This window comes from Manacus candei, unplaced genomic scaffold, assembly GCF_025592945.1.
Source record: "Manacus candei isolate 608988 ecotype Guabito, Panama unplaced genomic scaffold, ASM2559294v1 h1tg000067l, whole genome shotgun sequence".
Taxonomy (NCBI): domain Eukaryota; kingdom Metazoa; phylum Chordata; class Aves; order Passeriformes; family Pipridae; genus Manacus; species Manacus candei.
The window spans coordinates 13269565-13341038 of NW_026138115.1; the positions used below are offsets into that span (position 1 = coordinate 13269565).

A 71474-nucleotide genomic window follows, 5' to 3' on the forward strand; every position below is an offset into this window, starting at 1 on the left:
GCCGGCGCGGCCAAGCCTATCTCCCACACGAACGCCGTGAGCGGCGCGGGGCAGGCCGACGCCTCTCGGCTGTGCAGGGAGCTCAGGCACAGCAGCAGCAGCAGCAGCGCTCTGCCCGCCGTGCGCTCCCGGTGCTCCCGGGCAGCCCAGGGAACAAAGCCGCTCCGGGAACGCCCTGCACCCTCAACACCCGCGGGCCGGTGCTCACCAGCCCCAACCCCGACACCAGAGCAGGAGGAAACCGAGGCGCTGCCACACACGCGGCCGCTATCGCCGCGTCCGGGGGCGGTCCCGCTCCTCTCCACCGCCCCGCAGCCGCGGTCACACTCCGTCCCTCCCGCCGCACCCGCTGCCCTGCCTGCCCTCCCCGCTCGCTGCCCTCCCCGCTCGCTGCCCTCCCCGCCCGCTGCCCTGCCTGCCCTCCCCGCCCGCTGCCCTGCCTGCCCGCTGCCCTCCCCTCCGCTCAGCGGCCTCTCCCTCGCGAGAGGCGCCGCTCGGCGCCGCCGCCCCGCCCCGCCCCGCCCCGCGCGCCGCAGCCCCGCCCGGCCGCGGCTCCGGCGGGCGCAGAGCGCCGCGAGCAGCCATGATGGTGGGTCTGGGGCGGCCGCGGGTTGGGCCGGGGCGGGCGGGCGGCGCGGCCGGTCACTAACCTGTGCGCTTTGTCTCCCCACACCCTCCCTGTCGCCGGCCTTGCCGCTCCGCGCCCCCCGGCCTGCGCCACCGCCTTCGCCTCGCCCCCAAGCAGGAAGGCTCGGACGACGGCCCAGATTTCCTCTCGGAGGAGGACCGAGGTGTAAGTGCCGCGGGGAGGCGTCGAGACCCCGGCGCCTGGGGCTGGGCGGGGGAGGGCAGGGTCGGTCCCTCCGCGGGGGCCTCCGGGCGCTGGCGGCCCGAGCCCGCCGCGTGGGTGCCGGGAGGGAGGCGGGATGCCGGGCGGCGGGGTCGGGGCTGCCTGTCCGCCCGCCGGGACCTGCGCCTGGCACAGCCGAAGTCGGCGTCTGTGTGCAGCCTTGGCTGCTCATTGTTCTGTCACACAAGTTTTGGAAGGACAGTTCTTTCGTGCTCTCGTTGGAACGGCTCGGGAGGGGGTTGTGTGTGTGCCGGGGGATCGATGTTCTCTCCCTGCGGGCCCCTCCCGCCGCACGCTCCCGGCAAGGCCGGTACTGCCCAGGCGGACCAGCCCTGGGGAGCACCAGATTCCATCTCCAGCCGTGAGCCAGGGCCTGGGCGATGCAGTCCTGCCCCTCTTCTCCCTTCAGGCCTTAGGGACTCTCCCGTAGATAACAATGGGACATTTACATAGCAGGCACATGCTGCATAATAAACGCTTTATTGAAAAGAAGTTCTGTTGTTGGGACAGAATGCCACAGTTATGCTTCTTACTGAGAAAACCTTTTCCTCTGCCCTTCTGTTTCTTGCCTTCGTTTCTCTTCTGACTGTCTCATCCATCTTTCCTTAACTTGCTGCCTCACTGAAGCAACAAATCAGCTAATACAGTATAATTCACTCACACCGATTACCCCTCTTGCTTATTATCTTAAAAAAACCCAACTGAGCAAGATAGAAGAGCAGCTTCAGGGTTGCTTAGGTTGCCTTGGCTGTTGTGGTTATTGAAGTGACTACATACAGTATATCACTAAAAAATACAAAAATCTGAGAAATACTGCGTTGGTATAAACTTTTATCATGTATGTATGTTGTACTCAGGTGTCAAATACAATTTTAAGTACTAAATTAGTTTTAACTGTATGCATACGGTAGGAACTCAGTGTTTTATGTTCCAGTTTATGACCAAAAATTAAAAACGGCATTCTAATATTGTAGCGGGCCAGTTCTGGCTACTGAAAAGCTTTTGCCTTTAATTTTGCAGCTACTTTAGTAAGATTACTGGATAAAAAAGAGAGAAGATGGAAATTGTTTTTGTCCTTTGAGTGTCTTCAGAAGAAGGACCAAAGAACTTGTTAGTTGTGGAACTGTATTTTACGTAGGTTTTCCCTGGTACTTAGGAACACACTTTGATATGCACAGCTAAGTTGTTTTTATCTGAAGGTGCAGGTAGAACACAACAATGCAGATCTGACCTCCTTTGAAACTTGTTTGTTGGGTTGGTTATTAGTTTTCCCTCTACGGCTAGGTCCTCAGAGTTCACAAGGTAATTTGAAAACCTTAAGAAATCCCTTAGCAGTCTTGTTTGTACTGTTGTAAAACTTACATCATTTCAGTTGGCCAAGTCCAGTCTTTTTTTTTCCCCTCCCCCGTCTTCATCCAGCACTAAAGAATTAAACCAAAATAGTGTCCTTCTCGTTTCCCTAATTTTTTTCAGGTTTCTTTTTTTCAATCATCAGTCGCTCTGGGGTTATTTTTCACTGCTGTGTAGATCCCTAGGGTTAAAACACAAGTTGTTAGCTGCATGATTTTGATTGTGATACAGGAAATTAATCAAAAGCAATATGGCAATCTGTTCATGAATGGGTTTGCTATGCTTTAATCTTCAAAACAGTATAATTTTTTTCTTAGTAGAATAGTAAAAATAGACGTCTTTTCATAAAGTGATTCCCTGGTTCTGATTTGCAATTAAATTTCCTCTGTTTGCAATTAAAAAACGAGTAGGTCAAGCCTTTATTTGAAAGCATGGATGGCAACTTCTGGTTGGAGTAGTTGAGCTTTTAGTTTTGAAAATCGGTACTCTTGCCTCTGTGGAATTCAGATATTGCTATGACAACTGTACTTTTAATGCTGCAGGATCATGTTCATCAGCTGCAGTTAAGTTTAACCTTGGGGTGATGGGATGAAAAGAGGGCTGGAGTTTATGCTGATGCCACATAGAACAGTAATTCTCAAACAATTGTGTTATACCATATGGAGCCTTTTCCAGAGAACTGTAAAACAGCACTGCGAATCATCTTTGAGGAAGTAGCTGTGGGTGGTCTGTAGAAGGAGCTTATTGTAAATGCTCTGCATAAAATGAACTTGTGGGAATTGCTTTTCTAAATTTCACTTAGGAAGTTACTATTGAGTTCGCTTGGAATAGCACAGTTCCTGTTGGGATTTTTGTGCTCTCTCTAATGTAAACAGTATGTGCTTTGAAAAGTGGTACAGTATTGCTCTACTAGTACCATCTTGTGTATTTTATATAGATATAAACTTTAGCTGACTTGGCTAACACTCTTGTCTACTCATTCAGAGGAAATGAACTATCCCTTAGAACAGGTCTGCTGGAAACATAATGCTGTGAAGACACTTAGGAAGCTTTTGTTGTAAAGGTATTGTTTGTCCCCTTGCTCTGTGTTTTTATCTGCCTGTAAAGAACTCGCTGAAGAAGTTTTTCTCTAACATTTTTGAAAGACGTTAGAGCATAAAAGTTGGTGTTAATGGTTGCATTACCTAGGAATGTAGGGCTCAGTTGTTTTTCCCTTGCCTCTATCGGCTTCCTTCCATTATCATTTGAAGTATAATTGATTCCTAAGCAAGAGCTTAGATGCTAAAATCCTCTCTTTGCATTGTACTCTCTTTAGTACATCATTTAGCCAGAGTTTTGGCTTCTGGTATTTTCTAGACCCTTTGAATAAAACAGGGACTTTCTTAGTAAAGCATAGAAAACTGTAAAGTAGCTAAAACAAATTAGTTTTTGTTTTGCAAGTTGTTCAGCATGGATGTAGAGTATGTATGTAAGCATGAAATTATTGTGTGATTTGTATGTATTAGACTTGGAGAGGGGCAAGATAAAAAGGGACTGTATCTTACCTCTGTCTTTTCCATACTTTAAGGTACTTTCAGTTTTCATCCATATCAGACTTCTTTTAGTTTTCCATTTCCTACTTCCTTTACAACTAGAAAACCATCCATTGGTGGTAGTTTTCTTTTGTAGTGATGAAGAGTTTGCTTAAGTTTGTTGTGCAATGATGTTGTTGGTGAATTCAATTTCCAGTAATGCAAAGTGAACCTTCTGTCACATGAATACATTTAAAGTCCTTCAATTTTCTGATTGTCTTTGACACCTTTCATAAATGCTTCATTACCATTGCATACAAAAACTTCCCTGTTGGCAGTCAGGCTACATAGCATAATTTAACATATGATTAAACTCTTCAAAACTGTTACAGACTTAACTCAGTATAAATCAAACGGATACTCCTTTACAGTTGTATGTTGTGAGTGAAGTTGTCGTGTTTTGTTCTTAGTTTTCTTAGCACAGATGAGAGTTTTGTATCTAAAGTTGTGAATAGTGCATATGACCAGGGTGCCCTACATACGTTCCAGTGACAGACTCGATCGGCTGTTGTACTGAATCTTGGAATTTTGTGTAGTACTACTTTGTAAAAAAAAAAAGAGGAGGTGGAAAAGTATTTTGGTAGAAATATTTGTGACCTGTGAAAGATTACAAAAATGCCATTTAGATAATCCAGACTATTTGCTGAGATTACCATGTCTGTTAATGTATCCTGGGGGGACTGGAGAAAAACAAGCAGTACCTCAGACAGTGTAACCACAAAAACCTTTTTTACACACTGAAAAATGTGGTGTCATGGCATACAGGAGACATTGGTATGTCATTATATTTTTCTTTCCTAAATTAGATACTAAGAACATTGTAAACTCAGTAGGAGCTAGGAGATTCTGCCTCTGTGAATTGATCTGCAAGGGACTGTTTCGTGATAATATGCCTTTGTACGAGGCAGTGACCCCCTAAACCTTGGGAAAACAAAACAAAACAAAAGGCAATGCCTTAATCAGGTGTGTGCATATGTTACTGGGTGGTCATTTTAATGATTTCCAACTTTACTTTAAGGAAAAGCTATTACTACTTGTGTAATAGCTATTGAACTCTTACATTTTGCTAGCCTAGCAGAATATGCTAGACTGCATGATTTTGGTTTACTTTAATACACTAATTGTAAGATACATTAGTCTGGTTGCTGCTACATAGACAACAGTTGTCCACACATTGAGGTTAGTTAGAGTGGGATCTGGCCATTGTGATTTAAGATAAAGATAACTGATGGAAAGCAAAATATGGCAGTTGATGCTTCTCCCCTACTGCTGCTCCCGTGGCTTACAGAACTACCTTCAAAATCTACTCGTGTGTAACCTTTGTACTGTGTGTTGTTGATACTTAAAGCATTTCTGTACTTAAGTATGGACTTCAAAATGCAATCCTGAAAAGATTTGCATGGAAAAAGGTCTATATCTTTGTAAGGCAAAACATTTTTATACTGTAGAACAGGATATTTGTAGAAAAAATGCAGCATGAAAAGAAGACACAGTGTCTCAGTAAAAAGTATGCTTCATGAGCATGACGTTGAAATATTTTTTGACAATTATTTCAGAGAAGATTTCAGAGTTAGCCTTAGTACTTGTAAAAACATTCTGGTTGGTCATGATGAAATTGTCATGGAACAAATTCCTCTAAAACAACAAGGGTGCAAGAGCGAGGGGACTTGAATTTCCAGTTGGAGTCTAGAAGCAGTTAGTTGCAGCAAGTACTGTTGAAGCGAGTTACTGCCAAATATTGTGGTGCTCAGATAATATTCCAGTTTTTCTATATTTGATCACTGTCTCATTTTTTTCGATATGACTTTGGAATTACTTTGTAAGAGAGTTTGCGTTTCATGTCTTGTAGAAAAAATATGTGTATTCCTTGCACTTTTGCCGTTTTGGAGATATTGAAATCTTGGGTTTGAGTTTTTTGGTTGTGGGGGTTTCAGAAAAATATCCCTGAGAAGATTTAGTTCTGTAAAACTCAGGATATTATTTTTAAGCTTTTTAAATATATTATGAGAAACATTAAACAGAAAAATAGTGTAAGAAAATATGAGTAAATCAGGTCTTTAACAGCTCTTTCTTTGAAAGATAGGACCACATTTCTCCTTAAAAGTACCTTCCCAACTGTTAGTATCTTTATAATTACCTTCACAAGTACATTTACTTAGAGCAGGTTGTCAATTCAGAGGAGTGAGGGGAATGAAGAGAATAATGAAGGAAAAAACCTTCCAAACTTGTTGCTGTCTGTAAATGTGCTTTGACTATCTCAATTACTAGCAAGGTAACAATATACAGAAATGAAAATAGTGCACTAACAAGGAGTACTGTAAAGGAGATTATTATTTGTATAGTTATTTGTGCTATAAGGAGCGCTACTGGGATTTCTTTTTTTACTGAGAATAATCTTTTAATGTTGGAGTTTTTTGTAATCTGTCTTCAGCATTGCAGGATCAGTGTTCTTCTCAGAGGAGAATAAAGTAAATATAATTAACTTTTTTTTTTTTTAAATTAAGCTAAATAGATTTTTCTTTTTTAGCTTCGAGCAATAAATGTAGATCTCCAGACTGATGCTGCTCTGCAAGTGGATATCTCAGATGCACTCAGTGAGAGGGATAAAGTGAAATTCACTGTCCATACAAAGGTAAAAACTTGAATTTGTAAACTCAACACTTTCTTAATTATATACAAAAGAAAGTTTACTTAAACTGTTTATTGAAACAATCACTGCCCTAGTCCTGTAGACCACATGATTTCTGCTACAAGCCAGAATGTCACTGGCCTTTTTGGCCACCTGGGCACGCTGTGGCTCATGTTCAGCTGCTGTCAGCCAGCACTGCCAGGTCCTTTTCCATCAGGAAGCTTTCCAGCTGCTCTGCTCCCAGTCTGTAGCACTGCCTGGGGTTCTTAGGACCCAACGGCAGGACCTGTCACTTTGCCTTGTTGAACCTCACAGAACTGGCCTCAGTCCAGGGATCCAGCCAGTTCAGATCCCTCTGTAGAGTCTTCCTGCCCTCCAGCAGATTGTCTCCACCCGACCTGGTGTCATATGCAAACTAACTGAGGATACACTCCATCCTCTCATCCAGATCACTGATGAAGATGCTAAACAGAATTCCAGGATTAAATGGATAAAATATTAAACATATCTCCAAGGGCAGAGACTCCACAACCTTTCTGGGCAACCTATTCCAATTGATTGCTGCACTAATTAAGATGAGGGTAATTACTGCTGAATGAACTTTTTTTTTGTGTCAAATCCTTACTTGGATGATTCATTTATTTTTACAGGAACATTTCTGTTGTTCCTTCAAGGTGCTTCTCCTACAGTAGTGAAAAACACTGATTTTTTTGTTGTGTTTTTTTTTTTCCCCACCCATAATTCTACCTCCTTTCCCCCCTCTAGAGTTCCTTACCAAATTTCAAACAAAATGAATTTTCTGTTGTCCGGCAACATGAAGAGTTTATTTGGCTTCACGATTCTTTTGTTGAGAATGAGGACTATGCTGGCTATATCGTAAGTACTGGTGTTCTTTTGGTTTATATGCAACATTTTCTGTGGGCTGTATCAAAAGTACTTGAGACTGCTTTTAAATGCCGTAGAAACAGCAGGTGTTCGTTCCTTCTAAAATCAGATCAGCTTCTCTAATACTTAACTTCATGCAATTACACAAATTTCATGGTTGAAGCAAGCTTGGAGAAAAGTTACAGTAGTTGTAATACTTTCTTCCCTTTTTCTCATGAGGAATGAGTAGTTTCATCTCTCTCCAAGTGCACGTTAGGCTGCTGTGTTAAAAATGTGAGAGATAATTGAGCTGTGGTATTGTTTTTGCAAGCTAATGTTAGAAGTTTCATGTTGCTTTTGTTTTAGCTAGAATTGCAGAGTGAAATAATTAGACTTTTCCAGTTTTCATTATAAAGATCAGAATCTTTTTACCATAAATCAGAGTGGGGGAAACCAATAAAAATATCCTGTAGAACTACAGAGAACTTCAGTACACAATAACTTAAGGTTTGAAGTTTATTTCAAGCCTCCAGAGACAAGAGGTCTCAAAATAGTCACCTTATGATAGCGCATATTAAAAATGGATGCTGCTGCTCATACATTAATTGCAAATAGGTATATTTGTCATCTTGGTATGAAAGGTATTCATTTTGTGTTTGGGGGGTGTCTGCTGATGCAGAAGGTAAACAGATATTTCTAATTCATTAGGGGGTACATTATAATGAGTATAGTCTGTGATGTGTCATACCCTTCTTGAGCTAGTCTTTTCTTAGTCAGCAACGCTGCTTGAAGTAACTAGACCTTCAGTGTGTTGATAACTAGCTTCAGATAGTTGACTGTCTAGATGCTGGATTTTTTGTTTTTTGTAATGTGTTAATATAATGGGCCCATATCAGTAAACTAAAGTTTAAGCATAGTTTAGGTTTGTTCTGTGTCCCTTTCCTGACAGCAGTTCAGGATTAGTTTGACTGTGGTGTTTACTGTGTGCTTTGTTGTTTCAACAGATGCATCTTTAATGTCAACAGTGCTGCAAGAAAGCGCTAGTGTCTGCAAACAACAGGGAATGGTTTTCTTGGTTTAAAGTCTCTGGGAGTTATAAATGGATGGTGTGAAAACAGTTGTGTAATACCAAATAAGCTAAACCAAAACTCATTAGAAAATAATGATCTCAGGCTTTAATTCATCGTCATGGGAAAGCTAGGTGTTATTTGGTTTCTGTTGTAATTAAACTGAAGCCATTAGTTCATACTTTAGTAATCTTCAAGGACACTTGACCAAAATTGGTATAGTAATGTGGCACTTATAACTCATGAATGAGAGACTTCATCTAGAAATGCTATAATGAATGATGGAAGAGAGAGCCATATATTAAAAGGCTGCAGGCAACCTACAGTTCCTGTACTGAATGGCTGTTGTTTGATTGAGAAAATGAGAGATTAAAAAAAAATTGGATTCAATTCCAGATTCCACCAGCACCACCCAGGCCTGACTTTGATGCCTCCAGGGAGAAATTGCAGAAACTTGGAGAAGGGGAAGGATCGATGACTAAAGAAGAATTCACCAAGATGAAACAAGAACTGGAAGCGTATGTAGACTTGATTACTACTTTATATCTTTATTTATTTATATCCCAGAACTTTTAAAGCCATTGGCTGTCCCATGTTTCCGATTTCAGTGTAACGGTTCTCTGTGAGATACAGGCTTGAGAATCCAGTTGCTACATAACCAGGGTTAATCTTAGTGATCATGATCAGTGCCATTAGGAAAATTGTAGAAATAATTTCATGGAAGATCTTCTGAAACAGGAAAAATAAATTGGCTTGTTCTTGTACATTCTTCTGTAAGAAAGAACCTAGTTAGATCCTTTTCTTCACAGAACATCTGCAAAGGGCAGAGATAACCTCTATCTATCTTAGTTTTGGTGTTCCACATTTTAAAAGCATAATGAGACTTTAAGTTTATACATGTAGGGATTGATGTAGGGAGTTTTGCATGTGATTGGTACTGGAAACATACATGCCAACCTTCTGTTCCCCAAGAAATACGAAGATTACTAGAAAATATTTTTTGACACTTTTTTTTTGTTGCTTTTGCACAAGGAGAATATACTTCCTGAAAATAGTGTTTTCCCTTACTATGAATTTAATTTATATTGAAATATCTGCTCTGAGGCTTCTTGTTCCATATTGAGTTACACAGTGAAGTTTCTCCTTGCTTCGTCCATTTTCCTTATCATGCATTCACTTCTTTGATCTTTTTCCTGTCATTGGTTTCAGTTTTCAAGTGTATATTTACGCTGCTTCTAGACTGCTTCTATCAAGAGCTCTGAATTGGCAAGAAAAGTACATAGAACTCTTAGAACTGCTGCTTTCTCTCCGAACTTCAGCTGCTGTGAGCAAATGTCTTAAAAAGCTCTGTATTAGTGATATGTACAACATAATTTACAGCAGAGTAGATATACACTTCATATGCAGAAAACTGGAAATTAGCAAAACACTATAGATTTTAAAGAATCTGGTTTTCCAGCGGCCCTGATCATGATTCTCTTGTGGTCTGGTTAGGGGTTGGATAACACAGAAAACTTTGGGTTTCTTCTACTGCCACCTCCATCCTCTGCATCCTCCTTTTTTGTCTTCACTGAATGACTACTACTCTCACTGAGATCAAACATCTCCCAACACTGGCCCTGCTGGTTTGCTGGTATGTAAATCTTAACCTCCTTGCACATAGTGGAAGGAAAAGTGTTGATTATAATTTCACTGTTTGACCTCAGAACGGGAAAAAGAGCCCTTCCTCATTTTTAGATGAGTTACATCTTATTCACTGAATTTGCAAAGCAAAATGAATTATAGCAAACTTGTATTGATAATAATGCCTTCCTCTTAATTAAATTGCAAGTGAGTAATTGCTTTGAAGTTGAGTTGGCTGAACTGGGCAACTACGTGATTGTTATGGTTAAATGCGATTTTTTTCGGTGTACCTACCACTTAATTTCACTTTTAGAATCACTATGAAGCAAGACATTAACATAAGCTTCGGCTCAAAAAGGCTAGGGACTCTAATGTGAAATAAAAGACTATCTAAACAGCTAACAAAGCCACATAAACATTTAAATAAGTAAGGAGGGTGCGAATGGGCATGGGGATGGAGATGGGGAGGAAGGAATACATCAGTACATAGTGCCTAGTGACTGTAGTCTGTACTTCAGTTTCTTGATTTTTTGGGGTGCTGGGGAAAGGACAATGACATTAGGCTACACGTTCAGCAAACCAGTGTCTGTTAGCTAACTTTAAAAATCAGAGTGTATTTGTTGACTCTTCATCCAAAGTCTCTCTGTAATGTGTTCAGGCTTCACATTTCTCACTAGTGTTATCATTGTACTATTTATTTATGTCTATATCAAATATTGGAGTGATAAACTCTATTACGTTGGTTTATAATTTTGTACCCTTACTGAGGATCTCTTTAAGCTGCTCACTAGGCTTATCTCAAACTTAATTGCTTCATATGAAGTTCTTATGTCTGTCTTATTTCTTGTTTTTAGTGAATATTTGGCAATATTCAAGAAGACAGTTGCAATGCATGAAGTGTTTTTGTGTCGTGTGGCAGCACATCCTATTTTGAGAAAGGATTTAAATTTCCATGTATTCTTGGAATATAATCAGGATGTGAGTATTGAAAACTGAATTGCTGGCAACAGAAATCAAGATATACTTTTATGGTAGGATGGAAAATTGATTAAGAGGGCATTACCTCCTGGAGCAAATTACATCAGTTCCTTCATACCAGACATACTTGTATTATAAAAGTTAGAAATTCATTTAGTCGGTAGGATTTCATTTTCTGCCATCTGTGGAACCAAATGCACTGTGCTCTAACCTCAGCATCAAAAATATTAATGGAAAGCTAGTATATTTTGAATTAAAAAGATGAGCTTTTGGTGGTGATTTCACGTGACATTATACTTTTCCACTCTGACTGAAGTTTTTTCTGTTGTTGTGAGGAAGAATGATACAAGAAAGATGGAACACTAATTTTTAGGATCTGGAACTGTGGTATAAATTCTGCTGCCAACAAAACTAGAGAGAATTTCTAATTAAATGTTTGTGATGAGTAAAGCCTTTTTGTTAACAATGTAAGTGAAAATTTGGTTATTTTTTTTCTAAGTATTGGACTAGTGTGGCTTCCCACATGTTACCTACTGAGTTGAGATAATGGAGAGGACTTTTTGGATTCATAACTTTGGTGGTGGAGTTAGTGGTTGCTAATATTCTGCAAACAGTTTTTAGTTACTTTTTAAAATTGCAGGAATCAACATTGAATGTTAAAGAAATCATTACAGAGAGTGGCTCAGCTGCATACACACTGTAATCAAAATATGTTATGAGGTTCCTCTGTTGCTTGATGTAGAAATGCTTATTGCTTCAGGAAGTCAGTTACCTAAACTGGGCGAACTTAGATGGACAGGAGAAGGCTGAGGAGGCTGAAACCGGCATTAGCCTCTGGAAGTGAAAGATCTGTTATGGTTATATTAAGTCAGCAGCTCTGTGCATGATAAATACTGTATTATTGATTACTGAAGTGTACATCTTGTACATTTGGTATTACCTGTAAGTGCTAGAATGTTGCCGGTCTTTTTCTTTTTTTAATTTCTAGAACAGTATTTTAGGTGATAAAGAACACTCTAGTACATGAGGTAGTCTGTCATTCTGGATGCATGGTGCCCTGTCCCCATTAGTGCAGAGTATAACACTAGGCAGAGAGCAGGAGAACCAGTTTAGGTGTAGCGAGTTATGGTATGCAGTTCTATTTAATTTTTTTTTAAAGCTTTTATTGTGACCAGAAAAGGAATGAACTTGATAAATGAATTTGTTTTTCAGTTGAGTGTTCGTGGGAAAAATAAGAAAGAGAAACTTGAAGACTTCTTCAAAAATATGGTTAAATCGGCAGATGGTGTCATTGTTTCAGGAGTAAAGGTGATTATTGCTTCACATATCAAGATTTAAAATGTATTAACATTGTTGTCGCCTTTTTTTTACGAAGCAGAATTTTACATAGGTACAAAAATGGGACTTTTATAGTGATATCTAACTTAAGCATTTGTGGCAGACCATGGGAAAGAAGTTGTGGCATGGATGCAAGATAACTAAAAGTTGGCTTGTGTGAAACAGGGCTTTCGGTGCTCTTTCCCCCTGTTTTATGAAACTAAGATTTTTTTTAATCCACAGATAATTGATAATCTGGGGTTTTTTTTGTTCCAACCTGCCATTTTATATAGTGGGAAGGGGAACTTGGTTTGACAACTGCTTCAGTTAAGAAGTTAATAACACAGTGTGAATTTTACCAGCCTAGTAGAATCCTTCTGCTGTTTCAAAGCTAAGAGCAGCAGTGGAGGTGATATGATGTTTCCCACTAGATGCAAGAATGTAACTGAGACAAAAAAAAAAAAAAAGAAAAAAGAAAATTCAATTAATTTTGACTTTTTCAAAAGCTATAAGATTGGTTTTATAATAAGCATAAATTCTGCAGAGGATGGGTTTTGATCTATTTTCTTTCTAGTGGTAACTTTCCATTTGCTAGCAATTTCCAGGAGTTAAAGTTTCTAGTTTTAAAATCTTGAGTTTTGAAGCTGCTGGAAGGTGGATATAACTATGGATTAGTTATGACTTGGAGAAAAATGTAAAGTCCAAGTAACAAGCATTTTTTGTAAGAACATTGTTCAAAGCCCATGTTGTAGGCTATTACATGGTATTGAGCATCTGTGTTATTTTAGAGGGTTTAAAAAAATTAATATAAACCAAGTATCTCAAACTGTAATACAGAAAATAGTAAAATTTACCTGCATTTACCAAACTGAAAAAAGTCTATCATTAAGATCAGTGTTCTGGGCTAGGAGTTCATATCATCTCTGCTGTAACCACAGCATCTGTGCAACTGGCTGACTTTCATCCCCTCTCCCTCTTTTCTACGTAGATGTCCTTTTATTAAGTACTTGACATGTGTTCTGTTTTTCTGTCACCCTTTGGTGACCCTTTAGTAGTTAGTAGTGAAATTATATCCTTCATGTGTAGTCATATAGACCTTTAAGATGCTTGTTACAAACTCTTAATTCTTATTAAATTCTTAGTAAAACTTCAGCTCATGATGTAAGTGGAAGTCAGTTTACATAAATAGTGTTTTAGACAATAAAAATAGATTGCATTTGCATACAGCGATGTGTAAATTTACTCTGCAATTGCTCTGTAGAGAGTGAGTGAATACTGGTTTTTTAATTGTTCTCCTTTATTTTTTTGTAGGATGTGGATGACTTCTTTGAACATGAAAGAACATTCCTTGTAGAATATCACAACCGAGTCAAAGATGCCTCTGCCAAATCTGATAAAATGACAAAATCACATAAAAGTAAGGGTTTTTTTCCAGGGTGAAAACAGTACTAGTTAAAGTGGACAGAAGTTGTTCATGAGGAGAAGTAATTTTTTTTCTTTTTGCATGCAAAAAGTGAATTTATTTCTCCAAGTGTTGCCTTGAGATAGTCTAAATCTGAGTTTCAAAGTTAAGGCTTTTCTGTAGTAGACTAGATGGAGTAAGAACAGCCTAGTGTGACACTGAAGATACCTTGGCTCTTCATGCTGTCTGCTTGAAGAGAAACATGTTATGTATTATTTTTTGAAGTCTGATTCTTAGTCATTAAGGTGTAGAGGTGGGTAATATAGCAGTCCATATGATTTTACACTTAGTGAAGTTGTTTTTGATTAGAAGAGGTTGATTTCATCAGAGTGCAATTTCTTGGCACACTAGGCATTGCATTACTGTGCTAGCAAAGTTACCTTTGTTAGTAGCAAACTCCTACTTAGGAAATGAGTTCTAGATTGGGTTTCCATTTTTCATCCATTTAGAGTGGAGACTGGAATGTGTACATTCAGTAGCCTGGTTTGCAGGACCCCTTTTTTTTTTTTTACTGAGACAAGATTTTTCCACTTGGCTATTGATTTCTGTTCCTGAGCTGAGTGCTGGCTAATGTGACTTAGGAAAGCTCTGGATAGTCTTCTCAAGCACAGTGCATTTATTTGAGAAAATGAAAAAGCTTTGAGTTAGGACTATTGTGTTTGGCTTAGGATTACTGTGTTTTGAGAAACTCAGAAAAAAATTACCTATGTTGCCCTTGATTGCAAGTTTTTGTGCCTAGATAAATCAAAATTGATCTACTAGATTCTGTCTACTTTCTTGAAGTTTGTGTTTGATTTACAGATTCTGTCTTTGCTATCTACAGTAATATAGTTCACACAAAAGCAGGTCACAAAATCATTTATGAATCTCCATTGATAAGACCTCTGAAGTGGATATTGAATGAGACATTAAAACAAGAATTTACTGAGTTCTTTTGATGCTTCTTTTATTGTTGTATGAAGGCTTAGTCTTGTAGCTTTAGTATCTCTGCTAGGAGACAGTGAGTGAGTTATGGCTTAATGAACTATTAAGGGGCCCTGTGTCTGCATTCAGTTACCACCTGAAGAGGTTTCTGGTGTTTTTGTTTGCTTTCTTAAAGTGAAAACTGAACTTCATTCATAGTAGTTAAGAGCCAAGATTTATCTACGTAGTGAGGAGGCCTTTTACATTGGTTGTAGAACAAGGAAGATCATTTGAAATGAGGTTGTAGAGGAAAGGAAAGGATTGATTAAACTCATGACAGAGCTTCAGTGGTTTTCAAACTGAAGTCACATAGGATGTTTGTTGACAACTTTTATCAAACTGCAAATTGGGACAAATGGCACCTTTTGAAATTCTGGCTAGCAGAGTAAAGCAAAGACCTGGGAAGCCTGTTTTAGAAATGAGCAGTCTGTAGTTTATGGATAACTTATGATTGGCACAGAGTTGCAGGGCTTGTAAAGACACTGACTTGCTATTTCCAGCAGAAAATCTTATGTTTATGTTGAAATGGGAGGAATAGAAGGGGAGGTTAATAGCTTCCTGATACTGTTCTTCACTGTAACCAACTGCACTGATGATGTATGGAGTAATGAATTGGGTGGAAGTTGACCCACTCATAATGTTAAAACAAGGTTATGTTATTTAAAAAACCAAAATTCTGCTTAAAGGCACAAATAACAAGCAAATATATTTTTCCTGTTCATTGCTTGGATCTGCGAGAGTTTTCATCATCCACTGAGTTTATACTAAAAGCTCTTTATGAAAGTCATGTGTGCAGAAATTTGATTTTTATGATTACTATATGGCAATACCTCACTAGTCAAATTATACAACCTTCATACAAATACCACTTCTAATTTCATTGTTTGAAATGCTTTAACACTAATGCTACTTTACTGGTGACTGTTGATGAGGTAAGGGTTTCCTGAAAACTAGACAGTACTAGAAAGTATATTGTGCACATAGCACTCTATTTCTGGTAGTTTGGAATTTGTAGTCAGTTTACTGCTCTCAAGCACACAGACTTTTTTTGTTGTTGTTAAACTGTGATTATTATTTTTTTTCAGATAGCTTTAAACTCAGATTTAAATTCAGACTTTAACCATTGAGTTTGTATATCTTCCACCAAAACGAAACCTAACAAAGTTTCACAATAAATTTAGCCAGCAGGTTCTAATCATGTAAAATATTCCTAGGTAAATTACAGGCTGTGCAATTTGGTGAGGGCACCATTTTTATTGTGCGAAGTCATCCTTCCTAAAAAGTGACGTGACTGCAATTTTATTTCTGCTTTTGTGTTAAAGTATGTCCTTTTAGAAAAACTCTTACTCTCGAAGGAAGAGAGGAACTTCAAAATTTTCAGAAAGAAGAAGAATGAAGTATTAAAACAAGTGCTTGTTTGTTTTTCTAGATGTGGCGGATGACTACAATAGAATTGGGTCTTCATTATATGCATTAGGAACACAGGACTCCACAGATATATGCAAGTAAGATATTGTTAATAATTTATAGGGTAGTTTGATAAGTAGCAGTCTTAATGGTGACCTGCTGAGATTATTAGCTCTTGTTATAAGAAAACCATAGTTTATTACAGCTATATCACATTAACATATTTTTTCTCTAGTATTTCATTTCTGTAACAGGCTGCTTTTAATATTTTTGCTTAAATATTTGTTTGTAAAAATGCTGTTTTCTGCAGTTTGTAGAAAATTACATAGTTGAGATGGAAAAGCCCTCATAGAATAAGGAAGAAACCCAATGCTTTCACAATTTTTTTAAAATAAGTGCTTTGACGTGTGCAGCAAGCACAGGTATCAGTCTGAGTATATAGATTTTTTTTGAGTGTTCTCTGTACCAACGTCTTGAAAAACAGTTGTGCTGTTCTGGCACATTTAGGCAAATAAAGGAATCTACAGAGATCCCCAGAACTTTGAAAATAGAAGAGGATCTTTATGTACAGATGTTTGTCCTTTAATCTTTTAGTGATTTGCTTGAAGATGGAGTTTGGTGTATCTGCAAGTAAAACTTAGTTAACTAACTTTAAGATGTCAGCGTTGTGAATATGCATGCGTAGTTCATTAGTGTGATGTTAGTGTCGCTGTGATGACAGGTAGAAGGTGAATATGAAAGTTAACTTATTTTTATTAATTTACCTGAATTACAGTTATATACTTTCAAATGTGTTGATAGCTTACATATCAGTTACCTTGTTAAGAGTATTTATATTTGTTGTAGTCTGTTAGGGTCTGTCAGAAATCACATCTGTCTTCTGTCAAAATAGTATAATTTGACTGTAATTTAGTCTGCTGTTAGACTGAAGCCTTGTATTGTCTCCTGTGATGAAGATGTGCCCCATTTTTACTGTGTGAAGAAAAGTACATTCAACTTAAGTAAAGGACACCTGATAAAAGTGTAAGACAGTTAACCAGGGTGCTGGTGTTTGGGCTTTAATTCACAGAAGCATAAAGAATCCTTGAGAAGCTCTGCAATTATTCTTTAGTAAAACCCATCCATCTGTTATGCTTTGTTTGTCCTTTGCCTTTTCGTAGTTGCACAGTTCCTAGATGTTTGAAGTGCTACAGTTTGAAACTAGTGTGTTCTCTGAGTTCTGTGAATTACAATTCTAAGCTGTGCTTTTGCAGTCTTTTTTGCCAGACACAGACTGTATTGTGAGTTCTAGAAAGTAATTACACTGTTCAAATTAATGTTGTAATATAAGCTGTTTCCTTTGTGCAGGTTTTTTCTGAAGGTGTCAGAGTTATTTGACAAAACAAGGGTATGTACTGTGAAACTAATGTCGTGTGTCAATTAGACATTAATATGTGCATGTTTTATAGGTGCTTCTATATGAAGCATTTAAGCAATGTGTGGTAGGGAATGAGAAAGCATAAGATTTCATTCATCTGTTTTGTAAAATGATTTTGTAAAATGAACCTTAGGAATCTTCAGTCTGTTAAACATTTCTTGGCAGTCTTCCTGTAATACACTAGTAAAGCTTCTGTTCCTCTAAAATGCAGAAAGATCTTCCATAACTGTTACTGCGTATCACATGACTTGTTATGGATAAAAGAAATGAAGATATGTAATCCTTAATCCAAAAAATGGTGGTCATGCAGCTTTCTTCTGGAGCCAAGATCTGTTTCTGCAGTTACTTGAGTTGGAAATACTACTGCTGATGCTTCTAAGCAGATTTTTCAAATATCTTCTCTCTTTTGCCTTATTTGTTTGGCTTACTAGAAAGCAGATGTATGCCATGTATCAGGAAAACTTTCAAATGAAAAATGTGTGCATTTCCTAATACACAATTGTATCTGCATAAATATGTACTTCAAAGAAAATTAACAGAAGTACTTGCTTTGACTCAAAATGTTGCATTTTAGGAATTATTTTTTTTAAATTAGAGTTTAAAAAATGCACCTATAAACTCTGTTTCTAAATTCATAGAAATATCTGTTTCAAATACAAGCAAATTAATTTATTGGTCTTTTTAGAGCATTTAGTACAAGCAGTTACAAAACTAGTCTGCAAAGGTGCCTTAAAAATTGGTTTTCCTTTGATCTCAGCAACAACATAAAACTTCTTGTGCAACTCTTAATACAAGCTTTTGTTTCTCTGAGGTTTTTCTAGCATATGATCTATAGTTGATACTGGGGGTAAAATAAAGCTGTGTGTAACACAGAAATCTAGTTGTCAATTACTGCTCACACAGTAGGTTATTGCTTACATTTTAATACAAAATCCTAATTCTGCTTCTGCTTTTGCATGTTTTCTGTCAATAATGTCTGATCTTAGTTTTTGAAAAAGACAATCTGTCATGTACTGTATATTTTACACTGAATTTGTATCATGCAAGTGAATACCCATGTTTTTAACTTGATGCTTTTACTTACTGTTTTTCTGTTTGGTGGTGGTGTTTTGTTTTGTTCTGTTTTTCCAGAAAATAGAGGCTCGGGTATCTGCTGATGAAGATCTTAAACTTTCTGATCTTCTGAAATATTACCTTAGGGAATCTCAAGCTGCTAAGGTGAATTTATGGGTCTTTGTTCAGTGGCATTGTGTTTCTTTGACATAAAAAAAAGAGAGAGAGAAAGTGATAAGGGATGATCTTGAGAAACACACAATATAGACAGGTTAAAATGCCGCCACCTCTAGCCTGTAATTTCTCCCTTAACTGTAAAACCTGTATTTCTCTTGTATGTAAGGAGTAACAATGCAGTTGCTGACTGTGGGACTGACTGTGGAACTGTGTGAGGCACTTGTCGAGGCCAAATCATGCAGTATAACAAAAAAAACAGTCAAAGAGCTGTTTGTGAATTCTTTGTCTGTTTGCAATGTGTTTGGTGCTTGTAAGTGCAAGCAATGCTACCTTTCTTTAAATATTAAATTGGATACTCCATATGATCTACTAGTGCTGATACAAAAACACACGGGCCACATTTGATACTCTGTGGCTACAGAAAATTTAATTCTTATTGTAGTTGGATGTAAGATGATGAAATAACATCACAGAATGAGGAAGCATTGGATGAAAAATATCTCTAGTTAGATGATCACAGCAATAACTATTGTGCAGCAAAACGTTACTGATGTTTCTTGGGCCTTCTGTGTATTTAAAATACGTAATCTAAATGTAGTTTGTTTCTAATCTAAGAAGCTGTGAAATTTCCTATAATTTTTAGGCTTTTTGGAGTTTTGTCTAAGCCATCTGGTGCTAGCCTCTGTCAAACAAGATGGAGGCCAAACAGTATTATGTTGTGGGTCTTGCAGGATGAACTAAGTGAATGCAAATTATTTAGTAAGAACTGAAATACAGCAAGAAGAACTAAAATTAATTTGATTTTTTTTAATTACTTGGTATATAATAAAATCCTTTGGTAGAGTCTTGTAAACTCTAAACAAACTTTATGGGATTTTTTTATAGGATCTCCTATACAGAAGATCTAGGTCACTAGTGGATTATGAAAATGCTAATAAGGCATTGGATAAAGCAAGAGCAAAAAATAAAGATGTGCTGCAAGCTGAAACTACTCAACAAATATGTTGTCAGAAATTTGAGAAAATTTCTGAATCGGCAAAACAAGGTATTTGGGTGGTCCTTGATCCTATATTACTACTTGAAAATTAACAGATTTTAGGATGCTATTAATGAGAATACATTTTCGTAATGTTTCCTAAGGAAGGCTATTATTTTTTAATCAGTATTTACTTATTTTAGAAAGTTCAAATTATACTTTTCTTTGGTTCCTCAAAGCTCCATTAGGCAGAGCTAAGTCTAGGTGCAAACTACTTGTTAACTTCTTTTTTTCATATGCATAAGCAGTGAAACAAAATAGTAACTGCCAGCAGTAATGGCAGTCAAATCTTTTAAAGTGTTGTTGAAATTCCCCTTTTGGTTTTATGCATTATTCTGTGAGGCACCAGTCTGTCTCATATATGATACTACATTAGAGAAGGGAGAAATAATGAAATGAGATTTCACTGAAACTTACTGTCTTTTTTTTAGGTTAATACTTTTGTGAGTTAGTAGTCATCTGACTCATCGTTTGGGGCAGATTTGTTCAAGGTTTAAACACGTGTTCTTCTGTTTTTATCATTTAAGGGTTGTTTGAGCCAGTAAATCTGGTTGGTGATTCCTGTAAATGAGACAGTGGAGAATGAGTGATCCTGTTAGCCACAAAGCTATATGAAAAAAGCATCGTGTAGTTCATTCTAGTTTTAGCTTAGTATATTCCCTTAAGACTTTCACATATCAACCTTGAAAGAGCAGTGCAGCTGGAATAAAAGAATTAAATGTTAAAAGCAGTCTGTTTTCAAAAGAGCTTTTTGTCCACAAAAGGCTACCTAGAGGTGAGGAACTGCAACGGTGGTTTGCTTTCATCCAACTGTGTAGCAGTATTTTTGAGCCTGAAATGTGCTGAGATTAAACTTGAGTTTTTTCCTTTTGCTTTCTCTCACCCTTTACCTCTTCCATCCTGAAGGAAAGTCTGTTAACAGCTGAGGCCACTAGCAAGGATACTGTTAATGAGTCCACTTTTATTTTCTTTAGAACTGATAGACTTTAAGACAAGAAGAGTTGCAGCATTCAGAAAAAATCTGGTGGAACTAGCAGAACTGGAATTAAAGCATGCTAAGGTAAGTGTGATCTTTTTTGGCCTATGTTTCAACTCATTTTTAATATTGTATGCTTGATTAACCAAAATGGCTATATTTCTTGTGTGAACACTTCATGTTCAGGAAGGGGCATTTGAATTTAAGCATCATCCAGAAAGGTGAACTTTCTTCAATAATAGAGAAAAAAAATATAGGTGAAGTACCTCTGAGAGATTGGTATGCTTGAGGTGCCTTTGGAAAGCTCATCTCTTCAAAGACACTTTTGGCTTCAGTTTTATGCTTCTTTAGCTGTTTGATATTTATAGCTACAGAGTTTGAAAACCTGCCTATTTTTAAAACCTCATCTTACCATTTTACCATGGGACAGGAAGTGGTTTCTCCTGTTATCCAGATGTTGGGACTTGATGTACAGGATAGGTTAACTATTAAGCATGAGATCACACAGACCTGAACTCAGATCAATATGATTAGTATGCTTTTTGAACCTCTTTGCCTTTAAATTCTAAAGTGTTAACAAGAGAGGAATGTTGCAGATAGCCTTTTCAGGGAAATTAATTTTTGTAGGAAAAAAGCTTTAAGAGGCCTGTAATGTCCTTAAATTTCACAATGTATTTGATTCTTTTAATCCATATAAAAATATGGTTATCTGCTCTGATTTCATAGGCAAGTACAACAGTCCTAGGAAGCAGCTTTCTTTTAAAAATCAGCTCTTTAGCATTTCTCATTCTTATCACAAATCTGAAACTGCACTGGTTATGAAGCTGTGAATTAACTTAAAAGGTATCTGTTGAAAGGACTAGTTACAAGGTGTATTGCTGCTTTACAGTCTTTCCCGTAGTGCTGAGAGTGTCATTCTTCATTCTGCTAAACCCTCTGTTTGTAAAACTAATGAAACTAATGTACTGTAAAAAGGGTTGTTTGGGGGACTTCTTTTTTTTTTTTAACCTTTTTAGGTATAAGTTCAGCTTAATGGGATATTTAGCTGGTAAAGCAATCAACAAGATATGGAAAACTTGACTCCTTTTTCAGATGAATAGTGCTTACTTTAAATAGTCCTAACAGTCATTAGTTGCAATAGTTTTTATTGATTTGCCATATCATGCTTTTAATAAGGGAATGAATCCACAGGCTTCTGTCCTGCTTCAGTCATTGACTCTTCATCATCTCTTGTAACTGACCCTTGCTGAAGACCCCACATGCCTTGGAGTGGAACGTTTAAACAATGTCTCTATCCTCTAAAGTATCCTTAAAGAATCATTTCTATTATCTATAAAAGTCACTGTCTTATAGTAATATTCTCTTGAATTTTGACATCTAATAACTGTGGAAGGGAGGGGGAAGATGCTTAATTTATGTAGCTTTCAACTTACTTGATTTGTGCTTGGTGTCCTCAGTTTACCTGGAAGAGCTTGAAGTTTTTTAGCTGTTGTCCCCACAGCTTGTGTTTAGGACTTAGTTCTTCAGATAGTCTCTGATTTGTCTTAGTGAATTTACTAAAAAGGAGCGTATAAAGCTGTAATAGAAGCTTTGAATCGTAGTTCTGTTTCTGAAGGTGAATTGCTGCTGACCCTTTTCACTTACTTCATCATAGAGCACAACATGCACTAGATAGTTTTGAGTATTTAAAGCTTTACAATATAAAAGGCCATTTTGACTAAGGGTGACAATTCTCAAAATGTTAACAAATATTGTGACCTGTTGAAGGAAAGGATATTTCGTTTCTCATGAGGTTTGGAAGTTCTCTTTTTTTTAAAGCCAGTGTTTCATATTTAAAACAAGGTAAGCTACTACAGATGGACCAGTTTTGTTGCTGTGTTTTTCTTTATATGGATTCTGAGGCTCTCATTTCGGGGGTGCTAGGTAGCCCTGTTTTTGGCTGGGTTAAGCCGAGCTGTTTCTAGACACCTAATTCAATTCCTCTTGCGGTACAGCCAAAAGAGGACTAGTAGAAGCAAAAAAAACCCCTGCTTTTTTCATGTAGGCAATATATTATTTAAATCAGATCAAAAGCTCCTGCTTCTAGGTTCTGGACAAAATACTTTGCCTGATGCTGTAGCAGTCTCTTTGTGCCTCTGCACCTACTGGAGGCAGGCATGTGAAGTTTTAGCAATAACAAAATGGCTATTGCTTGGTCAATAGCGTGTGGAGCACACCACTTGCAAACTTTGAAACACTACCTGTTATTCAGGTCTAAGTGTTTTTTTCCAGCAAAAATGTTAAGTGGGGAGGAGGTCTGTGAACAACAGACACCACTGCTGCAGGCTGTTGCTAGAAGTCTGCTGTTGTGGGTTTTCTTTTGCTGTAATGCGTGTGTCCAGACTAGATGTCATGCAGATGCGTCTGTCTCTGAATCAGTCTCCCCATGTATCTTCTGGACTTGGAGCTGCCTGGCACAGAAGACAAGGAGGTGAAATACGATGTAGCTGTGGTTGCTGGAACTCTCAGCCTGAGAGGCTGTCTTTTGGAGGAATTCAGCCATAAGGAAGGCTGCTGCATGACTTACTGTTAAAAGTTATTTGCTCTGTGTGGAAATAAAAACACAAATCCCAACACAGAGGTCGCTGCTCTGAAAAAGTCAGAATGACCAAAGTATTGAGAGAAGGTTCTGAGACATAGCTTGTGTTTTGTGAGCTGTATCTGGCTGTGTAGCTCTAGAAGACTGGATGGTGATAGGGAAATAAACTTTGAATAAATCAAGGACACTATATATACAATACTAAGTGAACCCTCACTGCCCAGTTACAGTTATACTACTTCCCTATAAAATACTTCTTTAAATCTGCTGATATCCTCTGATCCTTTCCTGATTGCAAATCTAGACTTCTGAAAAAAGCTAAAAATCAGACTGTGGGTTGAGATTGCTTTAAGTTGATGAAAGTGCAGGCTCTTGCCAGGAAGTATGATGATGCATGACTGTTTCTTTCTTGTATGTTGGCACAATTATATGTGCAGCTGCATAGTAAGACGGAGCTTAACGTTGCTCTGGGTTTTTCGAAGATTTACTTTAAGTCTTGTTTTCACAGCATCACTTGTATACACAGATTCGACTGGGAAGGTTTGGCAATAAAAGAGAGCTGCCTTCTTATCAGCAGCATGTACCCTAGATTTACTTAGAATAGCTGCTGAGCTGCAGCTTTAGATTCTCCTTGGTCTCTGACCTGTACTAAACAGATTGATGTTTCTTTTTGTACGGCCATTCTGGCTGATTATCCCCCTCGGTAGTGCTTCTGTTTTGCTAGTGCTGTGTTTCTTCATGACTTCATGCAGCTGAAGCTAATTTGAGATCTGATTAAGCGTTTGGCCATTTTAATGCAAAAGCTGCATTTGGTGTACTATTCAGTATTTTAAACAGTTGGATTTTGCAGTGTTCCTGTGTTGGACTTCATGTCCAAGAAGGGAGGTTTGATAGCTGGTGAAACTGTTAAGGTTACAATCATATACTTAGAGCCTTGGCTGTAGTTTTAGAGTCTTTTGACATATGAATTGTAACTAAGATAGCCACTCCCTTTAAATAAAAACAAATAAAAAACTAGAAACGTATTTTCCCCACAAATATTAATATATCTGCTCTTGCCTCTCTGTTTTGTTTTTTTTAAATAATTTCTTTTGTTACTAGCAACAAAAGTCTGTTTGGAACTGACAGAAGGAAGTAAGCAAAATGCAGTGCTAAGGGATTTGATGAAATGTTTTGTCAGTAATTCTTTCTTTCCTGAAAAGGATGTTTCTGTCACTGTGGTTTTGCCAGTAATTTTAATATCTACAACGTAGGAGTCTGAGCTCACAAGAAACACTTTTCTGAATTTATCTGAATGTATAGGACTTTCTTGAGCTGTGCTTATATAGGTCAAGTATGTCAGATATTGCAGTCAGAAAGAGTAATGCCCTTGATCTATTATAATTTAAATAAGGTGGTTCTTTTCAACTTTGTAAATTTGATCAAATGAAAATTAATTATATGTCTATTTGGAAAATTTCAGTAGTCTGGCTGGCTGACTTTGGAAATGACTGATGTGTAAAGGACATTTTCATGGTTTCACCTTGGCTGGCAACTAGAAATCAGAGGAGTAAAAGTGAGAAAACTTGTGGGTTGAGATAAAGGCAGTTTGATAGGGAAAGCAAAAGCCGCACAAACAAGCAAAGGAAAACAAGAAATTAATTGAGTGCTTCGCATGGGCGGGCAGATGTTCAGCCATCTCCAGGAGAGCAGGGCTCCATCATGCATAATGATTACTTGGGAAGACAACACTCTGAATGCCCCCAATCTTCTTCTTTCCCCCACTTTATCTACTGAGCACAGTGTCATATGTTATGGAATATCCCTTTGGTCACTTGGGGTCATTTGTCCCGACTTGTCTCCTCCCAGCTCCCATGCACCCCTAGTCACCTTTCCAGCATGGCTGTATGAGAAGCAAAAAAGGTTGAGTAAGAGCTGCTTGGCAATCACATCATCATCTCAATATTATCAGCATTGTTTTCAGCACAAATCCAAAACACATCCCCATATTAGCCACTGTGAACGCAATTAACGCCCCCCCAGTGAAAACCACAACAGATCTTTGGTACTGTCTGTTTAGATTGCTACACAATGGCCTGTAAATTGCCAATATACTTCATGCTGCTGTAAGAATGTGGCCAAAAGACTCCTGTCACACTTTTGTTACCAGTAACATGTGCAGTTCACAAGTATCCTTTGGACTGAAGTATTCCTTTTCATTCATTAGTTCATTACAGTCAATAATCAGCTTTTCAGTAACAGAGACCTTAGTTTATGAATTCTGTACACCGCAAAGATAGGCCACGAAGTCCCCATGCTTATATAGAACTTGTTCATATCACAGAATTACTAGCCTTCTAAGAAATAGCTTGTGATGCTCCTTTGCCAATATAGCCATAAAAAGACAAGAAAACTGTTGAAGTTGTAACTGAAATTGCTGCCTTCTGGGATAAGACTGAGAAGGATTCAGTAGGCATAACTGGGAATCTTCTGCTTTGAAGCCTTTAAATCAGTTAATTGCTTAATCTGGATTATAAGACCCTTAATGGGCGATAGAATTATGATTTCTTACCTTTTTGGGATGAAAGATGTGTCCTTCTGCTTATCTACCACAGGTCATTTGGAATGCTTTTAACTGAAAAAGTAATTACAAATTCTTTTGTACTTCTGTGGACTGTTTATGAGGGGCATGCAAATCACAGCTACTCACATATTTTTGTCTGTCTGAAGTTTTCTTTACATGTTTCTTTTTGGATCCAACATTTTTGATAGAAGTAAGCAGCTTTTCTCATGTTCATAACTGGGCATTCAGAAAACTGTGTGTTCTGCATTTTATCTGAATCTGACAGGAATTACTCTTAACACTGTCAGCAGCCTGACATTTTTTTCTTACACAGAGATTTCAGATTTGGGAACAAATCTAGTCCAGCTATTTCATAGTGAATAGCTAGTAGTTTAAAATGATCTGAGTGTAAATGAATGCGCAAAACAGTGTGAATATTATGAATACTGTGTTGTTTTGGTGGTTTATTTCTGCAGAGTAAATCCTGGCTTGTCAGTCATATTTGGTTCAATTCACAAAGGTGTCGGTTCTGTAAATTCATTCAGATACCTGAAAATCAGTCTGTTTATGGTATGATCAGAACGCTTTAAATAAGATTAAAAACTGTGTTTGGAAAGAAGGGCAGAGCTTGGTTTAGAGTTAAGCTGAGGTAATGTTCTGATAATCACTTCTGTAGCTCCAGATGTTATTGCTAAACTCAACTTTGATGGCTAAATCACCTGGCTAAGCTGGTAAATCAGTCTGCTGTCTTTCAAACAAGGCCTGTCCTTGAACAGAGCTGTGAGCTGGGATGGCTGCTATAAGCAAGGAAATCCTGAAGGCTATGAATTGTTTAATACTTGTTGATAAATCCAGTTCTGAGTGTAATATATGTATACTTACACTTTGGGAATCATATTCCAGTCACAGACTAATGGTACTTGCTATATAAAAAATTTAAAACTTTGCAACTATGAACTTCATTCCTGAGAGAGTGCTGTGCAGTTAATAGTTTTTGTGACTAGACCAGATCTTGAGGAGAAAACCTGAAAATGGTACTAAGTGCTTATTTTTGAATCTCAAGTTGGCTCCATTTAGTTCCATGACACAATATTCCTACATTCAAAAAACTCTTTTAGGATAAAAGTTTCTTACACAAGTATTTTTCCATATGCTTAAAACTTGTCTGTTCTGCTTTAGTGCTGGTATTGCTATTTAAAAAACATCTGTCACAAGCGTAAAAGAAAGAAGAGAAATGTGGTGATATTTTCCTTTATTTTTACAGGGTAACTTACAGCTTCTGCAGAGCTGTCTGGCAGTGTTAAACGGTGACACATAAGCTACGCTCCGTCCTTCCACTAACAAGGGCTGCCCTCCTCTGGATTTTGTTTTCATAACTTTAAATAGGCATTTACAGTTCCCCGGAGAAAACATTTGACAAAGTGCACATAAGCAAGCTTCTTCTTTCAAAAGAATTAGAACAAACACCTGAAAGTAGCTCCAGACTATATGAACAGTATACTTGTTATACATACATATTCATGTTTATTTAATCATTATATGCTTTCATTGTTCAGAAAACAAATGCTCGGGTTTTGTGAAAATAGCCAATGTAATCATATTCATGTTATGAATACTATGATACAGCTGCAATCTTATTTACCTTTGTAAGTAATTTCTGAAGTTCACCATTCGAAACACATTGTTCAAATGGCCTAAATATTACCATTAGATATTTCAATATTGTTACTATAATGACATTGTATACACTGTCTTAGTTTTTTTCCATGTACTGATATCAAAATACTTATCTTTTTTTCAATTGTGAACATTTCTTAGAAATTTTGGAGAATTTTGTGTAACCTTTATAACTATGATTTAAAAAGAAAAGCAGATGCATTAGTATGTTTGCCTTAACTTGTAGACTAATCCAATTATTGTAAAATAAACCATGAAATCAATGATTTTTCTAAAATTATGCAGACATTGTATCATCTGTAAGCTTTATATTTTCTAGTAAATTAGATTTTTTTTTTTCTCTACTCATCACGTAAAAACCATTGACTAAGTACTGGATTGGTCTGACACTACTCGCCTGCTGGTACTTTTTCACTTGCATTCTCAGGTTTTATCTCTTTGTCTGTGTCTTTCCTATCCAGTGTACTTAAATTGTTTTGAGCTTGGTGGCTGACTCTGCAATTTCTTTGGCAGAAATACTTTATAGAGAACTTCTTGGGGGTTTCTTTCCAGAAAAGTGAAGTAGTGGTGGAAGGGAGTTCAGAAAGTGCATAAAATATCTATGAAAGGTAATACTGCCCCACTGTGATAGAGATAAAAAGATTTGCTTCAGAAAAAAAAGTGAAGGTATCCCCTATGAAGGAATGTGTGAAAAAGATCTCATTCTGCTAACTGAACTTAGAACTATGAAGCCAGTTTTAATAGTTGTATTGATTTGTGTCTCTTACTTGAACCACAGATTTTTTCCAAGAGGTGCTGTTCTGTTGTGTAGTTTCAGGATGTTGTAAAATTAGGCTTTACTTGATGAATTGCTCTTCACAGTGGGATTGCTGCTTTATATGGGTTTGTAGGCCTTCAGTGGAGCAGCAGAATTTCGGGTGAATGGTATATTTGGAAGTGCAGATCAGTGTAAGTCAATGTCTCTCTGTGGTTACAGATGCCCTGTACCAGAGGTGAAAGATTTGTTTTGTTTTGTTTTTTTCTCAAATAAGGTGAATTGCACAGTGTAGTATACTTACCCTGCTGCCTTGCACATCAGAACATTGCAGAGGAGTTTGCATTGTGTGTTGATTCGTGTACGCATCACCTCAGGCTTCGATGGCCATTGCCCGATGGCTCTTGGCAACTCGCCTAGTCCAGAGTATTCCCACCAATGCCTATTGCACTAATACTGTGCTGTTCATCTTCCAAATATAACAGGTATAATTCCTAAGGAACTCATCTATAAATAGACTATAAGGGACAAAGATGACAATGTATATACAGTTACCAAAATTGTAAATATTTTAAGTAGGATGTGGGAACAGTTTTTAGGTTAGTTTTTGCTGTTCAGTGTTACTAGCTCATTAAACTTTTTTCAATCCTCTTGGTATTGGGTGTGTCTCTTAAAACTCTAATCCCGGTTCGGTAACGCCGGAGCAAAGTGCTTAAAACGTGACCCGAAGACTTGCAACTCCAAGGAGCAAAGGGAAAAGAGCGGCGGGGCCGCCCAGGATCGGCGGGGCCGGGCCGAGGCGGCGGGGGCGGGGCGGGGGCGGGGCCGGGCGGGCTCGGCCGCCGGAAGCTGCGGGCCGCGCGGAAGGGGCGGGGCCGGGCCTGGCAGCGGGATTGCGGCGGGTGCCGCCATGAGCCGCCTGCGGGAGGAGGACGATCCGTACGTGGTGGAGGAGCCCAGCGACGATGAGCGGGCTCTCAGCAGGTGCGGGCGAGCCCGGGGCGCCTGGAGCTGCGGGCCGTGGGGTGGCTCGGGCCGGCGGCAGGGGCCCCGCTCTCGCCTGGCGTCTCCGGGCCCGGGCGCTGGGCCAGGCCGCGCCTTGTGCGCCGGGGCTACCCCCGGCCCTGGGGCGCTCGCGGGGTGCAGGAGGATCGGCCTCGCAACAGCCGCGGGATTTCCTTCCCTGGAACCGGCGTATTCACGTTTCTGACCGCACCGATGGCGGTGTGTTAAAACGGCCCCTGCGCGGAGCGGGAGCTGCAGGGACACAGTCGGCTGAAGCTCCTTTGCGTTTAAACCAGAGTTTTAATATCACCAAACTAATAAAGTCTTTTAATAAGTACGGTTTCCATAAAGATATGAGTAAATGTTTCCTAGTGAACCCACACAATTCAGCTGTTTGTTCTCCAAGTCACTATGTCCGTGTTTTAAACTGGTTGCAACAATTAGGTGTGTAACGTTTAAATGTTTGTAGCTCAGAGGATGAGGTGGATGTGCTCCTACACGGCACTCCTGACCAGAAGCGGAAGCTGATACGAGAGTGCCTGACTGGGGAGAGCGAGTCTTCCAGTGATGATGAGTTCCAAAAGGAGATGGAAGCAGAACTGAACACCACCATGAAGACTATGGAAGGCAAATGGAAATCACCAGAAATGGGTAAATCATGCTTAACAGCTGCTTGCATATAAAAATCATGAGTTAAGTGAAGTTAATGTAGTATTTTCATGGCTAGCGAGGCTGTGTATGCAGTGATAGTTGAGTTTTTTGAAGCCAAGGGAGAAGTCTTAAAATGGCTGATGGTGCCTGTGGAAATGATCACAAGGTGCTGTTTCAGTGAATGCTTTTTTTTTTTTTTCATTTTTTTAAGACTTCGGTTTTGGTGTTTTTGAACTTCTGATTACTTGCTTTAGTATGATTTCTTTCTGTTAGGTCAGACCCCTTTTTTCCAATATCTCTTTAAGTTCTTTCGTGCATGTTTAGAAGTCTCTTGAGCAGGTTGCAGTCTCCTGTACTTTATCTAGTGGCTCTGGATGGCTGTCAAGCTTTGGAGGCCTTTCTTGAAGAAAGGAATAGCACCTGGTATTTTGAATCGGTTGGGGGAAACAGGAAAAATATTAATCTCTTCCTCCCTTACCCGCTCATAATTGTTGCAGCAAATAGTAAAACTGTATTGAAGATACCCATGTTCTGGAATTTGTATATTATGGGTGCAAGAGATGGATGCTTTGGCATTTGACTAGCGTATGTTTTTACTTTTTACAAAACAACTTGTGAAGTGTTCTTAATGTCCTGGTGAATCAGTGTAGTAGTCACATCAGTCTGGGGACTTCACTCTGCATTCAACGCGTTTATTAGTTTTATTTATGTTAGTGGCCAAATATGATTTTGTTCAGTTAAGAATATATAGCAATATTTGCACCACCACATCCATACAGCACAGGATAGGAGTTTTGGTGCAGACAGGCCATGATGCATGTGTTTGGCGGTTCATCTGGGTCTTTTTTGAACTTCTGTGGCCCTGAAATTTTGGGGGACTTTTTTAGTGAATTTTATTGTAATCAAAGTTTGTGAAACAATGTGCTACACCTGTATTTCTTTCACATGACTAAAGATTTGTGGAGTGTCTTGTGCGTATTACACAGGGCAGAGATAGGCATATTTGTTGTGGTGCTCTCTGTGCCTAAAGGAAGTGTACCCTGGGAGAAACCTTCCTTTAAACCTTCCTGAGGTTCATCTCAGAGGGAAGGAGTAGCTTTGCAGCTTTCACCTGTAAGTGAAATAACACAAGTGATGTGGATGATCAGGATATGGGAATAAATTGGGAGAGCTGTTACTTAACACACCCAGACAGAGCAGAGCACTCTGGATAGAGTAACGAAAGTGAAGGTTTGTTCTGGGCTGTGTACTTGCTGTCCTTTTGTTGGCGTGTTCCTACCATTTCTTTCTCTAATTGCACCCACAGGTACTTCATCAAGTACTGGGCAGACTGGACCTGCCACCACTTCAAAATACTATGATGATATTTACTTTGATTCTGATTCAGAGGATGAAGATAAAACAGGTAAATGACAGAGGAGAGAGGAGGGCATCTTTATGGTACTTCTCACTCTCAGACCCTGTAGAATTCTCTTGGGGGGGTCAAGAGGCTGTTCCTGAAGGAAGCCTTTTAGGGGGAATTACCAGCCTATATAATCTCAGTGTAGTTCCTGCAACTTGATGATGTATCCCAGTGTATGTAAGGTGTGTTAATGCTTTGGGGCTATCTATTTGGAGGAGAGATGAGCTAGACCTTTAAGTTTCAGTTTAAATTTATTGTGAGGATGGAAAAGGAAAATTGAAAAAATATTTTGATAATTTAAGTAGAGAATAATCATATGCCTGATGGATGTAACACATTCTTGCACAAATCTTTCCAGATACACACGATGTCCGGAAAAACAGAAAACATCAGCAGCGTCGGATTCTTTCCAATGATGAACTGCTATATGACCCAGAGGAAGACAGTAGAGACCAAGAGTGGGTAGACTCACAGAGGAGAGGGTAAGAGACCATCCTTGGTTGCTTAATATCAACTGAGAATTTTAAATGAAAATGGTGAATGCAGAGAAAAAGCCAATGCTGTCAAGTCCATCCAGCGAAACTATTTTTTATTTATAACTTACAGCATATGAAATTTAGAAGCCCATAAAATGTTTAATGTGTATGTAATGGAAGTTGAGTAAAACTGCACAAAACTTGCAATTTTTAAAATCAAGATTTCTGACTTCTGTAAGCCGGTTTTGTCTGTAGATCTCATCTAAAGAACCATGCTGTGAGTTAAAAGTTGTAAGATAATTTGGTTGTTAATTAATATCTATTCCTACTAAATACTGTGTCTAGTTTTGGAAATTTTTGGAAACTTTGAATTTAGCAAGCCACAAAATGTTCAGATTAAATAAGAACAGCACAAATCTGCTTTACTGAGGGTTTTTTGAAGGGTAAAGTAGAAAAATGGTTGTTGCAGCTGAAGTAAAATTCTCCATGTATATCTTTTGAATAAGATAATATTAATATATGTTGCCTGCAGAGATTGCACTTGAGATACCTCCTTTGTCAGAGGAGAGGGTTATCAGGCACAAATTCTCATGCCGAGGTATTTGTCTCCCCAAATGAAAATTATCTGTACAAAGTAAATGAAAAGATACTGGTATGTGCTTTCCCCCTGCTTTATTTATGGTGTATTTTAATGTAAAAAAGGTTTGACAGTTGACTTGATATGACCAATAGCAAGGGCCTGTAATTAATTTTTTGTCTCTCCTTCCTCCTTTCTTGCATTGGTAGGTACCGTAACCAAAGAAGAGCTCCACAACGGCAGCAGGCAAAACCTGCACCTGTCCCCAATAGTGATGCTGTTTTGAATTGCCCTGCTTGCATGACAACATTATGCCTGGACTGCCAGAGGTAACTAGTGAACAATAAGGGTCTTTTTGTAATGTCTTTTTTCAGTCAGGAGTATTTTTATTGTATTCAGTTTGGTCAATGGATTTTATCAATTCTGTCTTGCAAAGTGTCGCTAATAAAGAGAAGGCAGGTAGGTGTGAATCAGGTTTAGAGTTGGATGCTGGTTTGTAAAAATGATGATCACTTTAACCTACAGTGGGGAGATGTGGAAGAATAAGGTAGAACTTTACCAAAGTGGACAAGGTAAACTTTTAAAAAAATATAATAATTGTGGACTAAGCAGGTAGTTCAGGCAGATTGGGGTTTTTTTAGATATATATCTGTACCTATTTGCTTGATGTTCAGAGGCATGAAACTATTACAGGTTATTTTTGTGTAAAAGAGCCTTGTTAAAGGAGGATTAAGCAAAATCAAGATAGTGAATTCTTACTTGGTTTGAGTCTTAACAGTTGTGGTTTTCAGTTACATTTAAAAGTGCCAGGAAAGGATTTACATGAGAATCCATACTATGTTTGCTGCTCTCCAGTATCTTCATCGCAAATCTAGTTAGTGCTGCCTACCCTATGCTAAGGAGAGGACTCTTGAACTGGGATTAACAGGAGAAAAAAATCTTGTGAAATGAGGAATAAGCTACTTATTATTTACTGAGTATTTTTGATGATTGAGGATGAAATTCCATAGCAGCCTTAAAGCATCTACTGGGTGCTGTTTTTCTCTGTCTGCTTTGCTGGCACTGGTAGTTCCTGACCCTGTTCTGTAATTAAGTATTTCAGTTTGCTAAGCTGACAGAAAACTCTCAATTTTTATTGCCAAACTGGTCTTTCCTCGGTTTAATCAACTGAAATAGCTCAGCACAACATTATACAAGCAGTAAAGCTAGCAGAAGTCAAGGTAGGACTTCTGCAGCCACTGTTATGTCAGTTTAAGCTGCTGTAAAACTGCACCCTAGGGACATTGTGTTAAATTGAACAAAAGCCCTGAGTTTTGCTACATACTCCAGATATACAGTTGTTAAGACTGATGACAGCTGAAAATGCATTTTATGTTTTACTATAGACATGCTTTTTCTAGTGTGATGTCTTAATGCTTGTTATTTATAAATAAGGAATTGCAGGCTTGCAAGACATTTTAGGATGTCAGTGCCAGTAGCTGAGTCATTTGCACTCCTGATCTTTTGCCTATTGCCAGCTATATGTAGCAATGCATAATTCTGCAGTACCAGTACCATTGTACTCCAGGCTGGTTATTTCAGCAACAGCCAGCATTTTTTTAAAAAATGCCTTAAAAATATAACAGATGGCTGCAATTCTATGATTTTATTATTTTTGTAGTTGTGACTTCTGTTTATAGAATGTCATATTTATTTGGCTTTCAGCTCTTTGTCATAGTACTTCCTATCTTTAATCTAATTTTCAGTGATGGTAACAGATTTTCTCCCCTTCTCCATAGACATGAATCTTACAAAACACAGTACAGAGCAATGTTTGTGATGAACTGCGTTGTTAACAAAGAGGAAATACTGAAATACAGAAAGAAGGTAAAGAGCAGAAGTAAGAAAATGAAGCACGGCAAAGAAACTAGCTCTGTACAATCAAATCAAGAAGAGGAGGAAGTATATCATCCAGTATTATGTACTGAATGCTCAACTGAAGTGGCAGTAATGGATAAAGATGAAGTTTTTCACTTCTTCAATGTTCTAGCCAGCCACTCCTAATGTGCAAATGCAGGGGGAAAAATTACTGCGCTGTTTTAAGAATGTGGGAAGTGTCAGAAATGCAGGCATGTTAGCCTTTTTAAACTGTGGTCTTGTAAATGTGCATTTTCATCAGAGAACTTTGTAATGGTTGGACTTTTGCAAACTTTATGAAAGGAACACAGTTAACTGCGTGCATTTGAGAGCAATATTCTTTTCTACCGTCAGGTGGTTGCATCATTGGGGATTTAAAATTTTGTAAATATCATGTAAGATCTGTATATGATGATCATTCCCTGTATATATACTACCCATTATCTGAGTATGTATTAGAACTGCTCCTTGGAATAAATACTATATAGTAACTGGTTCTCTGTAGCTGCACTGATCATGTTTATGGCACGGGATAAACAACTCCAAGTCAGCATGTTGGGTGTCCTTAGGCTTGTGTTCTTGGTAGATTTGCACACAGGTAGGTTTGTGTTGTGGTTTAACTTCAGCTGGCAACTAAGCCACACAACTGCTTGATCACTTCCCCCCTCCCTCAGTGGGGAGGAAATTTGGAAAAAAAGGTAAACCTCATGGGTTGAGATAAGAACAATTTAACAGCTGAAACCAAATATGATTATGATGATGATAATAGTAAGGGGAGGGAGAGAGAAAGTAAGTGATGCACTACTGCGTGGCCAGCTTTTGGTAGTGGCGATGGCTTCTGTGAGAAGCTGCTAGAAAATTCCTCCATATCTGACAGCCAGTGCCAGCTGTCCAGGATGGACCCACTGCTGGTCAAGGTTGGGCCAGTCAGAAATGGTGGTAATGCCTCTATGATAACATATTTAAGAAAGAAAAAAAGTTACTGCACAGCAGTAGTTGTGGCCAGAGAAGAGCAGAGTGGGAATATGTGAGAGGAACAACTCAGCAGACACCAAGGTCAGTGGAGGAGGAGGGGGAAGAGGTCTCCAGGCGCTGGAGCTGAGGTTCTGCAGCCCATGGTGAAGCAGCTGTCCCCCTGCAGCCCATGGAGGTCCACAGGGGTGCAAAGATGCAGCTGCAGCCCGTGGAGGAGCCCATGTCAGAGCAGGTGCCCAAAGGAGGCTGTGACCCCATGGGAGGCCCATGCTGGAGCAGGGGCCTGGCAGGGACCTGTGGACCCATGGAAAGAGGAGCCCGTGCTGGAGTAGGTTTCCTTGAAGGACTTGTCACCCTCTGTGAGACCCATGCTGGAGCAGCTTGTGCCTGAAGGACTGCACCCTGTGGAAAAGTGACCCATGTTGCAGAAGTCTGTGGAGAACTGTTGCTTATGGGATGGACTCATATGGGAGAAGTTTGTGAAGGACTGTCTCCTGTGGGAGGGACCCCACACTGGAACAGGGAAAGGACTCTTCTCCCTGAACAGTGGCAGGAATGTGTGATGAACTGACTGTAACCCCCATTCCCCATCTCTCTGCACCACTGGGTGGGAGGAGGTAGAGTCTAGGAAGGAGGGAGGGGTGGGGGGAAGGTTTTTTTACGATCTATTTTCCTTCTCATTATCCTGCTCTGATTTTGTTAGTAATAAATTCAATTAATATCTCCCAAGTTCAGTCTGTTTTGCCCATGACAGCGATGAGTGATCGCTCCTGATCCTTATCTCAACTCATGGATCTTTCCCTATGTTTTCTCTCCTGTCCACTTGCAGAGGTGAGTGATAGAGCGGCTTTGGTGGGTGCCTGGCATCCAGTCAGGGTCAGCCCACCCACAACACAACTCTCCACCTGCTGACTGATACCCAGCTTGTCCCTGAGCAGCAGTCGACCCCCTTCCATGTAACTCCCCCAGTTTATATACGGAGCCATGACATTCTATTGTACGGAATATTCCTTTGGCCAGTTTGGTCAGCTGTCCTGGCCATGCTCCCTCCCAGCTTTTTGTGTAGCTCTTCACTGGCAGAACATGAAACACTGAAAAGTCCTTGACTTAGGATAAGTACCACTTAGCAACAACCAAAACATCAGAGTGTTCGTGAGAACATTTTTCTCATACTAAATCCAAGCTACTGAGAAGACTATGAACTCTGTCCCAGCCAAAACCAGGACACTTTGATAAAGAAGGAATTGTCACCGTATTTGGATTTTTCATTCATTAAGATCTCAAAAAGTTGAAACTTCCATTTATATAGAGTGGAAAATGAGCTTATATAGAGTTTGCTGGCATGGATTGTTCTGCAATGGATCATTTAAATCAGCATATTAATGTCTAATAATACAGCTGAGTGCTCTACATATAAATATGTATATGAAGAAAGTACTGAACTTTATTGTCCTTTTTCCTTACGATGACACATTTTAAGAAGAAATTTATGATCAGATCTATGACCATAGAGCTAATTTGCATGCTTTTTCTGTTTCTTTAGTACATTTACATCTTCTTTATGGAAGCATAAAGAGCTTCTGCTACTTGATATTTATGAAGCCACTGCATAGTTAACAACGGATCCTTCCCTCTCTTCTTCCAGGTGTATGCCTAAGAGGTGAACTCTTGTTTTTTATAGTAAATCTCCTCTCTATAGCCTGATATGTTTTTAAGTTTACTTTGAACAATGGTCTGAAAAAAAATCTCATCATTGTGCTTTTTGTTGTAATAGTACCAGGAATAATTTGTTATATGTGCTTTGAGGAATTGTCAGAAATATTTGAACTTAGGAGGCAAGAACCTGAAGAACATACTTCTTTTGTGCCTTAGATTATAATAAAATCTTGTGACTCTTTGGTTACCTTTTGTAGTCCCTGGTGTAGTATTTTACTAATGTACACACACTCGTTCTACACTGTTAATGAGATTAGGAAGAAATAAACATGTTGGTTCTTCTGTCAGAATTACATGAGAAAAACATTGAATTATTATTTTCAAGTCAGCAGAAACTTATCTTCTCCTTGATGAAGTACAGAACTGTTGATGCAGCTGCTGAACACTTAATTGGTTGGCCAGTATGATGTGCCTTCCTCTGCATGTGCAACCTACAAATAAAATGGAGCCATGCAGGTTCTGAGGTTTGGGATATGCCTGAAACAAGATCTCAATCTCAGCTTTGCTACCTACTAGTCAGACTCCTTAGTGGAGTGTCTGACTTGCAGTATTAGATAGCTGTGGGATCATTTAAAGTGAGAGAAATTGTTACTGTGTGCCATGAGCCAGGAGGTGCATAAGGAAAATTTTGAATGTACAAAGAACTGTTTCTTCTTGGTAGAAGTATGGAGGAACAGATGTGATACAGAGCATATGGTCTGTGCTTTCAGGCATGCTGGCCTCGATTTAGCTCTCTTCATGTTCCAGGTGAAGCATGAAGGCTCTCTAGGTTAAGGGTCTTGGCACTGACCTGCTGGAAACATGAGCACGTGGGAATGTAGTTCAAGGGCTCAAGAATTGATGTGGGTGGTATCAGGATTATTACTAAGTGATGACAGTCCCTAAGCAGGGGTAAAACGGAGCTGGTGAAGGAGGGGAAACTCTATACATAGGAATATTGTCCATTTTCTGAAGGGGCTAACTAGCAAAAAAACCTCTCATGAATATGCACCACAACAAAAAAGTGTAAGGGGCCACCCACCTGGGGTGTTAGGGCAGGTGCAGTGGGGGATTTTGAAGACAGCACACCTCTAGATATTACCCTTCCTCTTATCCCAGGTCCTTTCTTGCTGCTGCGGTTTGTTTGCCTTACCACTTGAATTGCAGAGCTCCTTGTTTGGAATCATAGGAACAGACAGGACTGGGACTTGTTTGCTCCATGTTGATCATGCTCTTGCAGCTTAGAATAGGAGTAATGCTTTACTTGTGCTGAATACCCCACTTGTCCTTGAACATTGGACATGTTTATACAGAAAGGCGCCTTTCATGATTACCACTGCCTTTTCAAGCAGCTACACCAACACAGGGCTCCTCCAGCAGCAATTGCAACAAGCGACGGCAGTCTTGGGTAGGGGCAACAGCTCCTGTAGGCAGTTGTGTGGGGGTATTAACTGTGTGAGTGCTCTCATTTCTACTTGTCTTTTAAGAAATCTGCAAAGTGTGTCTAAATGTCTTCTGGGTGAATTAAATCCCTTTTCAGATTCCTGCCACACGAACTAGTAGAGTCTTAAGTTCTGTCTGCCAGCTGCTCTTTTTTTTCACAGTAATCTCCTGGTCCTGTAGTTTTATTTTGCAGCTGTGTAAATAACTCATATGTGCATCCTCCTGTGGTTGTATTTCCTTGTTTTTCATTGTACAAACAGCACAGGTGAAGGTAGTGGTGGGGTGGCTGCAGGAACAGAATCACTGCTCAGTGACATAATTGCAAATTGATTTACCAAGCAGAGTATAGTGGGTCGACTTCAGTTTCTAATCGGCGGCTACGGTGTGCACACTTGGCAAATGAGGTCCTGGCTGGTGACCTGGACCTGCTGCCTGGTGGTTGCAATGCATGCTCTGCTTAGTTAAGGTGCCTGATGATTGTGTACATCCCTTTCCAGCTGGCTTTCAACTCGTGCCTTCTAGAGTGGCAGTATAAACTGCCAAGAGCCTTCCTACTCATGTAGTCCCAAACTGCTCTCTGGGAATTACTTATTAATCTTAGGCAAATTAGCAGTCAGGGCAGGGGTGTCCCACACCCTCTGGTTTCTGGCTCCAAGTGCCTTAGGGAAGTGAAAAGCTAGCAACAGTCACAGTAAACAGTTGATCTATCACCTCTTTCTTTTTTCTATTCATACGGATCAGTGTCATCACAGTTGGCCGATCTTAAGGTCGCATTTATCCGAGCCATGTTTTTGGGTGGGCTTTACCGTCTGACAACGAAACCGAAGGCCTGTGCAGAGCATTTTTAACATGCCTCCCGTGGGCCTTGCCGAGCACCGGCTTCGGGTCTGCCGCGATTCCCAGATCAAATTTGAACAGGAGGTGTGACTCGGGCTGGCAGGTTACCAGGTTCAGGGCCAGCCGCGTAACGTAACGAGACTGGGCCCGATGTGGGCGTTCCTCGGGGAGGGCCGAGGTACCGGTGTGCCGGGGGTGCCCCAGACGTTCTGTCCGGGTGTGGGATCACCGGCACCGCCCCGTGCGGGCCCCACAGGCCGCGGCCTCCCCGTGTCGGCGAGCGCGGGGCGGGGCCGGGGGAGGGCTGTCCCGGCTGCGCTCGGCCTGGGCCCGGCGCGGTGCCGCTGGCGGCGGGGAGCGCCATGGCGCTGGTGTCGGCGCTGAAGCAGATGTCGTGGCTGTACTACCAGTACCTGCTGGTCACCGCGCTCTACATGCTGGAGCCCTGGGAACGCACCGTTTTCAGTATCCTTCTGGCGGAGTGTGTGTGTGTGCGCGGCGCTGGGGCTGCCCACCGCCCCCGCTCTGCCCGGCGGCGGCTCTGGGGCTGCCCCGAGGCGGCCGGGCGGGTGTGGCGGCTCCGCCGGGCCGGCGGGCGCGGTGCCGGGGGAGCGCCTCGGCCGTGGCCGTGCTGAGGGCGCTGCCCCGGCGGGGCTTGCTGGGCGTGGAGGAGAGTCGGGTCGGGTCGGGCCGGGCCGGGCCGGGAGGGGAGCGGCGCGGGGCCGGGGGCAGCCGGCCTGAGGCACCGAGCGCGGCCGGAGCACGCAGGGGGCAGAGGAGCGGCAGCCTCCGCTCGGAACCGAGCCTTGACCCCGCCTCGCAGGCAGGGGCTCAGCTCCTCTCCCTCCCAAACTAATATGTTGCCCGATCTGGGAATAATCCTCATTCAGCTGTTTCGCATCCCGTGTCCGGGCGTCTGGCGACCTAGTTCGTTTCTCCTCCAGCACAAGTTTATATCTCTAGAGTTATGGCAGTTCCGGCTTTTGTACTGAAATCCCGAGCTTTTTTGTTAAGGTGTCTTTAGTGTTTTCTGTTGTATTTTTGCCTAGAGGAAAGTAAATGTGCACGCTGCAAAACCTTGCAAGCCTAGGTTTTCATGGTGCTTTGTCTTGTGGCTTTTCTTACATAGGTATTTAATCCTCGAACTGTTAAGTTTGTCTCTTTTGGAGTGGAAGAACTTGATAGATGCTCATGTAAAGACATCTGTATCAAGACTATTTACAGGTTTTCTTCTTTACCTGGTCCTTTTTTAGCAGTAGTATATTTTCTCAAGTATTGTTATGGCGTTGCAAGTATTTCTCTCTGAAGTGTGGCTGTTTTGATCTTGACTTAAAACGATATTTCAGTGTGAATGACCCTGAGCCATCTCCAGTTAACGCTGAGAGGCAAAGAGAAATGAATGAAAACATTAACAAAGTAGTGAGAAGGTGCTTTTACTGACATACTGCTCAGTTCTGTAAAGAAACTCACTTTTGTTATGTAAGAGTGGTTGCCCAAGTTACAGTGGTGTGATCGAACATCTATTTTTTTCCTGTCTCAAGTCAGTAGAAATGGAGATTATAAAAACTTACTACTTTTCTAGTAGACTTACCATGCACAATTCTTTAGCTAGGGGTTCTTACGTTAAAAATGTATTCCTTGCTAACTAACCTTTCTCCTTTTATGCCATTTATGTTTCACTGAGGAAACTTAATTTTTGTTTTCCCTGCAATTATATTAGTCATGAGTATTTTTTTCCTTTTTAACTTAAATGAAAGTGTATGCATATTTACTTTCATAAAATGCTCATATTGTAATTGCCACATAACTGACAAATGTAATGAGTGGCACAAGTATCGCTTGTGATCTCAGATCAGCAAAATTTCTTTTTGTCCTTAGACCGGACTCTTTGGCCGTGGGTGGGCCATGTCTGCCAGGTGGTGTACGGCTGCAGCGCAGACACAACGGCCTTGGGAGCTAATGGTGTGTGGCTCTGCTGCGTGTCACACTGCTGCTTGTGCTCCAGCATCGGAGGAGAGCGCTGATACGGAAATGTGGATTTATGTGTTGACCTTCATTTTAGTATCTCTTACTGTCTTCCGGGACTATAAATACACTAAGCAGCTAGTATGCTCTAATAAGCACAGCTAATACCTCTGCTCTGCCATAGGGAAGTCAGTCGTAGAGCATTTGTTACACTTGTGTGTGGTGACTTGATTTCACGAAGATGCAGAGCATGCACAGCTCCTCTGGTTTCACCTGCGGAAACTGAGTACTGCTGTCTGGGGTTATCACGCTTGTTAATCTCCAGTGCTTTTTATAGTGCTTTGGTCTAAGTTTACTGAATCTCTGCAGGTAGTTGGATGAAATCAACAGATTTTCATTGGTTTCCATTATTTTTGAATTTCTGAAACCTTAAGCTTTCAGTGGTGTAATCTTTCAGTAATCTGATGTCTTTAGATAAAGCTTCAAGAGCCCTAGAGCTTGACAAAAGTCCAGTTGTACATATGCTTATAAGCTATTGTCTCACTTCTGTTAGGCATGCAGCTAATAAAGTGGTCATCTTAAGATTTTTTAGATAATAGCTTCATGTAAAGTTTGTTTTGCAGTGTGATCTGCTATAGTAAAGTACTACTGATGGAGAAACGGACCAAATATTGTAGTGACTTAGAGCCCTAGGGGACACTGGAAGCTAGAAATGGATGTGAGGTTTCCTGACTATTATGCTAACAGTACAACTTTCACACCAGATGTGTTTTGTGCATCGTAAATTGAATTTCTTAGGTCATTCTATTCCAGGAAGTTGAGATCAGCATCTAATGCTGTCTGCTTAAAAATGAGGTCATCCACAAATAAGAATGGTAGTATTCAGTACAGCTATCATATTATTGTGGTTTGGTTTTGTTTTGGATTTTTGTGATGGTTGACTTTTTTCTACTTGGCTGGATGGGGCTGGCTTCTGCAGAATTGCTCAACACCTAGGAAGATGCATGTAAAAACCTGTGTCTTCTAAGTGCCTGTTTTCTGTTCTCCATCATGCTTCCTGTGCTCTGGCCTGTCCTCTTGTGTCTGTGACAAGGCAGTGGATAACTTGCAAGGCATCCTTTGCAATTCAGCTAATTGCTTCTGCCGGTGTTCTGGTTTTGGGTATTCAGTAGGTTCTTCCTATAGCTGTAATTTCTGAATGCAGTTGACCTTGTCTGATTGAAAAAGATAACATTATAAGATAGTAACCGGTAAAGTTTTAATGCTATAGTTTGTGATGTCTCATGCACTTCCTATTTCAAATGCTTTTTTCCTCAACTGTAATTCAGATTCCATGCTGGTTTCCATTGTTGGAATGGCACTCTACACAGGCTATGTGTTCATGCCTCAGCACATCATGGCAATATTGCACTACTTCGAAATTGTGCAGTGATGAAGAACCTACCTTCAAGAAGTAACTGGGCTTTGAAATCTGTTCTACAAAGAAGAATGAACCTCTTAGTTTTAACAAGATTTCTACCAATGTCCAAAAGACACGCTTATGACTCTGAAGACTAGGAAATGAGATATGTAGAGCAGGGACATGAGATGTGAGATGTCCCCTATGTTGTGTTCATTCCTTTTAATTTTACAAGATATGCTAGTTTTGTCTACTTTAACATTGTGATTGTACTTTGATATCAGTATTTTCTTAACTTTGTGACAGTTTCAATATTGCACTGTGAATGCTTTTCTTAATTGTAATTTTGAGTAAATCTTAATTGCCTTCTATTTTTAATCTGAAAGTCATCTTATTAAATGGGGCTTAAAGCTTTTGCTATTGTATGGTATGTATTTGCTTGGAGATTTCTATTAATGCGTTTTGTAAGAAAATACATCTAGATTCATATTAGAGACATGGATATATTCGTCTAACGCTATTTACAGAAGTTAGTTTGTATGACCGAACTCAGGTGTACTGTTTGCTGTCCAAACTTTGTTCAACAGTATATTTGTGCATATCACCTAAATTTGGAATTGGCCATTATTTCAGTCTTCTGTATTCTACCTGTTGGAGAAGGCTGGGGGAGATGAGGCACTGAAGCGGAGTGAAGACTGCATTTGTTATGTTTCAAGTAGTGTTGTAGTTCTCAGCTTTATCTAGTGGGGGAAAATGGACTTTACTGGCATAGGCCCACATAAGGCTTTGGGTTAGCATTTTAAATCAACCCTGTTTTTCTAGCTGCCAATTCAATTGTAATTTTACAGGATACTTTATTATGTTCCAATGATTATGGTTTCTGCTAATTTTCACTCAACAGTGTAACTATGTCTAGGTTTTAAAGGGGTTTTCTATTGCTGCTAGTATTCCAAACATGTTTTCGCTACAAACGACCAAAACACAAGGGTTTCAATGGACTTGAGTTACAACTACAGCAATAAGTAGCTGAATACTTGGCTGAAGTCCTGTCTTTTTTTTTAATAGGGATTTTTTTCAGTTTTGTATTCTGAAATGTAAGATGGTGACAACTTTCTTAAGTGGACAATTTTTTGTTGTTGTTGTTTAAAAAATAAAGGTTTAAAAGCAGAGTTTTGATGCAAAACTTTCTTAGAGAAGTTAATATGTTTCTGAATGCTGCTTGCTTTTCTCAGAACTTTCCAAAAGGGGAACAGTGATACTTGACCAAAGTACTGTGATTTTAATGGCCCAGTAATAATATGTACTGCTATATCTTTTATGCAACTTCTGTTGAAATCAGAAATTATAGATGTATCTATAGAAATACTGCCTTTTAGGTTTATTTAATTTTCTCAAAATTTTTCTTATGAGAAAACTTCATGTGTATTTGATTAAAAACCCTGTTGTTTTGGAAGCTATAAACAGTGAGCCTTAAACTTCTTAGGTGAACCTGAGCTTTCCTAGGTTGGTAGGAGTCTCCCTTTAAATTAGTGCTTTCACTTATTAGTAACTGACTATCAAAACTTGGGTAGGTTTTTGGGGTGGTGTTTTTTGTTATTGTTTGTGGTGCTTTTTTGTGGTTTTATTTAACTGTATCCAGAGTTGTGAGTGTTTTAAGCATATATGGAGTTAATGATAAGTTAACATACTCTTTTTGAAGTAACATAGCATAAATCTGATCTCTCTGAGGACTAAATTGATACTGTGATATTTCTTTGCATACTACTACCATGATTGATAGCCCCTTTCTCAGCAGTAGATGTATTATTTGTATGAGGGGAAAAAGCCTTTCTGTGTGGTGGCATTAGAAATGTTAAGCATGATTTTTAATTGTTAAAGGTTTTATAAAAAAGCATTGGTATGCGGACTTTTGTTAGCTGTCTGCTTTTTGCTGAGAATCACTTTACAGTCATTTGCGTTATGTTGGCTTGGGCGATATACTTGAATTCAATTGGCTAATTTGAGTACAGTCTTTTTCAGCATTTCTTTTAGTATAAATCAAGAATCTCATAGTCCTGGACTGTTCTTTTTAGATTCTGGATACTTCGTTAAAGATGGAATAATTTAATTAATAAAATACAAAGTGTTATTAGAGTTTGAATTTCTAGAAGAATGTTTCTGCAGTATCTCCTTTTCTTAAGGTTGATGTAGTGAAGAGATGGTTCAAGTGGTGATAATTATGAAGCAGAGTAAGTTTTCTTTTTTTAAAGTAAGGGTATCGGTAGGGATTTAATTAATCATTACATTTGAGTAATAAATGAATCATACGACTAACAAATTGTTTTCCCCAGTCTGTTTTATTGTCATATTAGCTGGGGGATCAGCTAATATCAGCTTTTTCTGTGCAAGCTGGACGTCAAAGGCAGGTTAAATACCTTTTGGAGGCAGCTGGTCAATTTTGCTTTTGTTTTTTGATAACAATTAAGCCATTAGTAATTTAGATAAAGTTGGAAAAAAACAATTGTGAGAAATGAGAAAAAAAATCAGCTGAGAAACCTGCAAGTTTATGTTAGTCTTTTAATAGTAATAGCTCTCGTGGTTTAGACCAAGTAATTAGAAATAAGCATTTAAAAATGCATTAACTGTGTCATAACAGACACAGTTATCAGAACTTATAATTCCAGCTACATGTGCCAGCCCCCCTGTGGCAGGCAGACTCTGTACCAGGGCACCCTGCCCGCGCAGGGTGACTTGCTGTGCTGGCAGCCCTGGGTCTCCCAGAGCTGGCTCTGCAGAGGCTCCTTGCCTGCCTCCAGGGCTGGGTACTGTAGAATTACTCATTAAAAACCTTTGCAGAAGGAGCTGCCGTAACCAAAACAGGCATAGTATTGCAGGAAGTCAGGGTGGAGCCAGAAACAGATCCAGGACCTGTGGGTATGTATGGCTTGAAATAGTTATATCTTTTAAAATAAATATATGCACAGACACTGTTTTTTTTTCTTTTATATGTATATAGATATACACAAACTGTTTATTTCTTATCGAAAATTATTACATAGCAATTAGTTTGGAGACAGAGGCTGTCGGGTTTCTTTTCTCATTTCTTTACTCTGGGAAGGAAAACACCAGAGAATCCTAAAGTGAGACTTTCTTGAGAAAATTCAGCAAGAAATCCATTTGTATATCCATCAGTATTAAAAATAAATAGATGTGAAAAGAGCATAGGAGCTGTAAAGGTGAATCTTGTGTGATAGATGGGCATTACGTTACTGCAAATTGGTGCAACTGGTATGTTGTGAAGTGTTGCCCAGTTCCATTCAGGTGCAGTAATGAAGTGTGCATTGTAAATGCTGAAGAAGAGGTACCTGCTTTTGGCTAACAACAAATAAAGGTTATATTGAGGTGAAGAGACACAACTTGAAGAGATTGGGTACCATGGGATGAGTGGGCTGTGCACAAAGCTGTGGAGACAGCAGCCATCCTCTAGAAGGATGGCATATGCTCTAGAGGAGCATACTCTGGAATTGGGACCCCAGTAAAGGTCTTCAGTTCCAGAAGTTCCTTTCACCTGCTTATTTGCCCATGTTTTCTGCAACTGCTGTTGTAGGAAGACAGTTTCTTCCCCTCTTGTTGACATGTTATCCTGATACCAGTGTAGTGCTATTGTTGTTTGGTTTTTTTCACAGACAAAGTCAACCCGAATATTTCATGCATGGTTTCTCTGATCTGCTAGGCCCTCCCTAAACAGCAGTCATCACTGAGCACAAAAGCTGCTGTCTTTTCTGCCTTTTGTTTGTGTAATGATGGTTTAAGAAGAAAATCTGGCATCATAGTCCAGACCTGGATCCACCTTCCTCTTCTGGTAATGGGGAGAGATGAAACTCTAGATCTATTCTAGATTTCAGCATGGAATTTTGGCAGACGCCTCTCTGCTTTTCATAAATCAGTAAATCATCACAAGATCCTCAATCCATCACAATTAGCATTGCATGATGGAATAATAAGAAGTTATGAATATCCACTCTCTCTGAGAGTTTAGCTGGATAAGAGTTGAATAGGCCTTGAGAAAACCTGATTCAATTTCTCAAGTAAATACCGATTTCTTAAGTAAAGTAAAAGTTGAACTGTTTCTTCACAATAATTTTGCAATGGCAGCCAGTGTCTTATCTCAAACACTACAAGTACTTACAATTAAATAGAATGGAGAATTGCATTATGCAACACCTTATCACTAAACATTTAACACAATGTTCAGTAGCTGGGAGGTGGCCTTGGCTGAAAGTCAGACTATGCTACTGCACCTTTTGTGGTGCTCTTGTGGTGTCTCTGAGCTATCCGCCACATATGCTTAACAAAATACACCTTATTCATGAGTGGACTTCCCATTGTTTAAAAAAAAACCAAAAAACTGCAAAACCAAACTACCTTTAAGACACTGTCTAGCACTTTATTTTGTTGGTAGTACTGCTTATTTTATTAGTGAAAAAATGATACTATATATATATAATTTATAAGCTGCATCTGTTTATGGATCAAACACTTAGACTTTATAATATGAATTGAGGCATGCTTTATCTTGGAAAGAGCCCTATTAAGTATTGGAGACTCTTAATTTACACTTAATTTACACAGTTCCCTGTGTTTTGCTGTTGCAAAGGTTTATGGCCCCAGAAACATGTAACTCCTTTACATTTTGGAGCCTAATAAAGAGATTCTACTTTCCTATGTGGAGAAGACTCTCTGTTAATAGCATTCTTAATTCAGGAGGAATTTTTTTATTCTAATCTAAAATTGCTTCATTATGTGAAATCAAAGGGAAGGTTCATACAGTGAAATATTGATACCAAAGATGAGACTGAAAATGAAAATTGTGTCTTTGGACAGTGAAAGGATGAATTGAGGGATGAAAATTCTTTTACAAAACCTCTGGTTTTTGTGAAACTTAAACCTATATGAAATATTTTTTCCTGATGTTTTGAGAAAAGTAGGAGTTATTTCCCTAAATAGAAAATGTAGCCTTGTTTTGAAATCTGAAGCTGATACCTGTGCTAAACCCCCAAACTACTAACAGTAAATATTTTATGTAAATATAGCAGTTACCAAGCTAGGAGCTACCTTACATTACAGAACAGTTGGTATAAGGGGTGATAGTACCTCATGGTTAGACTGTGTGGTTGTAATGTGTGGACCTATGGATTCACCTGGGTTAGAGATCCTTTGTGTCATAAAGGCAACCGCTGGTACCAGTAGGATGTGACTGATTTATTCATTTAGAGGTTGTAGTGATGGCGTTTGGTATTAAAGACTAAATAATCATTCTAAAGGCTTTACTGTTAGATCTTGTGGTTCAGAAACAGAAGTTTTGATTAAATAAATTAATGGGAAAACCAGGAATAATAAATTAATGGGAAAACCTCAACACCTGTCATAAGCTAGATAGATAATTGTGGAGCAGTAATCACTAAATTGGATATAGGACATGCCAGTTGCAGACAGATAATCATGGAGCAGTAATCACTAAATTGGATATAGGATGTGCCATTTCTAGGTACAACCCAAACATTAAAAATCTTGGAATAGGCTGTGTATCTATGCAGGAAGCAGCTATCCTCTGTGTTGGTGATCATGGTGGTGATTTTCTGTCACAGCCTATTACTGGCTGAAATGTGCTTTTACAGGTTAACAGGAGACTCTTTCGTTGATCTTCTGTTGCTCTTTCTTAACCTTGAAGGGTGTGTTCTGTATACGATATCAATCTTGTCACTGCAATAAGTTTCATTAGCCAGGATTTATGTTGTGGGTGTTTTAATGGTGAAAAGGTGACTGCTTTTGTAGGTGTCTCTTTTAGGCTTTAGTGCTTGAGGTTTGGAAATAAAGCATATGATTGATAAACTGCTTACTACTATCATCCCACAAAAAAAGAAAAAAAAAGAATCATACTGTTTCTTTTACCTTTTAAAGAAGTTATCCAGATAATGAGATGTTTGAGGAAGAAGCCTGAGATTCAATTTATAGTCATAGCTGGTTGCTTTTTTATTGAAACTGATAGTTCTTGGATAGCCTGAATGTTCCTGTACAAGCTCCTTGACCTATCTCATAGTTGGAAATAACAGGTAATCAACACTTTGCTAATATTCACACAGTTACAAGCATCATGTCTGACATATCTGGTTTTTATTCATGCCCATGTCTGCAGGTGGAATTCTCTTGGCATATTTTGCATTTTGTGTTCTCTGCAGTTTGAGATGGACAGCATATTTCTGGCCTGTGTTTCACAATGGCAAGACGACACACTAACCCCAAAGAACTTTTTTGGGAAAAAAAATTATATTGGCAATGATTGATATTTTTTGTCTTTTCTGTGAAATTTGTTTGTGTCTACTGAGGCATAAAAGCTGAGTTTTTATGATCACGTAAAAATTTAAACCAAAAATCTTCTATCCAAGGTTTATCTTCCTCTCCTGCTTTTGTAATGATCGGTCGTTGTCCTCTCTTCCTTTTGGATTGTTTTTTCTTTGAGATGTTCTTGGTTCATATACTGCAAAAAGAAAGAAATTAATGCCTCAGAACATATTTTTTAGTGATGCTATTTAATACACACTGGTAAGGTTATGAAAGTCTGGGAGATGTCTTTGAATAAAATAGTCTTTCTGGCATAACAGGATTGTGCTGTCAGATCATCTATGGGGCAATCCAAAGGCATGCATGGTCTGAATTTGAGTATCTAGTTAGATGTGCTAGACTACTGACAGCTTATTTTGCTTATATTATGTTAGCAGCTCAAAACAAACATTTTTGAGAGAAAGCCTCCTGTGATGCATCCCAGGGCTCAAGAAGTTTATATGCTTGGGTAGTACTTTGACTTTTAATCAGAATAAGCGCATAGTTCCCAAACTCAGGATTGAATTAGTGGGTGATTATATGAACTGGAGTATTGGTTAAAAAAATATTTTCAAAACACCTTCTGTGTTGTTTTACAGTATTTCAGTAAGCTGGACAAAAAAGTAGTGCTCAGCTCGGAGGGACTGAGGATAAAATGTGCACTCTGTTTGTCTTAGACAAACAGGGACTTCTGAACTGGTGTCTGATCAAATGGACAGGTGGGCTCCATGGGAAAGGAATCAAGGGGTTATCTGTATCCAGAGAATAGGAGACAACTTCTGCAGATATGAGGCTTTCTGGGTCAGGACACAGCTGCACAGTCTGCTTGCACAATGTGATGCTGCCTAATGCTGAGATCAGAAGTACCCTGCCGAAAGACTTGTGTCACTTCTCTGCATTTCCTTGGAGAAAGAGTTATATTAAGCCATTGAAAAGATTGCAAGTGTTTGAACAAGCTGAAATAGAGCACACAGAGACACCACTTCTGGTCTCTGTTTTGTGCTGTGTGGTGTGAACCGGACAGTCTCTAGGTATCTGCATGACATCTGGGGTTTCAGTACTGCTTCTGCTCAATGTCTTTTGCATATGTGAGCACAAATGTTCTGTCTTGTGCCTTTTGAAAAATCTTAGGGCTGGTTCAGAGGAGTGGCAAGAGTAGTTCAAGTCTTTTGTTCCTCCTCTGGCTGGTGACTGCAACCTGGGGAATGGATACTACTACACTGATTGGTAATCTCTAATTTGATTGATGATGGTAGTATTCATTCCTTTTAAAGCCAACATATATGCATCCCATGATATACCAGTGTTATAGATATCTTCACCTGCTGCAAGAAGCAGTCTTGCTGGAAAACCCCCTTTTGTATGATGTTCAGCAATACTGGGACTCTCCATAAACTACTGATAAACCCTTGTATTGTGCATTATACTGGTTTCAACCACTGTATGCTTTCTCAAATAGTGTCAGGCCTAGACAGGACAGTAGATGTAAGAGGAAACATGGGTAGGAGAAACAGAAATCGATTCATGTCTATTTTATTTCACCTGCTGAGTTACCAGTTGTGTTTTGACGGTTGGAGATTGGAATTACCAAGGATAAAGCACTGAATTACAATAACAAAGACAAACAAGGCATGGAAAGTAACACTGATGATGCTGTGGTAAGGGTCTGCTCAGACCTCTAGCCTGTGAGGGTGAAGAAGGTGATTTTTTTTTTTTTTTGAAAAGGCTTATTTATATAAGCAAGGTGCTTGTTAGTGAACTAGAAGGCCAAAAAAGAAGTGGAAATAAGTAAGGACAGGCTATAAGGGAGATGTGTAAAAGCATCGCTTAGACAATCAGATGACTTTATATGATCAAATGACTTGTTATGTGAATGAGAGCAGTGGCAGATATTCTCATATGTTGACTTTAGAATGGCTTTTGACATGGTCTCCCACAGTGTTTGCAGCTGGGCCAGAGGAAATTTGAGTAAAGTGAGGGGACTGTTTGGTGGTTTTAACTGGCTGGATCACTGTACTCAAATTAGTTGCTCAATGTTAATTTATAAGGTGGCTAAAAGTGGAGTGTTCTGTAAGGTGATACTGGGGCTGATGTTCAGTATCTTCATAGAAGACCCTGATTATTCAACCAATGTTCCTCTGTGGGGGAGGGAGTTAATATGATAGAGCCTGGGCTCAGAATTTGGCTGACAGAAGCCTGTTTGACAAGGAGAAGTGCAGAATTCTCAGCTTTGCTGAGAGAGATCCTGAGAATTAATGGTGTATGCTGAACATGAGCCAACAGTGAGTTCACAACATAAATATGGCAGCATACATGTGAGGCTACAGTAGGAGAATGTGGCCACCAAGTCAAGAGAAATCATTATCCTCATCCTGCTGCTGAGGCAGCTGCTGCAATAGTGTGTCTGGTTTTGGGCTCCTTGCTTCCAGAAGGATGGAGAGAAACTATCCAGAAGAGGCTGTAAAGATGGTTGGCAGTTAAGAACATGTTTCCTAGGGAGGTTGCGAAACCCCTGTCCTTGAAGGTTTTCAAGACTCCTCTGGACAAAGCTATGACTAACCTGATTGGAACTAGTGCTGGCATTTGTCCTGCTTTTAGTGGGAGGTTGGACTAGGTGATCTCTACATGTACCTTTGAAACAGCTTTTCTGTTGTTCTTTATAGACCAAGGAAGAAGTCAGGCGAAGGAGCAATATGAAAAAATTTACATGGATTTTAATAGCAACTGAAGCAGTAGGCATTAGAAGAATTACACAGAATCCAAAGTGCTAGAAATGCATAGGGTGACAGAGTGAAAGTAGAGGGAAGGTGCTGAGATGACAGTGGTCCCAATATGATCTTTACAGCAACATTGCACTTCCCTCAATGCTATTATTAAGTCAATAAAACGTTTTCATTAATAACACTGAAACCAACAGAACGGAAAGCACTATTTTCTGAGCTTGAAATGAGAAAAAGAATCAAGAGAGGCGTCTACTGCAATAATTTGCAAGTATGTTTCCTGTAAAACTGAACAGCTTGCAAACTGAGCACAGTTATTTACCTTCTCATTAGCTCTGTTTTCAGAATAGGTGTCTCATGGACTTGCCCTGTACTTTGTTGTTGTTTTTGACTTGGAATACGTGTCCTGAATTGTCTTCTGGGCTTTCACATTGATTCATCCTTATTCACATTTGGGGACTTTTGTGCTTGAGACTTCACATGTCACAGCCTTGAATGACTCTACTGTTAAAAAATCAAAATATCTCCTCTCCATTTTCTGTAATGAAGAGAACGAAAAGAGGAATCTAATTTCCACTGATTCAGTTTGGAACTTGAAAATAGCTTATTTATGGGAGCTGGTTCTTTCCATGAAAGGCCCAAAACCATAAACCAGAGAAGACAACCCTGTTTTTTCAGTCAGTATTTATGGGGTAATTTTTTTTCTTTTTTGGTTATTATAGAACTGCTGTTGATGTTCTTTTGTGAATTCCTGACCGATATGTGGTTAAGAAGAATTGTTAAAAAGGAATGCTGTCTTGTTTCCCAGCACTGGATCTTCAACAATAAGAAAAAAAGTACTTTGTAAAGAACTTTTTTTTGTAGGGGTCAGAACATTTAAAAAATGCCACTTAGGTGCCTTCAGTCAGAGACTAGACCTTTATTTTGTATCTTTTTGCAGTAGTTGAACAGGGAAGGAACTTCTCTTGTTAAGCTGATTTTTAGTTTCTTTGGACTATAAGGTCTCTGAGATATTGGCAAAATCAAGGATCCATGTAACTTGAATTCCTCTTGTCACTATGTCCAGTTTAATGGGTATGGGATATGGTTAATCCTTCTAGCTGAAGTTAATGCCAGCTTTACTTATGTACCTAAAATGCAGTAGTATGGTCACTCACCTGGGGGGAACCCAGCTTCCAGTCCTTGCTTTCACATCCAGATAAATTTAGGAGAGTATCAGGGGTATGATAGTATCCTTCTTAGCATGTGTCCAGGCTAGATATCCCTCGACCACACAGTGTGTTTGGCCTCAAGTACATTAGCTTCCAGCTTTTCTTCACACCTGATTGAGAATTTCACTCGGAACGAGATAGATTTTTCATTGACAACTCAATAGATAATGTCAGGGCACCTATACCTGATCCCTACAATTTCCCTGGAAACAACTCTAAATGCAGTGACTTGTTTTGAATGACAGGAATCAAGGAGTTAAAGCTCACCTCTACCATGTGAGTGAAGCTTGTGAAAATAGTCCCTGTTCTCCATTTAATTAGCCAGTTTGTCATACCAGCTTGATGTGCTGGTATAACAAGCCAGGACGTCAAGTGGATTACAATCATCAAACAGCTGCTATGCTTCTAAATGAGCTGTAAATTTAAGGTCTCTGGTCAAACCAACCTCCCAAAGCCAGCAGTAAATGACAAGCCCCTAAGAATTACCCTTTAACAAGGATGCTGTCAGTGAGCGGGGAAGTTTACACTGGTGAAAAGGAAATGGCACGTGTCTGTCTCCAAATGGCTGATTCCCCAGCTGTTCCCAGCTCTGTGCTTTTGCAGAGCTCTGTTCCACTTAGGGATTAATTTTGGGGAGGACCGCTAGTACAGCGAAAAGCAGTGCATGGTTTTGAAGAGAAGGGAGTCTATTTTCATGATCAGCATGGTCATCTGCAGTTTTGGGAGCCAGAAGGTGGTCTGATTGTTCTTGTCCTTATGTGTCTTTTTAGGATGCTTTTTATGTGGATCAGATGCTTGTACAAATAAAGGAACAAATCAGGTAATCTGTTGTGGGGTGAGGCTGCTACCCTTCTGATTATAAAGATTTTCCTTATTTCTAACCGTAATCCTACTTCCATCTAAGCCTATTGCTACCTGTCCTGTCTGCCATGTGCAAAGATGAATGATTGTTCCTTTGCAACAAGTTTCTTTATACTTCAAGGCTGGAGGGACAGCACGAGAAATTAACAATCTTCTATAAGTTAAATTGCCTGAAGTCTTTTCTGAAACTGGATGTTTTCCCATCCAAGGCCTTATCAGTGCCAACTAAAGTAGAAAAATTGTATCCTGAAAGACACATGAAATAATCCTGTTTATACATCCCTTTCTGATGTTTCCCTTTTCATAGTGGCATTATATTGACTTACCTTTTGCTTCTTATCTGTTGCCTTCCCATCCTCTTAAGAGCTGTTATCTTGCCAACCATTTCCTGCTCCAAATTCATTAATTTGGATGTTATTATGAAAATGCAATGCTTCGTATTAAGTTCCTGCTTGGTTTGGCTCCTTTTTCCTTTACCTGACTGCTTTTCATTTTGTTTATTTTGAATTCTGTTTGCCATCCAGTATACTTGCAGTTCTCTCTACTTTCTTGTGTGCAGATTTAATAAGGTTGTTTATTCAATTGTCCAAATTATTAGTGAAAGCACTGAATGAGGCTGGAAGTGGTGCACTTATCCATGAAATATCCACCTCAATTCATCTTTCTTTTTTGAAAGGGAACCATGGATAATTGCTCCTTAGTAATAGTGTCTGATTACTTTTTCAGCTATCCTATGACTATGGTTTGATCTAATCTTTGCTTCTGCAGCTTACTTACATGATTGTCATATTGGGTAACATCAAAGGCCTTTACTGAAGTTCAGTTTTGACATTGATTTCTTCTTCCCTGTCCAGAAAGCCTGTTGGTCTATTGTGGAAGGAAGTTAATTGGTTTGGTATGCTTTATTTCCTACCATTCATCTGCTTTAGTACCTTTTGTGGGTTTACAGAAGGTATGATTTATTCCTTTGTGTTTTGTTTTTTTTTTTTTTAATTAACCTAACAGAGACAACATCATGCTCAACCAGTATGAAAAAGGATGGCTGGGTTATCATAACCTATTCTTCTTATTGGGGCTTTTGGGTTAATAACTCAAGCAGTCTTTGAATATGCCTTTATTTAATTATTTTAAAATATTTTTCTTAGAAATACTTAAGTAACACTGCCAAATGTAATCATACCCTTTTTGTTGTTGATATTAATTGTATTAACCATCTGCATACTGCTGACTTTTTAAGTAAAGACTCCTGTGTGATGACATTAAATATTGTGGACTTGTGCCCTTTTTTTATATTTTCCTTCTTTTCTGAATTCCTATTCTGAATTTTCTATTCTTCTAGCTGTTTTTGTCCCTAGGCACTCCTGCTATTTTTTTATACTCACTTTAGTAGTAAGACCTAGATTGATTTCTGTATACTTCCTTGTTTTTATCTGAGGTCAATAAAGAGCTTTTGTGTAATTTCTTTGAGGAACTGGTGCCCTAATTCCTCCCTTTTTTTTAATTTCCTTAACACAGAATAAGAGTTTGTAACAGGCATTTTTTTTTAATTTACCTTGTATTGAAGGTAATTTTCTTAACACCTTTTACTCAGCCTTCCAAAGGATCACTGAGTCTATCATAACTTGGTTGCTGTCACCTTTGCTTTTCCAGTTGATTCCTCCTTATATTTAGTACCAAATCTAGCAAAACTTTCTCATGTTGCTGTACCTTTCGTGTCAGAAAGAATTTCTGTTATCACCATCCACAGGGCTATGTCCCTCCGTGCTCCCCTCCCAAAAGCAGCCTGGGGAGGTAGTTCCCTGCTGTTACTGCTTTCTGTGTGACGTTGCTGAGTAAGGCGTGTTCGTGGGACGCCTTGTCCACGTCCCTTTCATCAGTCCTTGGTGTGACATCTTCATGTTTCTTTTTGTTTTCAGTCACCACTGTTACCACAGGGCAGATTTGACACCTGATGTAGTCCAGACCTCATGGCATTCTCAAAAGACAACAACTTTTCTTTTTAGCTTACCTGTCCTTCCAGAAGAAACCACCACTTCACGTGTATGTGATAGAGCAAGCCATATGGCCCATGGACCAGTACCTCTCCCTAGATGCCATGCAGTCCACTCTGTGCTCCTGTGGAGCCATGTACAGCTCTTGCAGGCAATGTTGGCCCATACCAGATGATGGGAGGAGTACTAGATAGGGAAGAGATGCATATCAGTTATTAAGGAGGGGAGGATGTGTCTTGCCAGGCCACTGAATATGCAGCAAGTAGATCATGTGACGTAGCCAATTACAAAGCTTGATCATTTTTGGCGCTCAGCACTGCAGCCACTGAGGTTTCAAATATTGACTAGCACCCTTTTTCCCACCCTGGGATGCTACTTAAGCATCTTAGCAAACACCTTGTATTAAATTCTGAGGAAAAATAATGCAACTTTAAAAATTTTTGCAGATTTCATACAGAGTTAGTAAAGTGTCTGCATTGTTACAGAAAGGGAGATCTTCAGAGGTATGATGCTTCCTGTGCCACTTCACTCTCCTTTCAAAAGGAGATGCAATATGTCAGTCATGAAAGAAAGAATGACAGGAGCCCTGAATTAAGCCAGCATTTTTCAAAATGGAAGTTTGAGTGACTACGAAGTATGTTTGAGAAGAGAAAATAAACACAACCCATCCTCCCCCCCAAGGAAAATGCTCCCCTTTTCTTCCCCCAAATGTTACCCTCCCTGGCAGCTGTAAGAAGTGTGCAACATCAACTTTGAGCTGGTGAAGCCAGCTGGTGAGCCAAGGCTGAGATCTCCAGAGGCTGGATGTGTTCTTTGTGGAGCAGGGGAAAACTGGAGGTCGAAAGTAGTGGGAGGAAGATAAGGAGGTTAGAGGTGAGTGCTGGTGAGAAATCCTGAGCTAAACACATTCTCCCTAGCACTCATCTTGACCTGAGTAAATGAGGCAGTTTAGTGTTACTTAATGCAAGCACATCTATCCAAGGCTACCTGATACAGGTAATGAAGCTGAAAGGAGATGAGGGGCACAGAATGTTGATAGAGCTAGTCTCTGAAGTGGAGAGCAGAGCTTTGCATACTGAGGCTGGAAAAATTGTCAGATTGTCATGAGAACTTCAAAAGCCAACAAATTCCACAGAAACCCTGGGTGGATTTCTGATGCTTGCTGGTGAAAATCCCCCTTTTGGTGATTTGCGGGAAACTGAGTAGGGACAGAGAAACAGTAGTGTAGGATATACAGATCATATCAGCAGACAATAATTTTGTGGCACTTCTTTTTTGTCAGATTTTGTTCATATTCTTGCTGGGGAAAAGGTATCCTTGTTTGGACAAAAGCTTGTTTTGAAACTTTGCTGAAGCCAGCAGTGGTACAGCCTATCACTTTAGGTGCTTCTAAGAAAGGGTGGAGCCCGTTGCCTCCCCTCTGCTCCTTTGTCTCTCTGCTTGGTGCACTGTTGTAGCAGGTCCTGTGCCTTGGCTGCGGGCTCAGTTGTTCAAGTGGGACTTGCTTTATGATACTGTTTCCAATCTCTCAAAGCCATATGAAATTCCACTTTATCCTTAATACCTCATCCGTACTTAACTTGGGCATTTATTGCACTGCCACCTCCATGTTACACCCTTGCTGATGGTGCTACCCCATCACCACCATGCAGTGCAACTCGATGAGTGAGACTGGAGTGTGCCCCAGAAAATTAGGGACAAAGTGTCCCGCTGCTCATCTTCTGCAGTTTGATTTCCACTAGTTTTATCACGGAGCTGGGCAACAGCTGAGGAAGTGGAAGGTAACCAGGGATAACTGAGAAGGAAAATGATCATATTTTTTAATCCCTCTATACCTATAGCAGTGCTAAACACAATCTCTTTTGGCATAATAAAGGGCCAAAAATTGGGTAATCTGATCAAATTAGTTTTATATCTTTTTTTACTTCTGCTGATATTAATTGATTCCAGGTTGTGTTGAAGTAGAACTTTGAATTCAAAACTTTCCTCCAATAAGCAAAGGTATTTCTAAAGGATGGATTAAATTTTTGATACTTTGTGAGAACATATCTTTCATATGGACTTCTTGGCCTTTTTTTTACTGGCCTATAAAAACCCAAGAACTTCTTAAAAACGGAAGTGCATGTTCCTAATGCCTTATATGTTCAAGATAGAAGCAAAATTTTCAGAATTATACTTGGTGACTGGTTGTTGTTGGTAAACATCCATACATGATTTTCCTTGCTTTTTATAGGATGATAGGATGATTCAATCCTGACTTGAAGTATGGGCCATTTTATATGGTACAGTATTGAAAAACAGGTGATAACCTGAAAGATGGGATTGCCTGGTATCAAATGTTTACGTTTTCCCGACTTTCTATTCTATACTGACTTATCACAGAGTCTGTATGTCTCTTTTATTGCTATTTTGTACTATGTTAATTAATTTTTGTACTCTGTGAGCATACTATTTCGGTGATATATCCTACCATACACACTTTTTCTGCCATATTCTGTGTGTCTTAGCTCTCTTCTCATGTACAAGAAACTGAAATAATCCTTTTTCTATAGGACCTTACTTCTTAGTTAGCCTCCACCACCTTGCTGTCCCTGGTCAGCCTCAGCTCCTGTTTTGTTGTCTGGAACTGGCTTCAGAGGATCTTTGGGGACTCAGAAGCGTGGGGTCGGTGTCTGTGCCAACAGTGCAGCTCTGAGCTGGTGGCCTCAGAGGGAGACCTGTTTGATATTTTCCTGGCACTTGTGAAGGGTGGCAGGTATGCTGCATAATGGGATGGCAAGTTAGATGTCTTTATTATGGATCTAAGTATTTGTGGTCAAGCCTGGGCAAGTGGGTGCTGAAGAGAGCCTAGGTAATGATACAACAGCATGGAAGTACATAACATTGGCTGGTAAGGAGGAGTACCAAGGTGAAGTGTAAATATCCTGGCTTCTGGCCTGTGAGTTCAGGCATATGGTATTTGTACACTGTCTTTAATTGTGCTTTTATCACAGCCAGTGAAACCTCAGCAGGAGAATATGGAGCCAAGGAAAGCTCTGTGCTCTGAGGACAGTGGAGCTGAGTGGGGATGGCTAGTGCCCATAAATGCACTCAGCTTTTGAGCAGTTGCAGGAGTTCATTCTCTGTATTTTCTTCCTGTGATGCACAGAGAGCAGAAGGGTTATGATTATTTTATGACTTGTGGGTTTAATGATAGCTTTGATAAACCTGGTCTTGTTTATCCCTATTTAAAGCTGACTTTCAGTCATTTTTGGTTTGAAAAGAGTATCTCCATTGAAAAATCTGTGTTACAGAGGCACGAACCCATACGGTGGTTTATGTTTCAGTTTAAATCTGGACGTAGCCCCAGTGCTTAAAGGGTAGATCTGACGGTAAGTTGAACATGGTATTCTTTTATATCTCTCTCCTCTTCTTGACCTGCCATGCAGTAAAAGGGACATACAGGGATGGCTATACCTGGGCACAGCACAGAAGAAAATACTCTGCTCTCATCACCATCTCTGTTTTGCAAATATATCCAGAGCACAGCAGTGACAAATTCTTATTTATTCGGTTCCTAATTCCCCTTTGAAATGTGTTACATGCCAAAGTTTATCTGGAGTCTCCGATGCCTCATTTTAGGTCCAAACAGACGTTAATTAGAGACATTAAATTCTCTGCTGCTCCTAGGTTTTTCATGCATAACAGCTGGAGTTTGTTTATATTGCAACTTAGTGCCAAACAAGGCACACCCTAGTGCAGGCTCTGCACACAGTCAAAATCTCTAATAAACAAAATGAGGTTAAGCACATTCTTTATTAAAAAAAAAAAAAAAGAAAAAAAAGGGAGGGAAGTCCTTTCACTCTTGAAATCCTGCAGTTTTTTATTTCTTTTTTTTGTTTGTTTTGTTTTTAATTTAATGATGTTTTGAAGACAGAATCCTTATTTTTATGAAGATGAAAGTTGACAAGACTGCTCTTTTCTGTTGTCCTCCTGATTTTGTTCCACTGTTGGCCCTCTTTTCTCACTCTTTTCTCTTTCAGTTTCTATAATGTTTTAAATCTGTCCTCTTTCTGATTGTACTGAAAGTCTGTTTCTTGGTTGATCCCATTTCCTATGTCTTTGGTTGGTTATCCTTTTCCTTGTTTTAAGGCTACTGAGGCAAGGGCATTCATACTTAGGTTATGAATTATATCTTCTCCATATTTATACCTTACTGTTCTGGTTTTATTTGGTCTGATTTTTAGCATATCCTATAGAATAACTTTTGTGGTCTGCTTACCCAGGCCTCTTTTATCTTAGTATCTAGATTTATACTTGTGTTGTATTTTGTTGCTGAAGCTGTTTTCATGCAATAGCTGTAGATATTTTGGTTAGGAAAGAAGTATGGAGTGCTAGTTACAGATTAGCTAGGAGGTCTGCTGGTAAACCAGACTCCAGATGTTGTTCTGGCTTGGTCTTCCATAAAAGTACTCCTGATTAGTACTTACTGCCTACTCCAGACCACAGCTTTTGGATATTAATAGAGAATTCCCCTCATTGTCAGGAAAGGCTTGTACAACCAGATTGCTGACTATTTTTATCAGGAGTGTTTGGTGTGGGACAGGAACAAATACCTGCTTTTGTAGTTTTGAAAAGTCTGCATGAATCTTAGCTCCGTGGTGAAACCTGGTAGAAGTATGTGGTTTTACTGTGTCAGATGCATTTGTTGGCCACCAACAGCACTCATTTTTAAAATACAAAGAGCAAATGACTTGTACAGCTGAGACATCCCATTCCATGTGGGAAGTCTCTTGTTGGTTCATCTTTTGCTGTTATAGCTGGTATGCAGAGTATGATGATGGCAGTGCTCAGGTAAGGCCAGGTAAGGTATCTGTTTTCTTTCTTTTCCGAGCTTGCTCCAGCAGTGCAGGTCTGGCTTGGGTACGCTTCTACCACACCTCTAATTGCACTGTGGTTTTATGTCTAATCTAGAAGGTATTTTACCTGACTACTTGATCTTAAGTGTTTCAGCTGCTCTTGGGCAATCCATCTATGTTATTTATTGCAGATGGGACCGATATGTGATACTGTTCCACCCTGTGGTGGGTGCTTTCAGTGGTGAGGTGATCTTGAGCAGGCTGACTGGTGCAGTCCCCTTTACTTACATTTCTTCAGACAGTGTAAAGATCAGCTTATGAATGATCAAAACCAGTTAGTCTGGTGTAAGAGGAAGGCAACCCTCACTTCTCTGCGTGTTTGTGGGTTTTTAAGTAAATAAGATGTTTATTTTGATGAATTGACAAAAAAAAAAGTGAAGACAATGTTAGGAATAGCAAAATCTAAGAATCAACTGAAAAAACTACACTGGACATTACCTTGCTCATGTCCTGCCCAAGTGCAGATCAGCAGCATCTGCTTTGTTGAGCTAGACTGATGCCTGTCTAACCTGAGAGACTAGCAGTGCTGGTGATGTCCTAACATCCCTGCCCAGTCTACAGAATACCCCTGCTTAGGGGAATGGCATAATGTTAAATTAATAAGTCGTTATTAATTAATAATCTTAGTGACTCCACTGTCACCTTCTCTTGGATTTTGCGATGGACGTGGAGAAGGGAAGCAGATGTGTGTAGTGCTGTGCCTGGGCAGTGCTTACCTCTCGTAAGTGCCTCCTGCAATCCCCAGGGATGGTGCTGATGCTGCATGTGGAGTTAGCTCTTAGCACTGCAAAGAGTAGGTTGAATCTGCAATGGCCCATGATTTTAGATGTTTACTGCTTTCTGATCTTAATATTGAGGGATAGTATAGCTCAGTAATGATGAAACTTGCAGATTATCATAAAGCTTATATTCTGGAGGCAGATAGACAACACGTGCAGACTTGTCACCTTGTCAGCATGATAACAGTAATGGTGTTTCAATGTCAGCAAATGTTAATTGCAATTGCAACAAAGCCAGGTGTATAAAATACAATGCAATAATCTACAGCCAATTAAACTTCATTGTAAAGTGACAATGAATCTAACTGCAAATGATTCAAAACTGCAAAACTACGTGACAGTGGGATTAGTTTGTTTGCATTAGTACCTCACTGTGTTTATTAGACAGGCATGAATGAACCAGTTTTATCTGAAAAACAAGCAGCACTTTCCTAAATTTGTCTTTGGTTGTTGATTTGTAGCTCTTGAACAAGACACCATTTTTTCAGGATGGTTGAAAAATATGTATAACTTTCTTGGCAATTTCTCATACACTGCTCACTGCCTAATTTTTATTTTGGTAAGATTGTTTATATTCAGACTAATCCCCATCCCTAGGTTGTACTGGATGTACGAGAAAACAAAAAGGGAGACAGAAATCCACAACTTTTAAATGAGATTTATCTCATATAACACTTAAGATATGAAATATACTGCCCAGGTGAAATGCCAAGTTTCTGACAGTTCTTGCTCCTTCCTATTTATATAAATTGTCTCCTTTCTGGTCCAGATGATAATTTAGTCACCTGAAATAGTCTTACAGGACAGACCCATCTAAATGATGGTGGAAATGCTTAATTCCAGTGTTTCAAGGTTAGCAGCATTATGGTTCTGTTTCAATCTCACTGACAGTTCATAAGGATTCAAACCTTTTAAAATAGAGGATGATTGCTGAGTCATGGCCGGTCTATCTTGCCACTTACCCTCATGAGGAGATTTTTGTGACTCATTTGAAAACAGGCTGAGTTGCCTGTTGTGCAGTCACTGTACCTCTGAGAGTGAACCTTATCCTCCTCAAAATAGGTTCCTATACAAATTGTTCCTGTTAGAAATGCCTTGGTGCTTGGGTGACTCAAAAAATGAAAATAGCAATGGGGTACCAAGTCTATTCAACAGTAAGTGCCATAAAGACTGAATGTCTCTCTGTTGATGTTCTGCCTCATGTTATTGCTAGAAAGGAACTCCCTTGATAAAACTTCAGGAGACACCAAAACTTCTCAAAAATACATGAGAGGCAGCTGCTTCTCAATAGATTTGTCTCATCTGCAAAACTTGTAATTTCTCCAGAGTATCGACACACTACAGTGAGCAAAATGAGAGCAACTCATCCTTCCAAAGATATGCCAGGAACAGAAGATCTTGTCCTTAAATGAGCACCTCTTGTATAAGAGGTCAGTCTCACGTGCATAGTCATATGAAAGGTGAAACAGAGCTCTTCCTTGTGTTCACATGGGTCACTTCTTGTAGTTACAGCAAAACTGAATCTGTTGTGGTGACGTAGCATTGGTGCTAGGCAGTTGTTCAGGCTGAGTGGTCATTGCAACCACCTAATGCTGTTTTTCCATCATTCAAATCCTTTAGTTCTTTATTTCCTCCTCCTCCCAAGAAAGTAAAAGTATTTCCTCTAACCCCAGGCTCCTGCTTATTACAGACTTCTACGCTTCTGTGTTTTTGCTTATGAATCAAGCTCCATCACAAATATCTGCAACTTTAATGCTATGGGGATAGCACTCTTGGCATATTGTTATTGTAACAGTTATTCTGTATATTTCAGAATATCCTCCCTTATACCACTGAAATAAAATATTTGTGTCCTATTATGTACACAGTATATGTGGTGTCAAGCTAGGATATTAGTTTTGGGTAAGTCATGACAACCCTTACGAGGGAAGAATCAAACACAAATTTTGCTCACTTGGCCTGTGGTGCTCACAGACTAGCATATAATTCTCAACTCTTCTTCATTAAAAGATTTAATCACTCTTTGTAAGAATTAGAAGGAGGCAACTGTTAGTTTAGAAAAAGAAAATTTGACTATCCAGCTCTAGTTGGATTACACTATATATAAATACTGTATATATTATATATATTAGTTATAATGTACCATAGGGCGGTTGCGCCTCGTGGCCGCACTGCCCAGCGGTGCTGGGGGTTCTGCCCTCAAGGGAGAGGAGAGGAGGAACTTTGGAGCACACAGAGGCTTGCCAGTCCAGTTTGGGGGGGATGAGGGGGAACGGGCAGGCCGTGGGATCCTCAGACCGGCGGAAGGCAGGTGAGGCAGTCCTGTTTGGAGGGTCGCGGGTAAGCAGTGCGAAGGAAGATCTGTGGTAACACAGTGGGGGCAGGGTAAGGTCAGGGTGGATAGTGGGTTCTTCCAGGGGGGTTGTGGGGTTTAGGCTGGGCTGAGGCCATGGGAGGTACCCGAACCTCAGGTGGGTGAGGAGACCAGAACGGTTTGCTTTTGCTTTTGGCTCACCTGCGGCTACTGCCCAGGAACGGTTTGCTTTGGAATTCTAGTGTCCTGAAAGGGTGCTCAGGGCAAAGGAATGTCCCTGGGAATATCCCTGGGTCTGAGTATAGGTGGCTGGGAGAAAAGTAGGGAGTGAAAGGCTTGCCCTAACCATTTTAATGGGGAAGTAGCCTGTGTGCCCCTATGAGGTTGCGAGCTATGCTGGCGATGGTACATGCCTTCGGCAGGGTCTCTCATGCCAAACTGGTCAAAACTGAAGGGTCAGATAAAATGTGTCCATGGGCATGATGGGCTCACTAGCCTTCTGGTAGTCATCCTAGGAGTAGGACAACTCTAATTCCAAACCCGGGCAGATGGAGCTCACTTAGCCCTGTAAGGCCATCCACCTAAGAGAAGGACACTAATTAAACCTACGTCCGGAGGACCCCGCTGCCACCATCCAAGCTCGCTCGGCTCTGGCAGATGAACCTTAAGATTAAAGGATGGGTCCAGTTCTGTGCATGCTGCATCCCACCTAAAAAATCCATTGCGCAAGCTCGAGGGTGATGTCGACATTTGTAAAGCCCTGTAGCGACGGGTGAGGATTGAAACGGCAGGTGAAAGGTGCACTGGAAGCCACAGACCCAACCCTGCATGCAGGCGGTTCAGAACATTGGTCGCCTGAGACTGACTCCGGAGATGACAGTCTCGTTTGGCAGCATCCTGAATGACCAAGCAACCTTTTTCAAGGAGAGCACTGCTTGCTCTACACGGAGAGGGGCCTAGAAAAGGTGACCTAACCAAAGCTCATCTCCACTCTTCACTTGGTTGGTTAACCGCAGCAATGGGCATCTTCTGGTGCAGTCAAACAAAGTATAAGAGATGAAGGCATACACCTGCCTTTAAAGATGTACCCAAATTGACTCTAGCATACTGGAACATCAGAACCATGCTTGATTCTGCAGATAGTGGATGTCCTGAATGCTGTTCTGCCCTAATTGCCCACGGACTGTCACATCTCAACATCGACATTGCTGCTCTTAATGAAGTTTGTCTCCATAAGGAAGGCAGCCTTAGCGAACACGATGCCGGTTATACACTCTTTAGGTCAGGTAAACCTGGAACTGAAAGGCATCTCTCAGAAGTCAGCTTCATGATCAAAAACTCTATTGTCCCTAAAGTTGAAAATCTACCAACAGGTCATTCTGATCGCATTATCTCCTCACACCTTCCACTACACAACAAGCAACATGTTGTCCTCTTTAGTATATATGCCCCAACTCTCCAAGCTGACCCTGCTGAAAAAGATAAATTTTATACCAACCTGCACCGCCTTACCCAAAAAATTCCCACAGATGTTAAGATCGTTATCCTTGGTGATTTCAACACCAGAGTAGGAAAGAACTTTGAAACCTGGAAAGGAGTATTAGGCAAGCATGGCGTTGGAAACTGCAATGATAATGAATGCCTTCTGCTAGAATTGTGTGTGGAGCAACAGCTCACCATCACTAACACTATCTTTCAGCAGAAAAATAGTCTGAAGACAACCTGGATGCATCCTAGATCCAAGCATTGGCACCTCATCGATTATGTCTTGGTGCGACAGAGAGATGTCCACGATGTCCACCATACCCATGTGATGCCTAGTGCAGAATGCCAAACAGACCATCGGCTTGTGCGCTGTAAACTTAACTTCAGCCTTAAGTTCAAACCTAAAAGGGGCAGTATCCCAAGGAGGACACTCCAAGTTAACAATCTTCAAACAGCCACAGTGAGAGACAGATTCCAGGCAAATCTTCAAACTAGGCTTGAAAATCATTCTATAGATCCCTCTCCTGAAACATTTTGGCAACATATTAAAAATAGCATCCTGCAGTCCACTGAACAATCTTTAGGGTTCTCCTTCAAGAAGAACAAGGACTGGTTTGATGAAAACAATCAAGAGATCCAGGAATTGTTGAGGAAGAAGAGATCTGCTCACCAAGCACACCTTGCACGGCCATCTTGTCATGTAAGAAAAGCAGCCTTTTGTCTTGCATGCAGCAAGTTCCAACAGAAACTTCGTGACATCCAGAACAAGTGGTGGATCAATCTAGCAGAAAAAGCTCAATTATGCGCAGATACGGGTGATTACAGAGGATTCTATGAGGCCTTGAAAACAGTACACGGGCCTACATACCAGGTACAAAGCCCTCTACTCAGTGCAGATGGTCAAATGCTTCTGACAGATAAAAACTCCATTCTGAATCGATGGTCTGAACACTTGCAGACTCTTTTCAGTACTAGCCATGTAGTTCAAGACTCAGCAATTCAGTGCATTACACAGCAACTGGTGAAGAATGAATTGGACATTGCCCCTACTATGGGAGAAACTCTTAAGGCCATACAGCAGGTGAAAACTGACAAGGCAGCTGGGGTTGATGGAATTCCACCTGAAGTCTGGAAGCATGGGGGCCAAGCGCTCCATGCTAAATTTCACGAGTTTGTGGTGCGCTGTTGGGAACTAGGTGAACTACCATCAGACCTTCGTGATGCAGTCATCATCACTTTGTACAAGAAGAAGGGAGATAAATCAGACTGTTCAAATTACCGTGGTATTACTCTGCTCTCCATTGCTGGCAAAATCCTGACAAGAATACTTCTGAACAGACTAATACCCGCTATAGCAGAAGGAATTCTACCTGAAAACCAGTGTGGTTTCAAAGCCAACAAGAGCACCACAGACATGGTATTTGTTGTCAGACAACTACAAGAGAAGTATAGGGAATAGAACAAAGGTCTCTATGTAACCTTTGTTGATCTCACCAAGGCTTTTGATACTGTGAGCAGAAAAGGTCTATGGCAGATTTTGGAACGTTTAGGATGTCCCCCCAAGTTCCTTAAAATGATCATCTTACTTCATGAGGATCAGCGCAGCCAAGTCAGATATGGCGACGCACTTTCTGAGCCCTTTCAAATAACCGATAGTGTGAAACAAGGCTGTGTTCTCGCACCAACCCTATTCGCAGTCTTTTTCAGCATGATGCTCCAAAGGGCCACGGCAGACCTCGATGATCAGGACGGTATCTACATTTGATATCATACTGATGGAAGCCTATTCAACCTAAGGCGACTGAAGGCCCACACTAAGACCTTAAACCATCTTGTCCAAGAGCTGCTTTATGCTGACACCGCTGCCCTCGTCGCCCACACAGAAGCAGCTCTGCAGCGTTTAACATCCTACTTTGCAGATGCTGCTGAGCTTTTTGAGTTGGAAGGCAACTTAAAGAAGACAGAAGTTCTCTATCAACCTGCACCTCAGGAAGTTTTCCGTCATCCCCATATCACCATTGGCCAGTCAGAGCTCAAATCAGTCCAGCAGTTTAATTACCTAGGTAGCCTCATCTCCTCGAATGGTAAGATTGATGGAGAGATAGACAACAGGTTAGCAAAGGCATACAGTGCTTTCGGAAAACTCCATAAAAGAGTATGGCAAAATAAATACCTGAAGAAAAGTACAAAGATCAGCATTTACAGAGCCATTGTGCTGTCTACTCTTTTATATGGATCCGAATCATGGGTCATCTACTGCCACGACCTGCGTCTCCTAGAATGCTTCCATCAGCGCTGTGTCCGTAGAATCCTAAACATCCACTGGTCAGATTATGTGACTAATGCGTCTGTTCTAGAACAAGCAGCAGTTTCGAGTATTGAGGCCACGTTGCTGAGAACACAGCTGTGTTGGGCAAGGCACGTCTCCAGGATGAAGGACCACCGCCTCCCTAAGATCTTGCTTTATGGTGAACCTGCCACTGGCTGCCGCAAGAGAGGAGCCCCAAAGAGAAGATACAAGGACTCCCTAAAACAACATCTCAGCCTTGGCCGTATTGATCAACATAACTGGTCTACTCTGGCCTCCAACCGGGAGGTCTGGAGACACACCATCTATAACGCTGCTGCTTCCTTTGAGAACACACGCAGGTTCACTCTCAAGGAGAAAAGACAATGCAGAAAGAATCGTGTCTTGCAGAATATACCACCTAAGGAGTCTTTCTGCTGTGCCTTCTGCAACCGGACTTGTCTATCTCATATTGACCTTTTTAACCACCAGCTCGCTTGTAGCAACTGTGGGTAGAGTCCTTCGTTTGTGAAGCCTAGCCATTATGATGATGCTTTGTGGTGTTTTAAATGATATATTGCAGCACCCATCTCCTTTCTTAGATAACAACTCCATTTCCCTGCACTTACTCTATACTTCCTGGATTTCTAATCATCCATAATGTTTTTCCCAGAAACACTCCCAGTGTGACACATCCCTTTTGTAATGGAGTGGTCAGAACTGTGTGTGCTTCTATGGCAAAGTGTGAACAATTGATTTATACAATGGCAGCAGAGGAGCCACTTTCTCCTGGAATAAATGTGTGTAAAAAAATAAATTAATATTTGTAATTGAAATTGGGCGAGACCACAGGAGAAGTAAGCTTATTTCAGGGGAGGATGGGTTGCGTGGCCTGAAATTCACATTGTACTGCAAGTTCCTGGAATGAAGCAGAAGTGATGGCAGGACCTCCAGTGCTCTGAGGGAGGAAGGTAAGAGGAGGTTATACTGGTCCTTCCTGATTCTTCTCCATACTACAGTGAGTGACCCAGGGGTTTGCTTCTGCTTAAGACTTGTTTTTTTTCTGCAGCTAAGTCTCCTGGCTGTCAGTCCCGGCTCTGCTCAGCCCAAGACAGCCCTCTGCTGTGAGCAAGTGGGAAGCCTCGCAGCCTGACCTCAGTCGATCTGCATGAGCCCGATTTTAAGACACAGTTCGTACTGATGTTGCCCACCTACGTTTTTTTCTTAACCTCAGGCTGGTATATACTGTTTGAATATCAGCTCAATGCTATGTTTTGCTTGGCTTAAAACCCCATCAATTCTCTCTAAAATTTCACAGATAAGCATTGTCCTTGCTTCATCCCACAAAGAACCTCCACAAGGAGAGCCTGAGCCCATGCTTGCATGAGCACAGGTAAAGGACACCTCTTACATGGGGGACTGTTTTTACAGGCTCTATCAAAGTACCTCTCTGGGGAAAGAATTGGAGTTGCAAATGGTATGTTTCCATTTACGGATAAAGTTACTTCAATTGTTACAGTTTCTGGCAGATGACACCTAGTGGAAGTACGACCTTCTCAATACTTTTACCATTGACAAGAGACTGTGCTAATAGATACTTGAATTTACAAATGCTTCATTTGCATCTGCCTCCGCATGTGCACTGTCAAGGGACAATCCCCACTGTGTTTATGGGAATTTGCTGCAATGGCCCTGTTTCGCATGAGGGACCTTTTTTTTTCTCTGACAGAAGAAATAAATAAAAAAGGATGATGTATGGATAAATTAATAGGCTAGAAGGCTTTTGAGTCCTTTGAGAAGTACGTGGATGAATACCTCCTGCCCATGTTCTGCTTTTGTATGCTTGTAACACAGAGATTAAAAATCTGCAGAAAAGCAGGGGGTGGACTAGATAACCTGCAAAGGGTCCCCATCAGCCTCAGCATCTCTTTGTGTAAGAGGCATAGTGCTAAAACCAATTTAAAGCAATACAAGGGGGAAAAGCAAATCTCATATACATGCCAGGCTGGGGGTTGAGGGCAAAACCAAAAAGGAGTGAAAGTTTCCTTGTTTCGTATGTTACTTACACTGAGGTTATTAAACCAACCATAGTGCACTCCTTGCAGAAATGGGAGACCCTGTTGTTAGAGAGAAACGAAGGACTGGTTTCCAGCAAGGTACCTACAAAATAGTGCTTTCCTCTTTCCTTAACAACACACACAACTGTACTTTCATCCCAGTGCCTGTTTGAGGCATACTGAACTCTTCTGTAGTTCACTTCAACTCGACATCTTTAAAAGGTCACATCAACAGCAGGCAGTTGTGGAAACTGGCAGGTTTTGCATAGGATCAGCAGGCGTATTTCAGGCTGGGTTGAAGAAGTGTTTGTAGGAATCTGCTTACAAGTTTATATGGAGTTTGTTTATGTCACTGCAGTGCTAGTACTTTGACAAGCATTGCAATTAAAAAAAAAGGAGTGGTTAAAAAAAAAGCAAATACTGTCGCAACACAAAAACTTCCTCAAAATAGGGGATGTCAAACCCTTGAGTTATTTACTACCTGCGTAGTAAATATGTACTTTCCTCATCATGGACCTTGTTACACAGAAGCATGCCGTGTCTTCTCTCTGAATGATGCCTGATGGTTTGTTCTGAGCACCAGCCTGCAGACTGCATGGGGCCCACACACACTTCTGCCTGTTCTATTGCTCAAACTGCCCAAAGAGCCAGACTCCTCCTCTGGCACACACCCAGACTAGAGCTTGATCTGCCACCTCTCCCAGTATAAGCGGACAGGAGGTAGATGCTTCCAGATCATTTGCAAACTGCTGTTGCTGCTTTTCCTAGTGGTGGGGTAAATGCTGGAGCATCTTGGTAGGTGCTATGAGGCTGTGTCTGAGGGAGGGAGAAAATGAAGTGTTTAGATGGTGCTTGTGGCTGTCAGTGTATGTGTCACAAAGGTATGTTTGTGTCTGAGAAAGGAGATGTGGTCACAAGACCATTGCAGAGACAGCTTGGAGCCACCTCTCCAGTGAGAAGAACCTGGCAGAGGTGGTAGCCTGAGTACTCCAGCAGTGTAGCAGAGCTCTTGGACTAGAAAGACATGAGTAACTACAGGGCTGCAAAGATAGTGAAAGGTAAGCTGTCGAACTTAAGGTTCCCTGGGATCAGTTAATTAGTATTAACATATGACTGGTGGCACCTTTGAATTTACATTGCAGGTGGATGCTGGATTTAGGTCCTGCTATGCACTTAAATCCCTTCTGCATTCCAGCATGTTGACTGCAAGGATTGGAAGGGCTCCGTAAGGTCATCAGGCCTCCTCACTGATCTCAGTGGCAATGTATACTTGTAGTCTAGGTGCCATTAAAATTATTTGTAAACCCACTTTGCAGATCCTTGAGCTCGTGAGTTAATCTTGACTCCAGCCAAAGATGGACCTAATTTAGAACTTGAGCTTTTACTCTCTCTAAATTTAGGGGAAGTTTGAATTTAGGCCTGACCTCTGGTCATCATCATCATCATGGCTAGGCTTCACGAACAGAGATTTGGGAAAGGCTCTATTCACATTTGTTACAAGCACGCTGGTGGCTAATAAGGCCAATACGAGATAGACACGTCCAATTGCAGAAGGCACAGCAGAAAGACTCCTTAGGTGGTATATTCTGCAAGACACGATTCTTTCTGCGTTGTCTTTTCTCCTTGAGAGTGATCCTGTGTGCGTTCTCAAAGGAAGCAGCAACATTATAGATGGTGTGTCTCCAGACCTCCTGATTGGAGGCCAGAGTAGACCAGTTATGTTGATCAATGTGACCAAGGCTGAGATGTTGTTTCATGGAGTCCTTGTATCCTTTCTTCGGGACTCCTCTCTTGCAGCAACCAGTGGCAGGTTCACCATAGAGGAAGATGTTAGGGAGGCGGTGGTCCTTCATCCTTGAGGTGTGCCCTGCCCAACGCAGCTGTGTTCTCAGCAACATG

At 40.2% G+C, this 71474-nt stretch overlaps 3 protein-coding genes across 3 annotated transcripts; all 3 read left to right on the forward strand.

Moving 5' to 3' along the window:
- Window positions 1-527: 527 nt before the first annotated feature.
- SNX6 (sorting nexin 6) lies at window positions 528-27937 on the forward strand. The gene is made up of 14 exons (XM_051806291.1): window positions 528-589; window positions 746-793; window positions 6299-6403; window positions 7166-7276; window positions 8728-8849; window positions 10809-10932; window positions 12145-12240; window positions 13561-13666; window positions 16104-16179; window positions 17429-17468; window positions 18630-18716; window positions 19614-19773; window positions 20739-20824; window positions 27125-27937. The coding sequence occupies exons 1-14, from the start codon at window positions 584-586 to the stop codon at window positions 27176-27178; spliced, it is 1221 nt and encodes a 406-aa protein (XP_051662251.1). The 5' UTR covers window positions 528-583; the 3' UTR covers window positions 27179-27937.
- Window positions 27938-29140: 1203 nt separating this feature from the next.
- On the forward strand, window positions 29141-34802 carry EAPP (E2F associated phosphoprotein). Its single transcript, XM_051806294.1, has 6 exons — window positions 29141-29275; window positions 29766-29947; window positions 31254-31352; window positions 31708-31831; window positions 32612-32731; window positions 34181-34802. The coding sequence occupies exons 1-6, from the start codon at window positions 29202-29204 to the stop codon at window positions 34443-34445; spliced, it is 864 nt and encodes a 287-aa protein (XP_051662254.1). The 5' UTR covers window positions 29141-29201; the 3' UTR covers window positions 34446-34802.
- Window positions 34803-39537: 4735 nt separating this feature from the next.
- SPTSSA (serine palmitoyltransferase small subunit A) lies at window positions 39538-43795 on the forward strand. The gene is made up of 2 exons (XM_051806304.1): window positions 39538-39713; window positions 42542-43795. The coding sequence occupies exons 1-2, from the start codon at window positions 39611-39613 to the stop codon at window positions 42643-42645; spliced, it is 207 nt and encodes a 68-aa protein (XP_051662264.1). The 5' UTR covers window positions 39538-39610; the 3' UTR covers window positions 42646-43795.
- Window positions 43796-71474: the final 27679 nt, after the last annotated feature.

Coding starts and splice junctions, on each gene's coding strand:
- SNX6 (XM_051806291.1), top strand. Junction 794..6,298: donor TCTCGGAGGAGGACCGAGGT/GTAAGTGCCGCG, acceptor TTTCTTTTTTAG/CTTCGAGCAATAAATGTAGA. Junction 6,404..7,165: donor AATTCACTGTCCATACAAAG/GTAAAAACTTGA, acceptor TCCCCCCTCTAG/AGTTCCTTACCAAATTTCAA.
- EAPP (XM_051806294.1), top strand. CDS start 29,202: ATGAGCCGCCTGCGGGAGGAGGACGATCCGTACGTGGTGGAGGAGCCC. Junction 29,948..31,253: donor ATGGAAATCACCAGAAATGG/GTAAATCATGCT, acceptor TTGCACCCACAG/GTACTTCATCAAGTACTGGG. Junction 31,832..32,611: donor GTAGACTCACAGAGGAGAGG/GTAAGAGACCAT, acceptor TTGCATTGGTAG/GTACCGTAACCAAAGAAGAG.
- SPTSSA (XM_051806304.1), top strand. CDS start 39,611: ATGGCGCTGGTGTCGGCGCTGAAGCAGATGTCGTGGCTGTACTACCAG. Junction 39,714..42,541: donor CTGGGAACGCACCGTTTTCA/GTATCCTTCTGG, acceptor ACTGTAATTCAG/ATTCCATGCTGGTTTCCATT.